We start from the raw sequence: 72,089 nt of genomic DNA, 5'->3' as shown, positions 1-72,089 counted from the left end.
GCTAGGGGTATGTGACACCAAACATCACATGATCACAACTGAGCCAATGGTTCTTGAAATTCGCTTTGATATATAAGTGCTTTGGACTACAAACATGTTTCCGGAACAAATTATGCTTGCAAACCAAGGTTTTACTGTATTTATAATAGCCAAAACACGGAAGTAACCAAGTGTCCCTAGATGGATGAATGGATAAGGAAAATGTGGTTTATATACAGATATGCATCCATCTAAGGACACTTGGTTACTTCCATGCTTTGGCTATTATAAATAATGCTACAGTGGGCATGGGGAGCAGATGTCTTTTCAAGTCAGCGATTTCATTCCTTTTGGATAAATACCTAGAAGTGGAATTTCCAGATGGTGTGGTAGAGCTTTTTTTCACTTTTTGAGGAACCGCAATTCTGTTTTCCACAGCGGGTACACCGATTTATACCCCTGACGATAGTGCACAAGGGTTTCACCGCCACTTATTATTGTTTGTCTTTCTGATAATAGCCACCCTCACAGATATGAGGTCATATCTCATTGTGGTTTTGATCTGCATTGAATTAGATTCTTATATAAGAAAAATATATCTGAGTAAGAATTTAGCTAGGCAAATATCAAAATGCTGTAAAGCCGAATAAACTTATTACGGTGCCTGGGTGGCTCAGTTGGTAGACCGTCCAACTCTTGATTTCGGCTCAGGTCATGATCTCACAGTTCATGGGGATCAAGCCCCATGTCAGGCTCTGTACCTACAGCACAGAGCCTGCTTAGGATTCTTTCTCTCCCTCTCTCTCTGCCCCTCCCCCTGCTGAAAATACATAAATTAATTTTTTATTTTTTTTTTAAATTTTTTTTTCAACGTTTATTCATTTTTGGGACAGAGAGAGACAGAGCATGAACGGGGGAGGGGCAGAGAGAGAGGGAGACACAGAATCAGAAACAGGCTCCAGGCTCTGAGCCATCAGCCCAGAGCCCGACGCGGGGCTCGAACTCCCGGACCGCGAGATCGTGACCTGGCTGAAGTCGGACGCTTAACTGACTGCGCCACCCAGGCGCCCCCATAAATTAATTTTTAAAAAGCCAAATAAACTTATAGAATAATGACTCCTGTCAAGAGATGTGAGGAGTTGGAAATATTAACAGTGTGTGAGGGCTATGGGCTCAGGTTGAGAACTTCTGAGTTCACATTGAACTGTAACTTCAAATTGCCATGACAATGCTGAGCTGAGCCAACGTTCACCAACATGGCATTTCAGAACCTGATGGGGGAAGGTACTAGAGGAATAACTGAGCACAAGGGGGAAACAAGAAGGAGCAATGTGTACATCAAGTAGCCTATGTTTCAAATACAATATGTCATTGCTTTATTATTTATAAAAGCGATTTCAATGCACAGCAGAAAAACTGGACAAGAAACACACAAGGAACAAATTCAAAATCTCCACAAGCTTATCACTCTGCAATTGTAAACTTTTCAGCTTCAGGTTTTCAGTTTCTTTTTATACTCACTGTGTTACGACTTTATTTTTTTAGTTAATAAGATATGATCATTTTACTATAAGGATAAGTAATTCTAATGTGTTGATATTTTAAACATCATTAATATACTTTCTCTCTTACCTTATCCATCTTCCTGCAGGGAGCTGAACATATGTTTCAGAAGAAATGAAAAGGGAAAGAACAAAGCAATAATCAGCTTCTGATAAGAAAACTAAGATTTTGCCACAAGAAAATTAGCGTGAGAGGCCAGCACTGTTGAGATAGGATTTCCCAACTTCCTTTATCTTCCCCATTTAAAATTGCAAAAACCATGTCTCAAGGATGCACATTTATAGAGCCCTCTCAGAGTCTGGCAGAGATGTGCCTTCTACGTATAACAATAAATTCAGTGTGCTTTCTTCTTAATGATGGGAGGATACGATATAAGGGATGATGGGAGAGGAGAAAGAGAGACAAAAGAGGGGATTGAAACAAGCAGATACAGGTGCCAGTTTTATCTCCAGTGTGGCTATGGCCTGACCCCAGAGAGGCCTGGCTTTTCCTGGGCCATCCTTAGTTTCTATGTGATACAGACTTGATCCTGAAATGATACAAATCCTGCTATGGAGCCTGTTGAAGGATGTGCCAGAAAGGGAGCAAGGAGAGGGTCTCCAGCAGTGACCATGAAGCAGCTTCTCTGAACTAAAGCAGAAACATGGCCAGACCTGGAAGAGCCTTATTCTACCAGGGAAAGACAAGGTAGGGGATGTGGGGGACAGGGAGGGGTACAGTCAGCCAGAAAGGCAACGCCAGGCCCAATATAGCTGAGGAAAATAATAATAGGAGTTAGAACAGTCAAAATGTTTTGTCCTGAAGGCCAGCAGAATCATAGAATCCAAGCGGAAGGAGACCAGTCCCAAAGACCAGCAGATCAAGCAGAAATTAAAAGTCACCATGAAGATTGGAGGACCTCCTCCTCCTCCAATGCCCTGGGTTCTCCTAAATCATCCATTCTGGTGTTCTTTCAAACATGTAACAACTGAGAGAGGGAAGCAGAAGCAGTTAGAGGGGGAGAAATTGAGAAACTGAGCATTTTTATGAGAGTGACTGAAAGTAACCCACAGTGACCATGTAAGCTACCAGCCTGGACCAGGCTGAAGACCCAACCAACCACAGGTCATTCCTGTGGGTGTGCACTTGAGAGAGGGGCTGTAGAAATTATAAATAAAAAATTAAGAAAAGTACATTTTCTGTACCCATGAGAATCACAGTTTCATTTGAGGTTTGCAATTCCATACATGATTCTTTCTAACATAATTTTAGGAGACAGAGTATATTTCACAAGGTGTTTTAGTTCCTGGTCATGGTCATAATGAATTACCACAAATTTAGCAGCTTAAACAACATCCATTGTTTATCTGTCTCACAGTGTCTGTGGGTCTTACAAGGCTGAAGTCAAGGCTGCAATTTCAGCGGGGGCTCGAGTTCCTCTTCCCATTGGTGGTTGGCTGAATTCAGTTCCTTGCCATCGTAGATTGATGCCCCTGTTTCCTTGACAAAGGGTCTCCTCTATCTTCAAGCCAAGAACAGTATATTAACAATTTCTTGTACTTCTCTGACTTCCCTTCTATCGCCAGCCACTCTCTGCCTTCCTCTTCTGCTTCCAGGGGCTCATGTGATTACACAGGGCACCCCAAATATCCAGGATACTCTTCCCTATCTTAAGATAAACTGATGAGTGACCTTTATCACATTGGCACAGTCCCTTTTGCCACGTAACATAATGACCACGGGAGCACCACCAAGGGCGCAGAGACCATGGGGACCAAATGCTCCTTATCACATATGATGTATCTAGAATACTTTGTTTTGCTGATTTCCTGCCATTATCCATTCAGGTTCTTTGTTTCTTTGCTTCTAATAAGCAAGCAATGAACATCCCTGTGTAAAGCTTGAGCACAGGGTCTTGCCCAGGAACTTTACCCATGAAGAGTTGCTGATCCTGTCCACAAGAAGCATGACATATACCAAGTATTCACAGGCATTCAGCTCCTGGGAACCATCCATGCCCTTCAAATAACCGGGAGGCTTTCAGAGATGTGTGGGGCTAGAAACAGACTAAATGAGACACTGTGCTGTCGAGCACCATGATGCACACTCGACTGATGTCTTACAAGCTCCAGTTCTCCTGGGAGAGCTCATCCTGATATGACTGCTACCTTTCTTGCCTGTGGCGTAAATCCAGAAACATCCTTTTCAGCCGTCTCTTGTGTCCGACCATACACAATTAAGTTTGAGCTTGGTCAGGATGCCATGGTTACAACACTTACATTAGAGAAAAGCAAAGCATGGTAACACAAAGCACCATGGCCCAATGGGCCCACTCACACCCTACCTTCAGGCTGTGAACATTCTGTCGTTCGGGCCCACACACATGTGTGGGGAGCAGGGAGGGTAGCCAAGTACAGGGAATTATTCAGGATCTCACAAAGTATGAAAAAGAAACCTGGGGAGATTCTTCCCAGTGCCCAATTTATTTTAACTTCAATGAAGTAGGCAAAATCCCTCATGATCCTTCTGCCAAAATCTTTAAGTTTGTTCTAAAGAAACAACCTAAGCTTGGGGAGGGGGGGCGGGCGGGGAAAGTGTATATAACCACAGATGCTAAGGAAAGAGTTACGCATTAAAAAGAACTCGGTATGCAACTCTAAGTTAATAAACTTTAAATTCTCAAGTAAGTAGATAATTATACAGAAATTTTTTAATTATAAATTTTACTCAAGATTAAGCAGAAATGCGTATTTATCAAGTTTAGTGCATGTAGAGAGCACGTCAAATCCTTGGGGAAATTATAAAATTCAATAAATGGGCTGGAATGATAATTTAATTATTTGGAGATATTTACATTCCATCTTCACCTTATGACATGTACTAATATTTAGTCTAAATAAGTTGAAAAAAAATACCATCAAATTTAAGACCATAAAGTACCAGAGGAAAACAAACACGACATTTAAACAATTTCGAGGCATATCCATCCTTTCAAGCCAAGTGAAAGGCAACAAAGTTACTTACGAGTCTCTTTCAATCTGATGGTGAAGATAAAACATTTTGTTTTCCATTTTATTGAATTTTCAAAGACAAAACAGCATTATGGTTACAATCCTGGATTTAGATCCAGTTCCGTTCCTCTGAGCCATGTGTTGACGGACAAATTCCATAATTTGTCCAAGGTGCCCTCTGTGCCCAACTTTCTTCAGTTGTAACATGGAGATGATAACAGCATATACCCTCTGAGACTGTTACCAGAATTAAACAACTAAATACATGTGGAGAACTGAGAACAGGGTCCCACGTGTGGTAACCGCCCGATAAATGCCTTTTTGTTCTCCTTCATTTCCTCTTCTCTTGTTCTGTGATTCCAGTGACAAATATGTGATGAAAATCCACGTATGCCCCTCCCTGCTATTTACAGTCTTTTCTCCCATTTATTTATCTCATTCTTTTCCGCCGAATCGGAGAGAATTTAGTTTTATCAAATTTACTTTGTCATCACATTTTGTGGTTTGCTTTTCTACAGAATCGAATCGGCCTTTCTGTGTCCCTTTTAATTAACTTTAAGTTTTTGGAAGCCATGTCTCCTACTCCTAAGGCAAACTTTCCGGGTGTCAGATTATTTCACTGTTCATTCTCTGCAATCTTTTCTTACTCTCGTTAACCCATTTGAATCAGGCTTTTTCACATTTCTTTCTTTGGCTCATGGCATCCACTTTAAATGTGTCATTCCCCTTGCTTCCTCGAATTTAGCCAACCTTTTCAAACATTGAAATGTTTTTCCTCTCTGGTCATTTTTCCCCCCTCTGTTTGCCCATCTTTACAGAGGGGAGGACGAGAAGGGTCTGCAATTATCTGAGATGATCAATACGATGATTGATCTTCCAGAGATTCAGAGATCATTTCTTGCAGAGATTGAGCCTTTCCACAACTTTCAAACTTTATGACGGAATAACAAATCACCTTGGGTTTTTACTGTTCCTCATTGGAATTCTAAGTCACTGTGTGGAACGGGGAAGAAACAGATACTCCAATCGTTTGCCAAAGCATTTTCTTTTTCTGAGCTTACTAGGAAAGCATGAAGGTGGTTGGAGCCGTGTTCCTTTCATCTCACTGGCAGCCTCTGGGTCAGGAGGCAGCTGTGGAGTCCCCCTTTCACATCATTTGACAGTCCTCAGCACTTGCCAGAAACATGAGAATGATTTCCTCCAAAGATCTGTCTCACGGCCCACCTTCCTCTCTGAGGTTGCCTCTCTCACTGACTAAGCTAATTTATCTTTCTTTCGAGCATCTATCACCATGTGACACATTATATATTTACAGGACCATTTGTTTATTGCCTGTCCCCCGGCCACCCACATAGACATCTTAGAATTTTTGACACATAGTAAGTGCTCAACAAATATTTGTTAAATGAATAAATATTTCTCAAGTGGTCTTCTTCTGCACATAAAATTAATCATAGCCCACTAGTTTTCTTTTGCAACATGTTTTCTGATATATCTGCTGGAAAGAAATTCTGTAAAATTCTTGGCACGGTGTCCAATGCTGACATTGTGTATCATTTCAATGGGAATTGATACAAGCTGGATAACGAATATAGTTCTGCAATTGTGATACTTAACCTTAAGACTTCTCTACAGTTAATTTGCTCTTCTTAAACTTCAACAGCCCAAATTTGTATTTGCTGTTAAACATGCTAAAAAGTAAATATGATAAAAGGGCTTATAGTGTAAAACATCCCAAACCTTCCTAAATCCTAATTCAAGAAGAATTACTTTTGTCATTTTGTGCTTAGTTCTTCCACTGCTTCCTTTTATGGCTCCTAATATCATATGTTCAATTCCCCAGGAAGTAGACTCGGGGTTGAAGATTTGCATGCGGGAAGTTCACTGGGGAGTGCTCTTGGGATCAACTTTTGTAAACAACTGGAGGCAGCAGGATGAGAAGTTAAAATGTGATTTGTCTGCCCCAGAGGCCTTAGCTGATCCCACAGGACGTCCTGGAGCTGGGATGGCCCTTCAGAGCTGCCTTAATCATGACAAGGAAGATCTGCCCTTTTATATTCTCACTGAACAGTCATTAGATTTGGGCTGTCCCAGAAAGAGGGTGTAACTGGGGCAACACAGTTCCCAGACCAAGAAATTACCAGAGAGCAACACGGCTGCAATCTATATGCCGTCAACACTCCAGGATGGGGGAGGGGGTGCTTCCATCCTGAAGGGGGGATTTGGGCAGCAAACCCCAAGAACAAGAAAAAGGAGGAAGAGGGGAAGGAGAACAGAACATGATGGAGAGAAGAGGAAGAAGAGGAGGAGGAGGAGGAGGGGGAGGAGGAAGAGGAAGATGAGAAATGAAAAAAAGAGAAGGAGGAAGAGGAAGAAAAGACATAACAACAACTAAACGCCTGGACATGTACCTTAATATCGGGGGAAAGTGTCAGGGTGAGGCAACTCTTCATCTTTCTTAGTAAGGAGTTAGTGGATAATATGAAGCTCTGAGGCAAAGTAAAATAGAACCATAAACATAGTTTTGGAGTGGAAAATATGACCGTCAGAAAAAACGAAAATAGAGCATTTAAACAGGCACATGGGTAAACGTGGAAAAAGTACATAAGAGCTTATAATCAATAGCAATATATTCTCAGCTCACCACACCATACACACAATCCCAGTGCCCACAGCAAACGCTCCTAACTTGTTCTTCGGGCAACACCCTCATTACACTGGGTAATATTTGGCACTTCTGTTTCTTTTTTTTTTTAATTTTTTTAAATGTTTTATTTATTTTTGAGACAGAGAGAGACAGAGCATGAATGGAGGAGGGGCAGAGAGAGAGGGAGACACAGAATCGGAAGCAGGCTCCAGGCTCTGAGCCATCAGCCCAGAGCCTGACGCGGGGCTCAGACTCACGGACCACGAGATCGTGACCTGGCTGAAGTCGGACGCTTAACCGACTGAGCCACCCAGGCGCCCCAGCACTTCTGTTTCTTGACTCGTGTGCTCCATTCAAAATGCACTGACTTGCCGTAAGAAATACGCAGACTTAGTACAGTCAGGTCGCCTTCACCTTCATCTCCTCTCTTATCTGCTCAGAACTTCAGAAGAAGGGCAATTTCAGAATCTCAAAAATAGGAGTAAAACATGCCCAAGTTAATTGAAAGTTTGTCTATAATAAAGACAACCTAGTCATAGCCCATGCCAGGAGCCAAGTAATATGGCTCCAAAAATACTGTAGAAACTGTCAGCTTCACAAGAATTCTGTTATGAATTGATGACTTGAGTACAAACACTTGCCTCTTCCTATTATAAGACCCTAATGAAGTCACAGTAAAGGAATTTGGAAGGCGGGAGCACCTGGGTGGCTCAGTAGGTTGAGCATCTGACTCGATTTTGGCTCAGGTCATGATCTCACAGCTTGTGTGATGGAGCCCTGCTGATAGTAAAGAGCCTACTTTGGATTCTCTCTTTCTCCTTCTCTCCCTGCACCTCTTCCCTGCTCACATTCTCTCTCTTTCTCTCCCTCTCTCTCTCTCTCTCTCTCTCTCTCTCAAAAGAAAGAAATAAACTTAAAACAAGAAAAAAGAATTTGAAATGGAATCAACCCATAAAGGGAAAGGACAAGAGACAGCATCATCAGTACATGAAAGTTCAGATAAATTTCTGGAACACACACACACACACACACACACACACACACACACAAAACCAGATGAAAATATATTTGTATTTGAAACCAAAAAGAGGAAGTCACAGTTCAGATACACAAACTAGAGAATGGAGGGGATAATTCAAGGTCTGCCTTTGACACTGACTTGCCAGTCCCTAAACCATGGCCACCACAAACACACAGAATGACAAGCAGTATGATACGTATGCCTCAAACGAAACAAATTAAATCAAGAGAAAAAAGAAAGCCCTTTTCTTAAGAAATGAAAATGCTCACAGAGAACTAAGCTGGCTGTTTGCAAGAATAAACGTCCTTCTTCTGGTATTTGTGGAGGCCTCCAGCTTCCGGCTCACTCCAACTAAAGCAGAACCTAACCAATGATCATCAAATAAATGAGAAAAACTGCATCAGAGAAAATAAGGAGAGAGAGAGAGAGAGAGAGAGAGAGAGAGAGAGAGAAACTAATCCAGGGAAAAAAATCAATTTTCAGTGGGAAAATAATGAGCCTAAAACCAGAAGACTTGTGTCTCCAGACACTCCAAGAAGATATAGTATCATCAAATTAAGAACAAATGCTATAAATAAAGGAGAAATTAAAGAACCAGAGTTTGGAGAAATTAATGCTTCTGAAATCTGTCTTTAAAAAAATCATTGAATCGTTGAAGGCAAAGTCGTGGAAATCTTCAGTAGTGTGAAACAAAAGGCGGACTAGAAAATACGAGGTAAAGATGAAGGAAATAAAGGAGATATCCAGGAAATGATCATAAGCTGATTGATTGGAATTCTAGAAAGTGAGGGGAAAATAAAATGGAAAGAAAGGGATATTACTAAGGGGAACATCATAGAAAGTTTCCCAACACTTCAGGAATACATGGGAGGGATGGTAAAAAACAAACAAACAACAACAACAACAACAACAACAAACAGATGTAGACACTTCAGTGTACAAGAGACAGGCCGCCAAGTGTCCAGGAGCCTATCATAGAGAGCGATATAAGATGGCAGTGCAAATTTCCATGCAATGTCCTCAGGCATTGTGCCTAGAATTCCATAGCCAAACAAAATATCAAAATATGATGATAAAAAGGAGACACTTTTAACCTCGAAAGACCAGAAAATTTATCCTGCTTACATACAGTCATGGAGTTATCTGAGAAAGTCCTAAAGACAACTAACCTGAAAAGTGACATGAAAAACATATAGAATACAAAAATTCAGGAAGGAAACAAATGCCAGTCTCAGAAGGACAGCTCTCCTGTGGACCTAGAGAAGCAGCACAGTCTGTAAGGGAACTCTGGTGACGACAGAAATCATCTGTTCAAGGAGAAAGTGGATCCTACGAAAAAGATCATCTCTTTAAGAAGCTCGTTAAATTCACGGATGTAGCCAAATGTACATTTTTTGTTGTTGTTGTTCACCATAAGAACAACAAAGGCAAATAGAAACTCCAAGGGAAAGCAGAAAACATACAGTAAAATCATAGCACGAATATGAAGGAAACCAGAACATGGTGTGATTTTTACAGACTGAAGCAATTTATAGATTTCAGTTAGAAGAAAATTCATTTGAGGGGCACCTGGGTGGCTCAGGCGGTTAAGCATCCGAATTTGGCTCAGGTCATGATCTCGCAGTTTGTGAGTTCGAGCCCCGCGTTGGGCTCTGTGCTGACAGCTTGCTCAGAGCCTGGAGCCTCCTTCAGATTCCATGTCTGCCCCTCCTATACTCATGCTCTGTCTCTCTCTGTCTCTCAATAATAAATAAACGGTAAAGGAAAAAAAAATTTTTAAGAAAATTCATTTGAACCCCACACTTAAAACAGTTTTCTTTGAGTGGGACAGAGATGTGATATAGATCTATATTTTACTCTTTCTGAATCTTTCATCCTATTTGGTTTTATAATTGCTATGGATCGAATACTTGTGCCCCAACCCCCACCACCAAATTCATACGTTAAAGCCTAATCCTCAATGTGATAGTAATTGGTGGTGGAGCCTTTGGGAGGTGATTGGGTCATGAGTGCATAGAGCCTAATGGGGTTAAGTGCCTTTGTGAAAGAGACCCAGAGGGTTCTCTTGTCCCTTCCACCAAGAGAGGACACAGTAAAGAGATGGCCATCTATGAACCAGGAGGCAGACGTAAGATCTGCTGGTGCCTTGATCTTGGACTTCCCCGCCTTCACAACTGTGAAAAGTCACCCACACTCTGTGGCATGTTGTTATAGCATTCCCAGCGGACTGTTTCTCCACTCGGTTCAGTTTTTTTGCCTCTGTCTCCCAATCTGGGAGATTTTTCAACAGTGCAACATTTTAAGTAAGCATCTAATTTTGACTTTCAGCTTGACCACTTACTAGGTGTGCGACCTTTGGTAAGTCACTCCACGAATCTTGGTCGCGGTACTGTAAGTTAGGAATGTTAACAATGACCATCTTCAACTTTGAAGGGGCATTGTGTGTACAAAATGAAATAATGTATATGGACTTGAAAATATCTTTTAAAATATAACATGATAAAAATACCAATTATATTAAAATGAAAATTTCAAAAAGCTGGTTTTTTTCACCTCCCGTTCCCTCTGCCATTCAATTCTATACAAAATCTTCCCAAGGTTTTGATCTTCATTTGATGACCTGTCTCTCAATCTTTCCAAAGACTGTAATACCCTTGCCATCTACTTATCATAAAAAGTATTTTCAACAGGAATGTATTTATGAGGAAGATAAGCCAAAGTATCTCATAAAATTGTGAAATAGAGTAAGATAGTGTATGTCAATATCACTTGAGGGGAAAATATGATTTCTCGCAATATTTGTTCCATTCAGAGACAATTTAAGTAAAGGTTTCTTCCATTTCAGAAAAACCACCATTCAGGTATTCAGGAAATTTGTTTTCCTCAGGTTCAGTTTCAAGAGATGAGGGCTCTTATTGTTAGAATCCCACATGCTAGTGACCTGTGGAGGGGTTTTCCTTTTATTTTTTTTAATACAAATTCCCTCTGAATCTAGAATGAAAATGAAAAGCCAAGTACATATATATATGTATATATATATGTACATATATATACATATACATATATTTAAACTCTATAGAAAATCATGATAAGCAGTCAGAATTGAGACCCATTGGTTTGAGTGTTTCTATATTCTTATGGAAAGAGAATTAAGGATGATGTGGATGTAACAGGACTACAGTGCATCAGTCTTGCATATGCACAGAACATCATTACATCTGTTGTTTTACTTGAATCTGATCCAAATGATGGCTGTAGATAAGTACCTTTTTTCATTTTACCATTCAACTGAGCACAGAGGCAACGAGTGATCTGCCAAAAGTCAACCGGCTAGGAGGTGAGAATCACAAGTCAGATCTTACTTTGATTTTAGGCCCAATTCTCTTTCAACAGCATCAGATATGAGCTTTCATAATTCCCTGCCAATCCAGCTTTCTTATTCTCCATTCCCAACACTCCTGCTGTCGATATTCTTTGGAAACCAATGTTTTTAAAATGATCTCTACTTGGGGTCATGATCTAGTTAAGGATTCATGTTTTTCCTGGTCCAGTGTAAACATTGCGATTCAACACACCAGACATACTCTTACCAATATCTACAATGGTTTTATCCTTTTGTTTCTCTAAGATTTTTGCCCTTAAAATCAACACAATTTTCCTGTGGATCAACACAACCTTTCCTTTCCTGGTTATCTTTCTGCGTGTCTGCAGACCAGCACAGAAATCCACACACCACGTGGATTGCTGCTTACTCTCCATCCTCATCAAGAAACTCTGTGCCACTCCACACTCTACTTCAGTGTTCATGATTTACTCATTCTCCAATGCCTAATGCTTCAAGACTCACCTCACTTTCTAATCACTTTTCAGCTTACAATCAGTAGGCTTCTGTCTCAGTGGTATCACTGAAGGTACTCCTACAATGAGCCCCTAACACCCAAATCTGGTGAACTATGTTCAGTTCTGGCCCATTTGACCTCTCTGTGGAATCAGATACTAGAACATTCCTTTCTTGAAATTGCCTCTTTCTTCTATGTGATTCTCAACTGATTGTCTTATTTATGTCTATTTTTTCAAGTTTTTTTTTTTATCTTCTTCCTGGCCAATGCATAATGATGTTTCCTGAGGAATCCCTAATGTTTTATCCTTAACCTCTGTTTCTTACTCCTTGGGAAAAATCACCCACTCCTTTGACATCCATCATCCCAACTGTGCCAATAAAGCTTGCATCGATCACTGTAACTATGGGAGGGTGAGGAGATCAGGGAGCTGATCAAGGAAAAAGATATGACCATGAGGTGGCAATAGCACTCACAAGCTTTATTCGGATGAAGTTTTGGTAGGTTTGTAGGAAGGGAAGTCTCTCAAGGTGTGAGACCACTGGGGAAGAGGGCAAAGGAACGCTTAGGGAAAAGAAGGATCAGAGGAGGGTTTACATGTCTAGATGATTTCTCCTAGCAGCACAGAAGGGAATCTCTGGGCCAGAGAGTCCAAAGAGCAGCAACGGCTTGGGGTTTTAATGGCACCAGAGGTTTTATCTATTTATAGGTAGCAGATGTTGGGTGCAGTTTCGTAAGGTCTGCAGAGAAGGCAGGCTCTAAATCGCTACGAATCTGCTTGTTTGGTTTCTGTTGAAAACAACTGGATGTGTAAAATCTTGAGCTTGGCATTGGAAGGCTTTTGTGCTAACGGGTCTCAGCCTGCTGTGAAGAAATAAACGACCTAGGGGCCAATATACAGAGACCATTGTTGGCTCATTTATGTAACAGTAACTCCTATTTCTGGATGAGCCCCCAGGAACCTCCAAATTAAACCCAATATCTCTCCACTAAATGTAGGGGTGTTTTTTTTTCCTATTCTACCTCAGTGAAAGGAATATTGATATTAAAACTAAAGCAACCCACCTTGTCTGTCACGGACTCTAATCCATGACCATTTCAATAACTTTACTCTCGTTACACTTTTTACTTCATTTTTACTTCACAGTTTCCATCACCAATGCCTCCCCAGATCATGGCTTCTCTGTATCCTGCCTAGAGTATTATCAGAGTCTCCCAACTATTCCGTAAATACAGTTTTCTTAGAACACAGCCACTCCCAACCATTTACATATTGTCAATGGCTGCTTTCATGCTCCAACAGCTGAGTTAAGTAGTTATACAGAAGATCAAATGACTCACAAAAGCAAAAATATTTCCTCTCTGGCCGTTTACAGAGAAAGTTTGTCAACTCCTAGTCTACGAGGTAAAGTTCATAAGCTTGGTGTGACAGACAAGCCTTTCATAATGGGACCACTCTACATCTTAGTTTTATCAAAACTGTATCCCCCATTACTACGCTCAATCATACCACATGAAACTCTGGATACCAGGATGCTTTATTCTTGTTACCCTTGTCCCTTCCACTCCTTCTGCCCGTTAACATTTCCTGTACTTATCCATTGGTCAGTTGTGTCCTCATTTCTAAGATTCAAGGTCTCTCCTGTCAAGCATTTCCTAAATCTCTCCCAAAGGAGCAATGTATTCTCCTTTCCATATAAATACGTTATAGACTTTGGTCATGGCCCAATTATCTTTTTTTTTTCTTTCTCATGTTTAAAAATTATTTTAGTCTACCCATAAGTAGGGGACAGTTTGGCCAGATATACATTTCTGCATTTGAAATCACATTCCCTCAATTTTGAGAGCATCATGCCATCGTTCTCAAGAAGTCTGATGCCAGTCTGATTTGTGATACTTGTCTTTTTAAAAAAATTTTTAATGTTTATTTATTTTGACAGAGAGAGAGAGAGAGAGAGAGAGAGAGAGCAGGGGAGGAGCAGAGAGAGAGGGAGACACAGCATCTGAAGCAGACTCCGGGCTCTGAGCTGTCAGCGCAGAGCCCGACATGGGGCTCAAACTCGTCAACTGCGAGATCATGACCTGAGCCAAAGTCAGATGTTCAAACGACTGAGCCACCCAGGTGCCCCTGATTTGGGATACTTTGGATACCACAGTCTTTGATATTCTGTTTCATCCCTAGTTATTTTTTTAACAATTTTATACTTTAGAACACTTTTAAATTTACAGAAAAATACACTCCCTCTCCCAAACAGTTTCTCCTGTTGTTAGTATCTTGCATTAGTGGGGTGCATTTATTAGAATTGATGAGATAGTATCTTTGCTTTATTATTACTTTTTCTTTATTTTATTATAATTTACTAAAGCCCACAGTTTACACTAGGATTCACTGTTTGTGTTGTGCCTTCTGTGGGTTTTCACAAATGTTTAATGACATTTACCCACCATTACAGTATCATATAGAATAGTTTCACTGCCCTAAAAATCTGTGCTCTACCTATTCATCTTTCCCTCCCTCCCCACAAGCCTCTGACATCCTGGTATTTTTACTCTCCTCACAGTTTAACCTTTTACAGAATGTCATATACTTGGAACTGTACAGCACGTAGACTTCACATTGCCTTCTTTCACTTAGTAATATGCATCTAAGTTTCCACCTTGTCTTTTCATGGCACGATAGCTCTTTTTTTCCTATCACTAATATTCCCTTTTATGTATGTGCCAGTCTGTTTGGTTGCTTTCAAGCTGAATAAAACCGCTCTAAACATCTAAGGGCAGGCTCTCATGTGGACATAAGCTTTCCACTACTTTGGGTAAATACCAAGGAATGTGATTGCTGGATCACTCGTAGGAGTAAGAGTATGGTCAGTTTTATAAGAAATTGCCAAACTGTCTTCCAAAGTGGTTGCACCATTTTGCATTCCTAGCAGCAAAGAATGAGAATTTCTGTTACTCCACATCCTCTCCAGCATTTGGTGTTGTCAGAGTTCCAGATTTGGGCCATTCTAATAGACGTCTAGTGGTATATCCTTGTGGTCTTAATTTTTGTTTTCCTGATGACCTTTATTTGCCATGGGTATACCTTCTTTGGTGAGGTGACTTTTCACGTCTTTTGCCCATTTTTTTAATCTGGCTTTTGAGTCCTTATTGTTGGATTTTACTACTAACCTTTTACTCGTGTTATAATTATCATCATCAAAATTACTAATAATGAGACCAAACATTTTAGAGTACTTACCAAGTACCAGATAACGTGTAACGTATTTTACAAACGTTATCGCACGTAGTCCTCGTAACAACATTATTTTATCTAGTTGCACCCAGAGATAAATGGCTTAGAGAGATTCAATGATTTATATAAGATCACATAACAAGTAAGCAATAGGTCCAGAACTGCAGCCCTGTCTTTGAATCTCCAGAACCAGAACCTTAACTATGGCATGACACTTCTTCCCTTCCTTCCACTGATGTGTGAAAGGTTCATTTCTTCTGCTTACTTGAGGAACATCAGAAGGTCAGAGAGAGTAGCATGCTGGATGGATGGATGGATGGATGCCTGAATCAATATAACAATCAATACATCTGTATCTCATCTGACTTAGAAACTTGAGACAAAAAACATATCTGCATCTAAAGAAAAACAAAAAGCCTGGGAAACCATTCTTAATTTTTCTACTTAAAGTAGACTACTTTGAATGGTTTTTTTTTTTCATTTCAGAGAAATTAAATTTGTTCCTACAGTCAAAGAGATAACAGTTTAAAGTGTAAGGTTTCTTTTCCTCTCCCAAGTCATTAATCAATTAACAATTTTTTTAAATGTTTATTTATTTTTTTACTTATTTTGAGAGAGAGAGAGAGCATGAGCAGGGGAGGGGCAGAAAGAGAGGGGGAGAGAGAATCCCAAGCAGGCTCCACACTGTCAGCCCAGAGCCCAATGTGGGGCTCGAACTCATGAACCATGAGATCATGCATGACCTGAGCCAAAATCAAGAGTTGGAGGCAACTGACTGAGCCACCCAGTGCCCCTGAATTAACAATTTTTAATCTGCTCTGCTACTCCCTTTCATTGCAATCAGTTACTAATCCAAACAAAGTGATCATCATAATCCATTTAACATACTCAGAAGTTCTCCTGGACATTAAGGCAATTAGTAGAAATTATAAATGCAATGTACACATTATGCAAAAGATGAAAATAAGGCAGTTTATTAAACTTAGAGAGTTCTTGTACTAATGTAAAGTTGAATTCTTCTCAATGGGATGAAAAATTTTAAACCTTTAGGCAGCCCATCCGGCAGCTTCAGGCTTCTTTCACTTCTATACCTTCTCCTCTGGCTGCTGTGTGTGGTTTTCCATGATTATTAAAATTCCACTTCTGGGATGGGAACAAAATTCCCTTCAGGTTCCTCAGGCCTGCAGGAGTAGGGAGGGCTCTCTAGTGGGGTGGAGCCTCTAAGGGAAATTTCCCACTTTTCCCTCTAATCCTGCCACCTCTATCCCGCCCATCTCCCCACCTTCCCCCATTCCCTGCAGTGCTTGAAAACTAGGAGCTCCCCAATCTGCTGGGGTCACACCTTGGTCTCCCTCAACTCAGTTTTTTTCCTGTGCCTCCAAATCTTCGGGCCACATTCCTCTCCTCTCCTCTCTCTCTCTCTCTCTCTCTCTCTCTGGTTACCTTTACCTTTATTCTAAGCGTTAAACTATCCCCACCTTTAGTCTTCCCTCTCCACCAACCCACCATCCTTTCTTGTCCTGAAGTATAAATGCTCAGAATTAAATTATCCAACACATTCATTGCTGGTTTCTCCAAGAAAAGGGGTAAAGAAGAATATGAAGAAAAAGTGACAAAAACCAATGCAGGGAAATGACAAAGGTTCTGGAAATCAATGCCATGCTTGAGGTTCTCATCTCTGATCTACAGTCTAACCTCATGATCTTACATACAGATAATCTGAGGGCCTTTTGTTCTCTTTCACTGAGGAACATGGCTCTCTTAAAGTCTCTTTTCCAGACATCAGGACTTCCCCAGCCTTCACGGAATTAAATAAAAGCTACTATCTTTGAACACCTACTAGGAGTAACGCACTGAGATGTCGTTCTCGTTTATTATTGCATTCAATTCTCTTCTGCATTGTCTCCACTTTACGGATGAGAAAACTGAGTTTCAGAGACATTCGTCATTTGCCCCCAAACATAAAATGCTTATACAGTGCAGAACAAAGATGTGAAGCTAGGTCTTTCTGATTCCTCAACCCTTCTCACTTTCCTACATTGTCCCTTCTTGCCAGAAATTATGTTGGAATGTCAGATAAAAATGAATGGCCATTGAGATGTCCTCTAATCCTATCTGGGTGGTTTATTCTGTGGCCGGGCTGATGACAGTCACTCCCGACCATACCCTCAGGCCCCTACTCTCAGAGGCAGACAAGAATAGAGAGCACACGCTCTTGTTCAGGTATATTTTGGGAAAGGAATCAAGTAATTTCCTCATCAATACTATGGAATAGAAAACCTCTAAAGTCTGGTCCCCTAGATCATAAGTGTCTCTGGACACTTATGTCTGACTCATCACTATATGTAGCCTGACTGACTCATCACTATATGTAGCCTGCTGACTCATCACTATATGTAGCCTGCTGTACCTAGAGCACATAAACCATGTCTGACTCATCACTATATGTAGCCTGCTGACTCATCACTATATGTAGCCTGCTGTACCTAGAGCACATAAACCATGTCTGACTCATCACTATATGTAGCCTGCTGTATCTAGAGCACATAAAGAATGCCCCATGCCTAGCACATGCTCAAGCATTTTTATTGAAAAGCTGAACTGAACCATTCATAACCAAAAGTCAAGGATGCTATGTTTCATCCTTTTCCCAGTCAGTAATAATAAAAACAATAACTGGAAAATATATTCCAAATTTAAGTGGCATCTAATTTAATGAAGACATTACACGTAAACATTCTCATCAAGTCTTCTTTCAGCCTGTCATGTAGCAAATAAGAAAATATTGAGGAAATTGAGCTCTTACTGAGCTGTCCAAAATTGTGAAGTTCTGTAATGTAGATTCAAATCCATGACCTGGTTTCTTTTCGATTTTTTTAGGTTCATAAGCAGGGCTTCATTACTCTGCCTCCGGGAGCATTGACAGAAAGGGAATAGAAGCATCAATGCAAACTGATGTGTCATGTGACCTTGAGTCCTGGTGAACTTTGACCACAGAAGTATGAACTCGTAACTTACGTAATTACACAGGTATATTCTTGTAAAAAATAGGTTCTTTCTTTGTTTTTTTAATGTTTGTTTATTTGGGGGAGAGTGCAAGCAAGGGAGGGGCAGAGAGAAAGGGAGAAAGAGGATCCCAAGTGGGGTCTGCACTGACAGCAGCAAGCCCGATGTGGGGCTTGAACTCACGAACTACCAGATCATGACCTGAATGGAAGTTGACAACTGAACTGACTGAGCCCCCCAGGTGCCCTGTAACAAATATGTTCTTAACCTGAAATGTCCCTTACACATGAAATATTGAATTGTCAAGAGCCACCAATTAAGGGACAATTAGTGATCTTCCAATTAAGCTTTTCTATTTCATTGCCCTTCTTAAAATTATACACTAATTCCTGATTTAAAACCAATCACATAGCAGTTGGACAAAAACAAAACAAAACAAAACAAAAAAAAACAAACCACCCTATTAAGCATTTTGTAACTTTTAGGATTGCTCAGTTCACAGACTTTTATGCCATGGTGTTAATAAAGTGGCAGTTACAAAAGGTAAAGATATCAACACAAGTCAGAATTTTAAAGTACCTTCCTAATAGTAAATGCCCAATAATTTCTATATTGGTATTTGAATGCAATAGCTTTATATCTTTTTTTAATTTTCTTCATTTTAAATAAAAAAAATATTGTGGTCAAGATACTGTCTTTTATTTCTCACTAAAGATCTTCAAATCCACTATAGTTTTAGCGACTGTTCATTTAATGATGCTGGCACAGTGATGCCAACATATAGACCCCTCAGGTTCAAGGAAATACTTCCCGTACCTTTGCTGGGGATAAAAGGACAACATAATTATCTGCCTCTGAACCATTTGGTTGCCCCATACAACAGCTGCTCTCTTGTCTATCAGGACTGAGGTAGACGATCCAGCTTTGACTGCAGAAGTAAATGGGCTGAGAGCGACAGCACGCTCTAGCTTATCAAGGTGGGTGCAGCCTCCCCATCATTCTCGCAGGTGTGGCGGGACCCCAGCAAAGACTTGGTGCCCGCCTCACTTATACTCTTCCTAATGGCAGAGCTGCAAGCTGGGGCCAATGGGTGGCCAGAAGTGGTGGTGCAGGGGAAATGCCAGTGAAACCAAATAAAAAAGACTGACGTGACCATGCTCACGCGTGACTTTCAGGTACTCATAGGAGTAGCCGGCCTCCCGACACAAGTCAGGAAGGGAGTTAACAAGATGCTATCTTCTCATACGGGAGATACACAACTGTGCATGCATGCGTGCACTCTCCCCTTCCATTACAAATATATCATATCTTTTTTTAAAGTTTATTTATTTATTTTGAGAGAGAGAGAAAGCGAGAGTAGGGGAACGGGGGGGGGGGGGCACGGAGAGAGAGGGAGAGAGAGAATCCCAAGCAGGCTCCACGCTGTCAGCCCAGAGCCCATCGTGGAGTTTGATCCCACCAACCTAGAGACCATGACCTGAGCCAAAATCAAGAGTTGGTCACTTAACCAACTGATCCACCAAGGTGCCCCTATCATATCTTTTTTATAGTGTATTTTCTTCACTTAATATATTGTTAACATGCTGGCATTTCTACAGCACTTTTAACGCCTACATAGTATTTATTCCATTATATGGATATATTTCTTTACTTAATCAATCTCTCTTTGATAATTTGGGTATTTCCAGTTTGGGTTTTTTGGGAATAGAATGTGTTTCTATTCTATTTGGGAATAGAAATGTGAAAATATGTTGGCACACATTTCAAATAATTCCCTTAGTTAAAATGTGTAAAAGTGGAATTATTGGTGAAAAGGTTATAAGTATGTTTCAACAACTGTTAACAGATTGCCATGATGCTGTGCAGAAGAGTTCACACTCTGCAGCAGAGAATGATAACACTGTATTAAAGAAGCTGCCTGTTTGACATATTGGAATTGAGAAATCTTGGGATGAATAGAATTTTGTTTAAATGTTAGAGTGAATAAGATTTCACAAATTATTTGTGCCTCGAATTTTGTTAATTCTCTCAATGTGACTGTTACTAATTCTCCACTTGGTTTTAGTCTTTTATTCATTAGAAAAGACTATGGAAGGGGCGCCTGGGTGGCGCAGTCGGTTAAGCGTCCGACTTCAGCCAGGTCACGATCTCGCGGTCCGTGAGTTCGAGCCCCGCGTCAGGCTCTGGGCTGATGGCTCAGAGCCTGGAGCCTGTTTCCGATTCTGTGTCTCCCTCTCTCTCTGCCCCTCCCCCGTTCATGCTCTGTCTTTCTCTGTCCCAAAAATAAATAAATGTTGAAAAAAAAAATTTTTTTTTTTAATTAAAAAAAAAAAAAGAAAAGACTATGGAAGATTTTTTTCAACAACCTTTGGTCAATAGGGAATTATTTTTTGTATGATGTGAAATATGACTCTATCTAAAAATGTCAGCATTTTCAGAATTTGGAAATATGAAATCTCTCCAGATATATTTATGAAGCAAATTAGTGTTCTGTTTTGCATCATATAGGGCCATGTCATTTCTCATGAGGTTTGTTCTTAGGAAGGAAACGAGTTGGGGTGGTGGGAATCAGGTAAATTATTTTTAAATGCTTCCTGTCCCCTTATCAATTAAAGAGTTTCTCACTCCCTGTACTCTCTATATTGAAGTCTAGATTGAGAAAGAGGGAGGAAATGACTTGGGAGGACAAAGCTAGATAAGAAGAGAAGCCAAGAGAAAAAAGAATACCACTGCTTTTGATCCCAGTTGGATTCTAAAAAAGATGAGGCAGACAGGAGAAGATTGTGAGAAGCCATCTCTCATTGCCTCTACTACCACACAAGCAAGAAAATGGTGGGGACTGGGGGGACATGGCCATTTACATGCACCCAGGTAAGTATGGGGAAGTCCAAAATGTTGGACAGCAGCAACTCAGTTTACATCGTGAGAGGACCTGGTTCTCCCAGGAAAAGACCTTTCCATAGCCAACGCAAACACAGTATAAGCCCATAGAATTGCAGGTGGCAGGACTAAAGCAGTGCTCCTGGTTTCCTACAGCCTGAAATTCACATGCAAGAGACTCAGGGGGTCCCTGAATCCATGAGGGGATATGGAGCTACTAAAGGGGTTGGATGTCCAGAAGAAACCTGGCTTCAGGCAAAGACCCCTCAAGGTAAGGGGAATTTGAAACCAGAGGCAAATGATGATGACTGTTGACTACAGTACTCCATGACATCTCAAAAAGTCAGATGGAACCAGTTACACCACCAAAGTTGCTAGGGAAGGATCAGTCTTAGTTGGTCATCCCATGACAGTCACACAATATGAGCCAAATTCCTTGTGTAGATTCAAGGAACCCACTTCTCTTGTCTACAGAAAGTCATATCATCTAAATCACTCCCACAGAATGCAAACTGGGGCAGCCACTCTAGAAAATAGTATAGAGGTTCCTCAAAAAATTAAAAATAGAATTACCCTACAACCCAGCAATTGCACTACTAGGTATTTATCCAAAGGATACAGGTGTGCAGTTTTGAAGGGGCAATGCACCCCAATGTTTACAGCAGCACTATCAACAATAGCCAAAGTATGGAAAGAACCCAAATGTCCATCAATAGATGAATGGATAAAGAAGATGGTGTGTGTGTGTGTGTGTGTGTGTGTGTGTGTGTGTATGGTATATATATATATATATATGGTATGGTGTATATATGGTATATATATATACATATATATATATATATGTATATATATATACAATGGAGCATTACTCAGCAATCAAAAAGAATGAAATCTTGCCATTTGCAACTACATGGATGGAACTAGAGGGTACTATGCTAAGCGAAATTAGTCACTCATAGAAAGACAAATATCATATGACTTCATTCATATGAGAAATTTAAGATATAAAACAGATGAACATAAGGGAAGGAAAGCAAAAATAATATAAAAACAAGGAAGGGGACAAAACTTAAGAGACTCTTAAATACAGAGAACAAACGGAAGGTTTCTGGAGGGGTTGTGGTTGGGGGGATGGGCAAAATGGCAAAGGGCATTGAGGAGGACACTTGTTGGGATTATCATTGGGTGTTATACGTAGGGGATGAATCACTGGATTCTACTCCTGAAATCATTATTGCACTATATTCTGACTAACCTGGATATAAACTATCAATCAATCAATCAATCAATCACCCCCGCAAGTACCACTAGATGTGATCTTGGAAAAGACAAGAATGAGAATAATCATTTGCCTGACTCATCCAAGCAGAGACTAGTTTTCTTTAAAAGGCAGTTAAAATTATTGGAAAGAACACAGACTATAAATTTGGACTAAATACATCCATTCCCTCCTTTTATGCCTCTCTCCCACCCAATGGAGTAGAGGATGGGAAGGAGCTCATGCAGAAAATGAGGACAGTTATAAAAGAATAAACTCTAACCTGTTTTGTCCATCCCAGTTAATATTGAATTTGTTATATTAACACACACATGTGCACAGACACATATTTTCCTCCCTTTTCATTTTTCCAGTTGTTATAATGATCACATATTATATTTTCTCAGAAGAGAAGAAACATTCATTTTTGAAATCTAAACCAGTTTTCTTGAAAATTCCCCTGCAACTATTTATCTCAATACACTTCAAAAGCAGTGGGATCATTTTACCTAAAACATTGCTCCTACATTTTTACTTCACAACCTCCTTGGCAAATCTGAGTTTAACCAACACACATATTCTTTCATCTTGGGTGGCCATTACTTATCATTAATATCTAAGAAGATCTTCCCCAAGTTTTCCATGTGAAAATAGTATTTCAAAAACAAAACAGAGAAGAAAAGTATAAACACTTTACCTTCATCTACATGTGATCTAATTCCATTTTTAAAAGAACATATAAGCAAACCCATTGCTGTTGAAAGAGACAACTAAAACTTAATAGATTATTCCAAGGGACTTAAAAATATAAGACAACTTTTTCCCAGGCCCTTTCTGAGTCATTCCTAAATAGATTTATTTCATCTTGAATTAGACTCAAGGCTGTTCACAGATATAAACAAAAATAAAAACAAGATGATACTGAGTTTGAAGAGCTCACATGTATTAAGCATTTACGGTGGGGTAGACACTTTAAAATGCCTTCTAGGACTGAAGTTTTCAACAACCCTTTGAGGAGTTTCTATACTTACTCAGACTTTATTTTTTTTTAATTTTTTATTCTTTTAAGTTTATTTTTTATTTATTTTGAGAGAGAGCGCGCATGCACGCACACGAGAAGGGTAAGCACACATAGAGAGAGAGAGAGAGAGAGAGAGAGAGAGAATCCCAAGCAGGTTCCCCACTGTCAGCACAGAGACGGACACCAGGCTCAGTCTCAGGAACCATGAGATCATGACCTGAGCCAAAATCAAGAGTTGGACACTTAACTGACTGAGCCACCAGAATCCCCTATATTTATTCATATTTTAACAATTTTAGCAAATTGGGACTCAGGGAGGTGAATTCACTTGCCCAGGTTTGGGGCTAGGGAACAGCAGATCTGACATTCAAGCCTGGGTCCTCCAAAGTCATAGCTTATACTTGCCTTTCTGTTTTTGTCCTTTGAACACGTTTGGGTTTATGTAGCAATAGAAGCAGTGTACTTAGAGACTGGAAACCTGCGTCCACACTCGACCCTTGCCAGGTCTTTGTTGCATTGTTCTAAGCAAACGATCTGTTACATGCTTTGAAAAACAAGGGCTGTCATGAGTATTAAATGGATTTCAATTTCTTCTTTGAAAAAATGAAGGTAACATATCTCACAGAGTTATTTTTGAAGGTTTCATTAATATATGGACAATACAGAGTATGGTAGTTTCCATATACAGCCAGGTCCTTATAAATTATAACAGTTATTATTCATTTTATATATTTAAAACCACTTTGGTTTTACAGTACTACATAGGTATAAGATGATGCTGGCCTTCCAGAAGTAGGGCACAGAATGTGTCTTTCCTGGAAACATTTAAGTACTCAGACAATGATAAATAAAACCACGATGCTTCCCGTGAGATGAACCTTGCTTTGTCTGTCCAAACTCATGTCACATGACTTCCCAATAGAGCCATTTCATGTATCCTTCAGAAGCATAGAGGTCATCCTGGACCACATTCCTTGCTTCCTGCTTTCATTACCCATCTGGAAAGGCTCTTCTTCTCTAAGACAAATCCTTTTCACAGCATAAGTCATAGGGCTTTGGGAATAGCAGTGGTCTGGGGTCAAGATGCCAACTGAGGACCCCTGCTCTGCCCGAACCCACCGTAGTTCAGGAGACTCAGTGCACCTCACCCAGGCTCAGTGCCTACCTGGGTGAAAGGGCTCTCCAAATCCTTTCCTGCTCTAAACATCTGCTACATAATAATTCTGCTCAGCCACTCTATTAAACTTCCTGCAATGACTCTCCTCCCACGTACAGTGCCCTTCTCCCTGTTTCTACTCTGTTTAGAATCAGAATCTAAGGTTTTATTATTTTTTTTAATATAATTTATTGTCAAGTTAGCTAACATACAATGTATGCAGTGTGCTCTTGGCTTCGGGAGTAGAGTCCCATGATTCATTGCTTACATTCAACACCCCATGCTCATCCAACAGATGCCCTTCTTAATGCTTATCACCCAATTTTCCCCTCTCCCGGGTGCCCCCACCCCATCAACCTTCAGTTTGTTCTCTGTATTTAAGAGTCTCTTATGGTTTGCCTCCCTCCCTCTCTGTAACTATGTTTTCCCCTTCCCTTCCCCCATGGTCTTCTGTTAAGTTTCTCAAATTCCACATACGAGTGAAAACATATAATATCTGTCTTTCCCTGACTGATTTATTTCACTTAGCATAATACCCTCCAGTTCCATCCACGTTGTTGCAAATGGCAAGATTTCCAAAACCTAGGGTTTTAAACAGTCCCCTCTAAATTTCCTTGCAGAGCCGGCCTAATCCACCAGCTCCTCAGGCCTTATCAGAGCAGAAAGACTTTTGCCACCCAGAGTTCCTGGAGAGAAAGTCCAAGAGTCGGGCATCACGAGAAGTGTATAGCAGAACTTCACCTTCCAACGCTGGGGATCAATTTTTCATGCCACTCATCGCCACTGGCCCCAGATGCCTGCCAATGACTGTGGGACACAACCCCGTAGCACAAATGAGTGCAGCAAGCTCTCCCCTCCTAAGGATCTCTCCATCGACACGGAAGAAAATACATAAAACAAATTCTCTTTACGCAGTTTAGAAACCAGCTATTGTGTAAAGACATTCAAAGGTTTTTCAGTGTATGAAGGGTGAGGAATCCACGTGTTGTCCCTCGTTAGCTGGGGAGACTGTCTCAAGTTACATTACTTCTGTAAGCCTTAATTCCTGATTTTAAAAAGGGGCAACAATGTCTGGTTGATGAAGCCAATGGGATGATATGGGAGATAATGCATATGAATGAACCAGCCTCTGGCTGTCCTCTAGGAATTCAATAAGAAGAGGTTACCATGAGGACAGCTGTGACAATTATCTTCTCAAAGTCACCAGTGGCTCTCAAGTCTAAGTGAAAGCAGAGAGGAAACAATCAACCCCCAAGGGGTCAGGGCTTTGTCATTCGAAGAAAAAGAGCTTCTTCTCGACATCTGGCTAGTCTAGGACACTGCCTTTGCTCCATACACCATCTCTGCCCTGAGCGTATTAGTTTGCTCTTGTCACTGTAACAAATTAACTTCACTTAGTGGTTGAAACCTGCCTAAAGTTATTCTCTCACATTTCCAGAGGTCAAAAGTCCAACATGGTCTCACGAGACCACAGCCAAGGTATCAGTCGCACTGGTTGCCTCCAGAGGCTCTAAGAAGAATGTTTTTTCTTGATTTTCTCAGCCCATAGCGATGGTCTGTATTCCTTAGCCTGTGGCCAACTCCCTCCACTTTCAAAGTTCACTGCCTTTGTCTGGGTCTCCATCGTCACACAGCCTCGTTCCTTGACTCTGGCTTCTCCTGCATCCCTCTGATAAGGACCATTATGATTGTATCTGGCCCAAGTGAAGAATCCAGGATAATCTCCACATCTCAAGGTTTAACTTTAACTTAATCACATCTGCAAATTCCCTTTTGCCATAGAACGTAGCATTCACATCTTCCAGAGATTAGGATATGGACATATTTAGGGGCTGTTTACTCAGCTTACCACCCAAATTTCCATGGTGATTGCTTACAGATTCAGTTCTGCCACTCTTTCTAATCCATAAATCTAGCCCAGAGGGCACTTGAGTTGACCAACAGAACTGTGAGTACAGATTTCTATAGAAAACACATATTACTCCATCAAAGTTACCCAAATTAAAACATGTGGCTCTGTTTACTGAATCCACACATCCATATGCTTTGGGAGAGAGACAGAAGCCAAAACTTTTTTGCAAACATTTCTAATAAAGGAAAGGAAAGCATCCAGCTGGACATGTACCAGCAGTGGAACTACTCCGGAAAGCTTTTGAAAAAGTTCAATTGCACAATCTCTAAGCACACTTTCAGCACTTTCAGGGTTGAGATACAACCCTACAAACACTCACAGTCACTCTCATCATTGGGCTTACTTCCAACAGCACATGCACATGAAATTATGCCCGAGTTTTCATCAGACACAAGACAACTGGGAAAGAAAATAATAAAATGTGTAACAAGGTCATTATGGCATTCATGTTTTTATTCCTTTTACTATTTAAACAGGAACACTTAGATAAGCACACACGTATAATGAACCAGGGTTGATAAAACATGCAACAATGTCAGACCAGATACTTTACTTTGTCTTTTACTTTTAGAGTCCATTTTTGAAAGTATTACCTCTGGTGCTCTCTCTAAAATAACAAAATAGTTTTATTGCTGAGCGCTTTCTGATTATTCAAGCTCCTTCTCTCCATATGCCTTTGCTGTGATACTAAGAGAAACACTGTTATTAAAAGATCCTCATGTTATCTGAGCTCTTAAAAAAACAAAAACAAAAGCAAAAACACTGACCATACAAAATTCCATCTAAAGTATCGTGTTTTACAAGCATTATAAACATTTATAGGCAACTTGAATTGTTATCTTATTTACTCAAATGTCCAATCTGCACACCAACATAAAATAACAATTCCACATTTCCATTTGTCAAAGCATCGGAAATTAATTAATATGGTGGTAAGATGGACATATTTCTACCAACAAGGGAGTTCCAACATCAGATACCCTCCAAGTTTACAAGACCTAATATTTCATAAAATTCAAAGTGTTCACATTTGTTGTCATCTGATTTACATAGTAATTCTTTTGCATCTCATTGTGAATAATCCATGCCCAAAATAAGTTTGTATTGTCAAGTCTCTAGAAAAGCATTGTTTATGCATTCATTTACTCGTTCCATCATTTAGCAAATATTTATCGAATGCCTACTATCTGCCAGATGAGGCACTGAGCTAGTCGCTAGAGACAAAGCAATGAACAAAATTAATAAGCTTAGTTCCCATTCTTTATAACAAGTTACATGTTGCTTACTTCTCATCTCAATGCCTCAAATCCAATCTGTAATAGCATAAATAAAAACAAAGTTTGCAACACATATAAAATTTAATCAGTGTATGTTTTCACTATTTTGAGCTTAGTGAACTCAACGTTGAATTATGTATATTAAGTCTCTAGATTACCAGTCTTTTTTTCAGTGCATTTAGGAAATTGCCTCCACCAGACATGCGGCATTGGAAAAGAAACTGGACGAAAACAGCTTAAACTCTCCCATAGAGAATAAAAAGTTACGCCCATAGGACTTCCCCTGTCCCCATAAGTATTAAAGATCATGACTCCGAGGCTAGGAAAGTAACCACCAAAAGTACCTATAGATAAACTGGCAGTGAGGAGGCTGGGGATCCTATCCTGAGAAACAGAGTGACTTGATGACTGACAAATTTCAGCACGTATGAAAGTAAATGAGGGCACTAATTCTAGGAAAACAGGCATAAACTAAGACATACAGTCACCCAGGGACAAACCACCTACCCTCTTTGGCCATTGTTTTCTCGGCCAGTTGGCAACAATGGCACATATGTTTATGAAAATATGAAATAGAATAGAAACGAAAACTCCTTGAAAAAGCACAGAGTGCTACACAAATCGTGATTTTCCTGTTAATTAAAATAATTAATTTTCAGTGTGCTCTGTGAGTTGACTCAGAGGAATTTTTTAAATATATATATTTTTTAATGTTTTTATTTATTTTTGAGAGAGAGAGAGACAGAGAGGCAGAGCTTGAGTGGGGGAGGGGCAGAGAGAGAGGGAGGCACAGAATCAGAAGCAGGCTCCAGGCCCTGAGCTGTCAGCCCAGAGCCCCACGCAGGGCTCAAACTCACAAACCTGAGCCAAATCGTGACCTGAGCCAAAGTCGGTCGCTTAACCAACTGAGCCACCCAGACACCCCAAGGGATTTTCTTAAAAAAACATAAACACTAGGGCACACGGGTGGCTCAGTCAGTTGAGCATCCGACTTCTTTTTTTTTTTTTTTTTTTCAACGTTTTTAATTTATTTTTGGGACAGAGAGAGACAGAGCATGAACGGGGGAGGGGCAGAGAGAGAGGGAGACACAGAATGGGAAACAGGCTCCAGGCTCTGAGCCATCAGCCCAGAGCCCGACGCGGGGCTCGAACTCACGGACCGCGAGATCGTGACCTGGCTGAAGTCGGACGCTTAACCGACTGCGCCACCCAGGCGCCCCTGAGCATCCGACTTCAACCTTGTGAGTTCAAGCCCCACATCGGGCTCTGCGCTGGCAGTGGGGAGCCTTCTTGGGATTCTCTCTCTCTCTCTCTCTCTCTCTCTCTCCCTCCCTCTCTCTCTCTGCCCCTCCCCCACCTGCACATGCTCTTTCTCTCTCTCTCAAAATAAATACACTTGAAAAAAAATACACACTATATCACCCAGGAGTTATAGTAAAACACCAAAAGACGCCTTTAAAAAGTTATCAGGGCCTCTAACACCTTTCCTCAGCTGGTCAATTAGTAGCACTCCTATTTTCCAACCCCAGCCGTTTATCCATGAGAACAAATGAAACAGGAAAGTAGTGCCATGGATAGTGATAGAAACCTGCATCCCAACACAGCAGAAGCTGAAACTAACAGCCGTGACAAACAGGCATACCACATCACAGCCTTAGACTGCTAAATCCTTATTAATCTTTAGGGGAATTTTTCAATCTGCAGCTGTAAGTCTGACCTAGAATGCATCTTCTCTGAAAAGAACAATACAGTAGCGATTCAGATAACATTCAATATTTTTCCTCACCATAAAGCATTCAGTCTTATCCCAGGACATGCAAAAAACCTAATGACTTAAAGCAGACATAAAACATTTACTTCTGTATTAGGAAGGGGAAAAAAAACGGGATACTGACATTAACACGATCTAAAAAAATCAGGATAAAGCATTGCCCAAATGGATTCTCTGTTACAGTGTGCTATAATAGTATTTTCCAGTGTGGGAGGGCTTTATAGCAGCAAACAGAAAAAATAAAAGAATGGATACAAGAGAGACTGGAAAGGACTCTCTAGGGAGGAAAATGAAAGAAATTAAATGAAAGAAATTAAATAAAATAAACAATGAATTAGAGGAAATGATGGAGAGGAAACTAAATCCCCTCTTACGAAATCGAAAATGTTCCTATTTGTGATCATCGGGTTTCTGACGGTCAGCAAGGCTGCAAGGTATGTGGCCTCTAGATTTGTAAAGTAGAAGGGTTTGAAAGAGATCACAATAGATGCCCCAGAAAGGCCTGCCAAGAAAATTCGGTAGTCAAATTGGGAGAACTTCCCTCCTCTTCGGTTCTTAAAACAAGAGGACTATCATCAATGCCAGAAACACAACAGCACATGGCAAGGAGTAGAAGACACTCGCCACGTCTCCATAACATTTGTAACAACAGGGGAGAAAAACTGCTAGCGTGTGCCCCAGTGCTATTTCTCATCAACTGCCTTAATAATAGAACCTGATTACTGGCTAAAGACATTTTAGCTGAGAATAAAACTACATTTGCCAGCTTTCCTCGCAAGTAAGTGTGTTGGCCATTGGGATTTAAGCAGGATGATCTCCAAGTGATCCTAAGAGGAAGACGTATCCAAATCTGCCTCTTCCTCCTTCCTGTTATCTAGGATGTTAATGTGATCTCTGAAGCCCATGCAGCAATGGTCCAATAGATGGTTTATGTTTAGATTGATGAAGCAAGGAGATAGAAATTCTAGAGAAATGGGGCACCTGGGTAGATCAGTCAGTTAAACGTCTGACTCTTGGCTTCAGCTCATGGTTCATGGGATGGAGCCCCACTTCCAGTTCTGCCTGACAGCATGGCACCTGCTTTGGATTCTCTATCTCCCTCTCTCTCTGCCCCTCCCCCTCACTCTCTCTCAATCTCTCAAAATAAACAACAACAACAACAAAAAAGAAATACTATTGAAGCAACCGGAATGGCCCTAAACTACAAACTCCTGGATGTCATTTACATGAGAGACAAATGTACCCCTATCTTATTTAAATCACTGTTATTTGGGGTTGTTGTGACCTGCTAAAAATTACCTTAAAGAATTGTTGAATTAATATTAAAAGGTTAACCTTTTATGAATGACTTGTAATATTGTACCAGTTGCATTTTCAAGATGGAGTTTATTAGTTATTTGCAAATACAGTACATACTAATTTGGATTCTTCATTGAACCTTGTAAACATTTGTCCCCTTTGCCTGTGTTCTCTTTCTCTACCTCTTCCTCTCTCCCTCCCTGCCCCAAAATTGTGATATTTCACTCCTCAGTACTTCAGCCTACATCTCTTGGACATAAAGATATTCTCCAACATAACCAGAATACTAACTTTATGGCTAAACTAATTGAGACTAATTCCGTAAATCACTTAATATGCAGTCTAAGTTAAAGTTCCCCCAATTACACCAAAAATACTCCTTGAAAATGCTAATAAAATAGGTATCTGGTGAGTCTGAGGAATAAAAAGAGAAAGTGAGAGAGAGATCTGTAAAAAATAAACTATATTGGGAATGAAAAAAGTATTTAACTAGATATGTGGTACACTTGAGACATAGAAAAAAGAATACTAAGAGCAACTCTATGATAATAAGCTTGAAAACTTAGACATAATGGAAAATTTTTATTAAAATTTTATATTTCAAGAAGAAACATAAAAACTTTATTAATCCAGCAAGTATTGAACAAATGGAATTGATAATAGAAATTTCCTCTATCCCTACAAAAGCATGGGACTCAAAAAATCTTTGCTGGCTTCAGAATCTGTTCCCCACTCTCTGTTTCTCTTCTGTTTCTGGCCTACAGAGATATTTATCAGCTTTGTTAACCATTTTTCATCTATTTTCCTAATTTAGATGTTTATACAAGAGACAGAGAGGATTATGGAAACTCACATTTTGTCATCTACTGGAAAGCCACAAAAACACACGTTTTTCAAACACATATATGCCATTGTCCATGCATTTGGCAACATGTACAAGAAATGTCAAACTCAAAGCCACTCTGGTTATTTAAGTCACTGTTCCATATTTGTACAAGTTCAGGATAAAGAGAGGGCATCCAGATGGATCCATCCAGCAGTTAAATAGCATCATCAAGGACTAAAGTGTCTTCATCTCTTCTCTCCCATGTGCAGAGTTATAGTCAGTTTGAAGCTGGTTTCACCCCAGGCCATAAGATAGATGCCAGAAGCAAATGAGGCTCTGTACTTCCTGGTTTACATCTGGCAAAAAAGAGAGATTCATTCCCACGGTTCTTCCTAGGTGTAAGGAAGCTTCTTCCCACACAAACTTCCACAAACTGTTCTCTACACCTCACTGGCCCAAGTTGTACCAATCTCTGGGAAGATAAACTTAAGATAAAAGTACAAGTTCCCTTCCATTATATGGCTGAGTAGCTTTCCTTTATATGTCACATCTTCCTTATCCATTCATTCATTGGATGGACACTTAGGTTGCTTCCGTGTCTTGATAAATAAACCTGCAATAAACCTGCAATAAACATGCAAACAGTGATTTCATTGTCTTCAGATATATAACCAGAAGTGAAATTGCTGGATCACATGGTCGTTCCATTTTTAACTTTTTGAGAAATTTCCATACTGGTTTCCGTAGAAGCCTTACCAGTTCACACAGGCACCAACGGTGCACAAGTGTTCACTTTTCTCCACATCCTCACAGGTACCTGCTATCTTTTGTCTTTTTGACTGTAGTTACTCCAACAGGTGTGAAGTGATATTTCACTGCAGTTTTGACTTGCATTTCCCTGATGCAAATATCCCTGAATATCTGCTCAGGAACTTTCTCTTCTAATGCCGCATATCCATATGGAAGTGCAAACAAAGTAAGTTATGAAAACTTAAAAGACACAGAGAAGATGGCTGAGGCTACAACTTTGGCCATGATACACACTGTTGACAAGCTGGCTGTTGCTCTAAAGACAGCAAGGACACTTTGGCAAGCTTTTCTCCAAATTTCTGTCAGCTATGGGCATAGCAGACATATAATGGCCAGCTACAAAAACCCAGGGAATCATCCTGGTGTGCTACAGAAGATGCAGGGCCACGGAGGTGAAGCAACAAAATTGCTCAAAGTTCACACAGCCTGAAGCCAGCCAGAATCTCCCACATGGTTAGGGTAATGTCTATCTGCAGCATCTCTGGGCACTCCACTAGAGCTGAGAGGTTCAACTACAGGCAGAGGTTCAAGTAACAATAGTAAAAGAATCAAGCCAAGCCGTACAAAATATTGGTACCCAAAGAGTTCCAAAAATAAATTTTTGCCCACATCCCATAGCAAGATGTAACAGCACTGAGTATCTCTGGATTTGAATGTCCCTTTTATGGGGTACAAGGTGGCAAATTCCAAAAAGAAGGAGTGAAGACTGCAGCATACGCTAATTCTCTGGTGTGCTTGGATCTGACCAGACAAAGTGTTTCTGACCTTGGCCTGATTGACATTTTGGGCCAGATAATTCTCTGTTGTGGGGCTTGCCATGTACCTTACAGGATGTTGGAAAAATCTCTGACCTTTACCTACTAGATGCCATACTCCCTCCTCCCCGGTGAGGACAACCAAAATGCCCTCAGACATTGCCAAATTTCATGCATCTGGGCCACCACATGGAGACAGCAAAATACAGCTTCCTCCGTTGCAGCTGACAGTCTCCCAGAGTTGGATCTAGAGAAACCAAGTTTGAATCACTTCAACTTCAACAGTTCTTCAGCACTTGAAGCTGGAAAGCAGAAGTTACAAGTGAAGCATTTAGGCTAGGAGCAGTCGTGTGCTAGAGTTAGCTCACGCCCGCTCCTGCACCTGCCTTCAAGAGCCAACTATGGGCACCTCTTCCCAACTCCATGTTCAGTAATGTCACATTGGTAACCTGAAACCAGTCATGGTGACAGTATCTATACCACAGAAGTTGGCAGATGCTATCAATTTGAGGTTTGGGGCTTTTTTTTGCTTTGGTTTTGTCTTTCCTCTCTTAGAACCAGTTGTTAGGCACTTACCAGCACACCGTTGGCTAGGAATGAGGTGCTACATGCCCACAGACATGATGAAAGCCATGGAGAAGAGCAACACAATCCAGTCTTGCAAGATCCTAGACCTTTCAGGATGAGCTCTTCTAGAAGAATGGCTCTGTCATAGACTAACGATTTTTGAGGTCATATTAAATAATTTTTAATCAATAGCATTATATCTGAGTCTCAGAGGCCCTATGTATCCCCTGTCATGGAGGCACATCAAATATAATGCAATATTAGAATTGGTGTAGATCATCGTAGGCAGAATAATTATACTAAGGTGGATCAATACGCTGTCTCTAGAATGTAGGCTGCTCTGGTAGTTTATGAAGGGAATCAATAGTATTCAGAATTGGATTTAAAGAGTGGATGGGTGAGGAGGATGGGGAGATACACATGATGATCAATTGAACAGGATGCCTCAAGGTATTACCCAACCCCAGTTTCCTATCCGGTAGCTAAAAATCAAAAAGAAAGCAAGAAAGAAACGTAACTTATATTTAAATTTATAATTTACAGGGGCGCCTGGGTGGTGCAGTCGGTTAAGCGTCCGACTTCAGCCAGGTCACGATCTCGCGGTCCGTGAGTTCGAGCCCCGCGTCGGGCTCTGGGCTGATGGCTCGGAGCCTGGAGCCTGTTTCCCATTCTGTGTCTCCCTCTCTCTCTGCCCCTCCCCCGTTCATGCTCTGTCTCTCTCTGTCCCAAAAATAAAATAAAAAACGTTGAAAAAAAATTTTTTTAATAAATAAATAAATAAATTTATAATTTACAAATAATTTTCCTAAAATAAAAGGAGGTTTGAATCTCATGTTTGAAAAAGCATGTGATAACTGGAAAAAGTGATCTAGGCTAGTTGAACTCTAGGACATAGCTCAGTAAAATTATTTTTAACTTTTAAAATACAGAGGATATTATAAGCATATGCCAAAGATTATCTTCCAAAATGTCAAGCTTTTCACCAACTTGATTAAAAGTTACGAGCACAGTGCTAGAACTCTTTCCCACATGGGCACAGTCCCAGCTACCTCTTGCCCAAGACATGGGTTGTATCTGTGAGCAGTCATTGAAAACACTACTAGACTAATCGGTGCCCCTTAGTTGGCTCTGTAACCCCCAAATCCTTTTGTATAACATATTCAACCAGTCCGTAGGCCTAAATGCAGCCAAAGGAGCTCTAGGAAAAAAAACCAAACAATAAAAAACATCACATTGTCTTGTGAAAGTTTATCCAGTAGCAAAACTTAGGATTCCACTGATAAACTAAATTCGGTTATCATGAACAAATTTCAAGGATATGCATATGAAGTATCATTTCAAGTGAGAACAAGCTATAACCTCTTTTATGCACTGATTAGTGAATATTAAAAAAAAAAGTGGGTACCACACAGCTTCCTTTCCTGAATGCATTAACAATAGTGTTGGAGATATTGTTTGTGAGCCCAGCCTTTATATCACCAAGATCATGCCTAGCAAGGAAGTGAGGGTGGTGTTTTTCTCTGTAATAATTCACAAGTTTGGCCTTCTTAAATATGTGACTCAAAGAAAATAAATCACTCATATGCCATTATTCAAAATCAAATGAATCTACAAAACAAGTCTTACAAAATCTCTAAAGTTGATGTTTTTAAATTTAAAATGGTCACTTTGAAATGCCTAGAGTCTGGAAATAAAGCTTCATGATTTGACACCATTTAATTATCTATTTAGATGACGAATAATCCTCTTCTCAAACATATTCACATAGCACGCAGATATAGCGCGCGCGCGTGCACACACACACACACACACACACACACTTGATCTGTTGCAATTAAAGGTCATAAATACACCAAAATGTCTTATTACTAAGACTTTACACCCACAAAGTAAAACTTTATAGGTTACTGCTTTTAAAGCATGTTAAATTCAAAGCAATTCTTATTCTCCTGCTATTTAAAAAATATCAGATCAGCTCATCCCAGATAACTGAAAATCCATTTTTCCCCAGGTATCCTACATTATGAACTAACAAGTCCTATTGTGTTTCACACTGGGGGACTCTTTGTTACACACCATTAGCTAAGTTATTTGTTCTTCTTTGAAATTTGACATAAACATTAGTATAGCTATTATTGCAACCATAAGATACATCCAAGATTTATCTGCTTTTTATTTTTCAAAGAAAAAACTTCATTCTCTTGAATACCACGATATTTGTATGTGTTTTGAATTTCAATCATACATATCTGGAGAACGGCCATATTTAAAATCTGTGATGCAGAAATTAGATCACCAGATTTGGAGTCAGAAACAAAGGCCTAACTTCCGGCAAGCAGTCTGTTTGAACAGTCCTCTGGCTGTACGAATCTGCAAAGAAGTGAAAGCACAGGGTGCATCTCCCCACCCACAGAAGACAGCTCTTCAGAGATGCACCTCCCAGCCAGCTTCCCAAGCAAACAGCACCTGAGAAGGAGCAGGCAAACCTTTGTTTCTTTCTCAGCCGCCATAAAGGTTGATTGTTATTTGTGCATTCATCCCCACCTGCAGAATTGGGGCAAGACCTGCCTATAGAGAAAGATTTCCAAGAGCAGAATAACAGAACTGGAAAACAGACGCCAGAAGGATGGAGGGTTCTGTTGGAAAATTATGCTGAATCCACCCAATTATAACCCACCCATTGGCCATTATTGACAGGTATCCATATCTAGTGGACAATGTATTTTCAGCAACACGAGGAAAGTAGGAAGTGTGAAAGCTATCAGCTTCTGGCAGAACAACACAATATTATTCAGATTGGGTGTGCAAGGCTGAAGCATGCAAAACGTGCTTGGTTTTCTACACAGCTTTGTGTTATTCCTCCCACCCTGTGGGAGCCATTTAAATTCCCCAAGCAGGCTCACCCTGCCTCAGGCCCCATACTCCTCACTTATGAAGGGCTTAACGAATGCTAGTTCAGACTGGATTTTACCTTGACCCCAGGGGTAGAAGCTGAATAGTGCTTTGTTCTTCTACTGCAATGACATAAGGCCCCTATTAGGGGCCGACATACTCCTCACTAGGGCAGCTTCCTCTATACTCTTTCTCAGCAAGAGTGGACTTCACTGCTTTATTCTTATCATGATTTCCAGACATCACTCTGATGTTTCTGAACATTCTCCCTTGTCTGGGCCCTGTGTTCTCCTACCAGACTTCTCTGTGGTTGATGGACAACCACAAAATCACTTTCTTCCTGCCACCAGGCTCTCCAGACATTCTGGCTTTCATCTTCCTCATTACATTCAGGCCTATCCCACCCGCCCCCTCTGCAAAGTACCTTTCATACCACGGCAGCCATGCCTAATCTTTGGGCCAGAACATCAACTCAGTTCTTTACTACACTACCAGATAAATACTTGCTTGACCCAAGGGCTGTGCCAAAAAGATAATCACATGGCATCTCATATAGCCTTTCCCCTAGCTCAAGAAGATGTGTATCTTACCCCAGTTTCAAATACAAGAAACTGAGGCTCACTGATGCTAAGTAACTGGTTCTAGGTATTCCTGCTAATAAACAGGGGGGCCCCAGCAGTGTAAACCCGGTCCTGTGTGGATAAGTAAGCCTAACCACTATACCACGTGGCCCATAGAAAGGATGGGTTTGGATCCTTTCCAGGCAAAATGGTTCTTCAGGGACCAAGCTTCAGCTCTGATTTCCCTCTGTCTTCTCAATCAGTGTGGTGCCTTGTGACAGGGAGCAGGTGAACTCCTGCTTCCACATTATAAATCCTGGTCAAAACATTTATAATAAAATGCAAGAAGAAAGGTGAGCCTCAAAGCTGACAGCTGGAAAGTGGCAGGAGTATATGCGTTTTTATAATGCCGTCGGGCTTTGCTTGAGGGCTGCAATTTTGAATTGGCAGCTGTTTTCATCTTAATGTGGAAATATCAACTATAAACAGGAGACCAATATCTCTCCATGTATCAGTGGTATTCTGGTATTCAGATCAGATCTGTTCCTTGAGCAGATATAGACTTACTCTTTTCTGCAAGTAGTCATTGACCCAGGGAAACATAAGTTGCTAACCTAAAAAATTGAGCAGTCTCATAGTTTAGTCAAAGACAACAAATTAAGGGATTTTCCCCCTCTGTCTCTCTTCAACATAAAATATTTACAACCTCTTTCTACTTTAGTTTCATGACTCAGAGTAGGAGTGATTTCTTGTTTCCTGCCAAGTATTTAGGGGAAACAAAGGCAAACATGGTTATAGATTCTAGAACAAATGATTTAATAAAGGAAACTGGCTATATAGAAGAGTGTATGCATATTCTCTGCGTCGGGTAGATTTATTGGAACGATAAAATTCCAAAGGAAATGATATAAATAGAGTCACAACTGGTGAGAAACCATTGTTTCCTTGCTGTGGAGCCCAGTCACAGCAGAGACTAGAGGTAAAAGTTACCAAACTTTTTTGTTCAATTCATTATGTTGGGTTCTGTCTTGCATTTAAGGAACTTCTAATGTCTTCGTCATAGTGGGAATTTGCAATTCCCCCCATTGTGTGTTAGGAACTCATCCACTAGACATCCATCTGATGCCATCATTAATGTGAAGATAGCTCCAAAAAAAAAAAAATCAGGGAATAATGCCAAGGTAGAATTATTTATCAAGCATATGATTTAATAAAATCGTCTTAAATTCTTAGATCCCAAGCCAACATTCAGGGAGAGCCCTTGTTCTTTTTTCTTTACTCTTGTTTCTCGTTGAGTTTCAGTTTGGATGATTTCTATCAGCCTATCTGCAAAGTTCCTTGGTTCTTTCCAGTCTGCGGGGGTAGGGATTGAGTCAGTCTGGTGAGAAGTTGAGCAGAGCTTAGGTTTTTTGACGCTAGGTTATCTTCTGCGATCCATACATTCGAATTCCTCTGGCTGCTACCTGGCACTTGGTGCAGCTCTCAGGGTGCTCCAGGCTCCTGCTGCCTCTTCAGGGATCCCTGCCTACCTGCCTACCAGGGTGGCTCTCTCTTGTCTCTGCTGCTGCCTGGCAGGAGCTTATTAGTGCTGGTGACACGAGATGCTGGGTTCCTGGTGGGGGCTGGGGATCCCTGTAGTCCAAGGGCACCAGGGCCTTGTGGGTAGAGCTTTCTCAGTGTTCCTGCCCCTCCCTCACTTCCCCATGGCAGGAGAGCTTCTTGTCCATCCCCCAAGTAGCCAACTTTGGCTTCCCTTGCTCCCACAGAAGCAATGCCTGTGTCCTGGGAGCAGGAAGGTTTTGAAGACTTCCACCCCTCTGCAAACTTCTTCAGGTTTCTGCTTCTCAGGAGAGCAGTGTCTGAGAGTTCTCAGGGTTCCATGCCCCTGCACCTCCATCTTTTGGGGAGCCAGTGGAAAAGAGCCGGTGAGTGACAAACTTTGCAGAACCTTACATGTTCTGTGTCCAATTCTTTAGGAGCACAAAAAAAAAAATGCTGCAGCGGGCCTACCCATAAATCTTTCTGCCTGTGCACAAGCATATCAGTAGAGGAGTAGCATCTAAAGAGAGAAATTCCTGGTTCGAATGGCACACTCACTTTTTAAGCTTTAATTCAAATTCAAATTTTGCACTCCAACAAAAATTATCTTGCATCCCCAAAAAGTGCATTAATATTCCCATTTTCTTAATATTCCCACCCTGTGTATTAAGAGCCTCATAATATTTGCAAATTTTATGGGAAAGGGACAGTCTCACGGTTCTCATTTGCAAATGAGCAGTGGGTGTGTGTTTATTGCAGAAGTACTTAGTCTTTGTCATTTTCCTATTGGGTCAATGTCCTATATATTTGGAAAAGTTCTTTATATTTTAAAGAAGTTAGGTTTTTTCCTATGAATTCTAGTTTTCTTCCTATTTTGCCATTTGTCTTCTAACATTGACCACGAGGTTTGTTCCTGTTCATAAATGTTCATTTGTATGCAGTTAAATCATTTCTTTTCTGCTGAGTTTCATGCCATGCTTTGGAAAAAAACGATTCTACTCTAAATTATATTTTAAAAATTCACTAGTTAAACTTTATATGTCATAAAATTAAATTCTACACAACTGTCAAAAACAATAAGACACATCTACACATAGTGCCGTAGAAATAGATCCATTAAGTGTTAAGGTTTCGGAGAAAATTTTACCTGTATTATTTCATTTAAGCCTTTAATACTCCATAAAGTCGGTATTGTTATTTTCCCAATTTCACTATTCAGGAACTGAGTTACAGAGATGTTAAGTACCTTCCAACTTACCGAAAGTCTCATCGTTCATTAGTGGAGGGGCCAGAATTTGCTACAGGTTGACTGACTCCTGAGCCAAACTATCTGGGTCTATATGTGGAATATGAAGAAACGATGTGGCTCTTTCCAGCTATATTCTATTCTTGAGTAGAATTTGGCAACTGGGAAGAAATCCTTTCTGAGTGTGTTTGTCCTAGAATGAGCCTGTTTTGCTTTTATAATGATTATGTTTTTAAAAATCCATCTGACAGTAAAGAAAGATCCATTGGGTCTCTCTAAAAGGATAGTTTTAGTGCTAAATATTCTCCAAACTTCTTTGAGCCTGGAAAATAGTTTGGGAGAGCATTTCGAAGAACTAGAGTTTATTTTAAAATAAAACCTTTGGGAGAAGGAACTCAAAGAGTAGATTTCCCCCCCCCCAGGTCCCTTCACTTTGCTGACAGCTGGGTTCCCAGGATCACTTCCTCAGTAAATAATGCTGAAAGCAATGCCACTTTACTATTTATTGAAGATACAATGTATGTTTTCATTAATATTTTAACCTTGGCCCTTTTCAGTTACTTCTGCAAGGGAAAAAGTTTTGTCATTGACGCACTTTACTTTTTTTAATGAATGAAATGATTCTCTGGCATCTTGCAACATCCTATTGAAGCAGTTAAGATAGTCCACATTTCATTACCAAGTTATGTGGGTTGCAGATGCACCTGTTTCCCCATCTGACTCTCCATGTCTGTCATTGATCACATCACTGCAAGCCGGTGCCTTCTCTTCTGATCTCGTATCACCCCCCTCCCCCAGCCTAAAAAATTTCATATACATTAACCGCTGCAAAGTGTTTATGCCAACAAAATCCGGAGCATAGGTTAATTATTGGGGGAAGTCCCTTTCCTTGGGCAATCTGCACACTTATTTAAAAAATCCTTATGACAGTTCATGCAAGCACAAGGCTTTGAGGGTTTTATCTAAGGGCTTATTCATCTGCATTGATTAAATCCCACATAATTAGACTCAGTTCAGGGTCACTAAGAACAGTGATATGTTTCTACAGAAACCGTCACATTCTTTTCACCTACCACCTGTCTCCTTTCCTTCTTTCTTTTTTAAATTAACAACTGGTGCATGCCCTCTGGACTGGAGAAACTTCATAGTAGTGTCCATGGTTCCAAGAATAAGAGTTTGGTTTAAAAATCTATGACATTAACTTCCTCATCAAATAATTATGAAGACCCTATTATGTCCCAAGTCTTGAGAAATTTTTAAAAATAATAATAAATAAATAAGATGTAGTCTCTTTCCCCAAAAGAACTTCATAACCTAGCAGATGCCAGAGGCCGGTAAAGATATTATTGCAAAATGCAGGACAACTGGTACTTCTAAGTGGAGATAAAACCAAACTCAATACAGACACAAGGAAACCTGGCAAAGTTTCTTCATGTTCCCTGGTAAGAAACTCACAAAAAATCTTTCACTCAAAAGACAAGTGTGTGCACAAGCTCATTCCCTTGGCAAGTTCACTTCTCTCTTTATTTGCCTTCAGATTCAGTTTTTACCATGTTTCCATGCCAGGTCATGCACTGAATATACACAATCACATATACCCCATTATTTAAACCTAAGGATTTGTGACGTAATCAGTACTCCATTTTCATACAAGAAAGCTCATACAGAGGTTAGTTTCCTCAAAACCACATAGTTGGGGAAAAGCTGAATTAGAGTATGAACCTAGTTTTCCTGCCTCAATGACTATCCCACCATGATTGTGTATTCTACCACGACTGCAGCTTTTGTATGAATCTTTTGTATGAATGTCCCCACTGGTTAGGCTGGAGGAACATAAAGTTATAGCTAGAAGACACTCCAAGGGCTAGTTTCCTCTATAGTCCAGTCTCCCAAGGTAGGCAATATTTCCTTTCATTTATTTGTGGGTGATGTTTTTTTTGCCTTTTCACTCAATATTGCAAACCTAGGGGTGCCTGGGTGGCTCGGTTGGTTAAGCATCTCACTCTTGATTTGGACTCAGGTCATGATCTCACGGTTCATGAGATAGAGCCCTGCATTGGGCTGCATTCTGGGCATGGAGGCTGCTTAAGATTCTGTCTCTCCCTCTCCCTCTAACCCTTCCCTCTTCCTGCACAAGCACTCTCTCTCTCAAAAAAAAAGTTACACTTCAGAGATAAAACAATTTCCCAAATGACCATAAAAGTTTAACTATCAATTGAAATATAAATCAATAAGGTTCTCCTTTATCTTCATTTATTTCAGTTTCTTATATCCTAGTCTCAGAATCATGACCCATTTTGAGAACCTAACCTTAGAATGTTCGATGAGAAACAGAGGGCTTTGCACTGAATGTTCTATTTCTGGTGTCTTTTGTATTCATCCTAAAACATTTCTTATCCTGAAGCTGTTGGCCAATCTGATTTGTCTAGTATAATTAAAAGGTGTATCCAGTATTCAAATAACTATTTTAAGGTACCACAAGATAAGTGAAGCTAATGAAAATCACTATTGCATCCTGAAAGACAAACTAGCCCCGTAGAGAAATGGCCCACACTAAAATGGCTTAACAGGTGTCTCTGATCATTTTGGCATTTCTCCCACATTAAAACAAGACCAGAAACTATAATCTAATTGACTAGACTGTAATAATAATTTCTATGATTTATTGAGTACCTTTATACTGTATTGGTTATCCTTTGTTACATAACAAATTACCCCAAATCTCTGCCACTTAAAGCAACAAACTGTTATTATTGCATAGTTTCTGTGGATCACAAATTCAGGAAGGACTTATTTAGGTGATTCTGCTCAGGGTTTCTCATGACGTTGCAGGCATCCATTTCCAAAATGGCTCCCTGGCATAGCTATCAGCAGGCACTACTGGTTCCCATACTTGGACCTCTCCACAAGGGTTACTCGAGTGTCCTCTGACTTCCTCCTGAGCAAGTGACCCAAGAAGGCAAGATGGAAAACGCAATGTTTTTTATGATCTAGCCTCAGGAATCATATTCCACCGTGTCCACAATATCCTAGAGTTTGCATCTATCGGCCCTACTGACTATCAAAGGGGCTACATAAAAAGATAAATAATTGGGGCCACCATGAAGTCTGCATACCACACATCATTAGCACTTCACAAGAACTACTTTTGACTCCAGTACAGCCCCATGAGATAAGATAGTTACTCATGTGATATCCATTTATAGATATGGAAACTACAATTCAGAAAGGTATGAACCCAAAGCCTCTAGGTAGCATGTGTTAGAATTAGGCCAACTAGATTTCCTTATGTGAGCACTTAACTATGGACTTTCTACCTCTAAGGATAAAAACCTAGAAGGACATGAGTGTGGTGTTGCTGACGAAAAGCTGAAAAACATTCTCTGGAGTTGCAAAATACCTGTGGCATCTATGTGGAAGTCAAGGTTAGATGAAGGAAAGCCAGAATGTAAGCACAGGTGAGTGCTGCTTCCACGGTGCCATAAAGAGGGACAAAGACTCCCTCACTGTGAAAGAGAACTCTTCTGTTCCTTGCCCATATCCTGCACGAGTGGCCCAATCCTTACACTTGGAATCCAGTTCATCTAGATAGCATTGTAGAAAACAGTGCTCAGGATAATGGACTTAAGTCTTCAAGAATCCGTAAAAGAGAATCTCCCGCTGTAAATTAACACATCAAGATCTGATATTTGCAAATCTATCTCTCAGTTTGGGCAATGCTGGGTGGCACGAATCTAAAGACGAGATCTCACTGGTTGACTTGGCCAAAATCCTTCTCCTCTGAAGCTGCCAACTAGCCAGATTTCAAAACTTCCTCTTCTACTTTAATAAAAACAGAGAGCTCTTGAAATACTTGCTCACTTACAATCATTTTGTAATCATACCTCCAAAATGATGTTTCGAGCTTCATGGAGTACCAGTACCCAAGGACTGGAGAGTACTGACCACAGTCAGAATTGTGCAGGAAGAACATTCCATCCTAAAACCAAGTCAGCATCTTTCTAGGAATAATCCCTCTTTTGGGGGTGGGGAGGGGGGCTTAAGAAATTTCATTTTTGAAAAGCAGTTATGTACTTCATCACCAAATCCAACTTTACCCAGAAACCTAATCTCTGCCACTTTATAAATAACAACCAAATGAGTAATACAAATGCAAATTAAACTGCAGGGGAGGACCGGTGGCTGGAGGGGAAGAAACCCTTAGAGGATCAGTTTATCTCCTAGGTAATGAAGATGACAGCCTGGTGCCCAGATTAGTTTGTTCCCTCCTAAGCCACGGGGAAAGAGATGATGAGAATTGAGGGCACAGCTGTGGAATGCATCCTGAAGCCCATACGCTTGGGTTCCCAAGGCTGTTCCCAAGCTTTCGCACAATAATGTTTGATTACTACAGTAACTGATGACTGTTTTTATTTGCGTTCCCCACAGTGCTGCTACCGGATGCATCCTCAGCTTGGGACTGCTGAAAATCTTTAATGTGTAACTGCTAGTTTCCATAAGAATGAAGCTAACCTCGCAGGGATCAGGTCCAGGAGAAGTAGGTTTTCAGAAGCAATCTAATATTTTCACAGCAGTGGTCTCTCTGTATGGTTCTTTTTAAAGTTTAGGGAGGTGGCTCCGGAGTTAAGAGTGTGGAATTACAGTATGAGCTGCACTGTGTTCACTAGGACAGACACAAAAGCAGTCAAGGTCTCTACTTGTTCCCGTATGATTACCCTCATGGTGTTAAGAGTAGAGAAGACTGGTCTTCAGGACAAGTGTGAGGCCAGTACTGGCCAAACTGAGTTTCCTCAGATATCCAAAAGGTTAAATATGTCATTTTTAAAAATAAAATCCTGTACTTAATACTCCTCCCTTGCCAAAAAAAAAAAAAAAAAAAAAAAGAAAGAAAAAGAAAATCTGCTTAAGTAGAGAGAAGGTAATAGATCGTTGATAGGACATCACAGAAAGAAAAAATAAATGCGAGTGTGGATCAACAGCATGATGTAACTACCAAAATCCGTGCCAAAAACACTTAGCATAGCCTACTGCCCATGAAGAGGGAGGTGTTCATGCCCCAGACCACCTCCCCTCACCTGTGCCCTATGCACTGTTCTGCCCACTTTAATTTAGCAAGGGCATTGATATCATAGCTCTCTCCACCACGCCCATCCAAATGGCTTTTAGAAAGACCTTTTCATGCCAGACTTCCTGAGGTCTTCAGGATCTGAAGATTTTTTTCACACACTGTGATCCTTTAATATGATGTACAGCACTAATTCAAAATTCTTTTCCTCAGGAGTTAAAAATATTTCTTAGTTATCTTTTTGTATCCAGTGTTACTGGCAAAAAGTCTGATGTCCTATAAAATTCAAAAAAAGATTGATAATCTTGATTACACAAAAATTGAAACAGAAAAAACGTGCAGGAAGATTGCCATTGCCTCACATTTCTGCAATTTTTAAAAATGCCTAGCTTGGGGTGCCTGGGTGGCTCAGTCGGTTAAGCAGCCGACTTCGGCTCAGGTCACGATCTCGCAGTCAGTGAGTTCAAGCCCCGCGTCGGGCTCTGTGCTGACAGCTCAGAGCCTGGAGCCTGTTTCAGATTCTGTGTCTCCCTCTCTCTGCCCCTCCCCCGTTCATGCTCTGTCTCTCTCTGTCCCAAAAATAAATAAACATTGAAAAAAAAATTAAAAAAAATAAATAAATAAACGTTAAAAAAAAATTATAAAATTAAAAAAAAAATGCCTAGCTTAATAGATGGTTGTTTCTGCATTCTTCCTATTGCAATTTCACATGTCATGTGGCCTGTAGAAAATTCCACTGTATACTTGTAAGATAATGACAGTGAAAAAGCAAATAATATCTTGGTATTCTGAAAATTCTTTTTACTTCATACACTGCCTGACGTAGTCTTGGGGAACCCCCAGGCTCCCTAGGTTATACTTTGAGAACTGCTAGTATGAAACACTTTTACACCAGAGAAGAAAAAGTCCAAAAATATTATTTTTAAATGGGCTACTGAAATGAACAGACTATTCAAGGAAAAAGGAAATGTCTTTGGACATAAGAAATGTTCAAGCTTATTCATATTAAAAGAAACATAAACTAAAATTAGCCCAAGACACCATTTATCAAAAGAAAGAAATGTTTTCTCAGAAGTCTGGCGACATATTTTGTTGGCAAGTCCGTGGAGAAACCCAGTAGCAATAAAAAACCTTAGCACTCAGATTATGAGTTCTAAACACCATTTCTCTGTAATAGAAATTAGATATCCTCAAGAAATAGCTAATTTCCAGTCTGGAGCAGAAATATACAAGATAAGCATAGAACATTTTGTTGTACCTAATCAAAAGGGAACCGTCAAAGAATTTTAGAATCACATCTAAAGGATTCAAAAGCCAAATTGATGAGTTATACCAAATATGGTATAACTTCATTATCAATAAGGATAATACCCACAATTGATCAAAATATATTTAAATCCATGACTTCATAATAATACTGCAAAATAATAATAATAAGTGAAATTTAAAGGATGATAGCAAACCAAGTCATTTTATTTTTTTAAGTTTATTTATTTTGAGAGAGACAGAGAGAGAGAGAAAGAGGGAGGGAGAGAATCCCAAGTAGGCTTTGCACTATCAGTGCAGAGACCAACACCGAGTTCAGTCTCATGAACCGTGAGATCATGATCTGAGCAGAAGTCAAGAATCAGATGCTTAACCGACTGAGCCATCCTGGTTCCCCAAACCAAGTCATTCTGAAAACTAATTAATAAAGGGAAAGGCTAATGTATTTATCGTGCCTTTCATATAAGAACTATACCAATGGATTACTGAATAGTAAAGGAAGGGAATTTTTTTTAAAGTTTTTTTAATGTTTATTCATTTTTGAGAGACAGAGAGAGAGCGTGAATGGGGGAGGGGCAGAGAGAGAGGGAGACACTGAATCCAAAGCAGGCTCCAGGCTCCGAGTTGTCATCACAGAGCCCAACACAGGGCCTGAACCCACAAACCGGGAGATCATGACCTGAACCAAAGTAGGATGCTTAACCAACTGAGCCACCCGGGCGCCCCGGGAATTTTATTTTTATAGAAGCATTTTCAGCTAAAAAATGAAGAAGGAGTGATAGAATTAGAATTCTACCATTTTGCAACCCCTAAGAAATTGATTGACCTAAGCATTGATTCACTGATTACCAAAGACTTCAACATGACCAAAAACAAACAGATACTATGTGTCTCCAGTGGACAACACCACCAATAAAGTATTCTTGGTATAAAAAACAACTAAACGGAATAAAAAGAAGCCTCAAAATTTGATTACCTACTTGCCAAGTTGGTAGGAAATATCTGCTCATCTGGTAGTCGGAGACTTACACAATTTATGTGACATTTTCCAGGAAGGTGTGTCCCATGGATCCATAGATCTCAGGTCTACTTACGTTGCTTGAATAATCCTAGAAAACAGGATGTACTGCTAAACTCTCCCATTAGCAAAAAACATTAGTTGTTTATCACATATGTCATTAGCATATTTACAAGAAGATTCTACTCAGTCTAGGCCTTCTTTCTTTCCCAGGGGAATCCCCATGGGCGAGAATAGACTTTAGACCTACTTCTTAACCATTTCCTTCCTTCATGCCCTTCCATGTGATAAGACAAATTATTGAAAGGTCACAAATTATAGCACACTGAGAGATCACAAGTAATAAAAAGAGACAAATGGAATAAAATTAAAATGCCAGAAATTAACCCATTTCTAATTATGAATGTAACATATGCTGGGGATAATAACTAAAAATCAATGGGGGAAACATGAATTGTTTAACAATAGTGTTGAGAAAATGAAGTCATTTCGGCAGTCATACTCCAGGATGGCTCCCAATGATACATGCCTCCTGGTGTTCACATTCTTGCGTCGTCCTCTCCCACACTGGCTCAGACCCGGTCTGTGTAACCAATTGCATATGGCATCGAAAACAAAATATTTCCAAGGTTAGGTCGTTAATGACGATGACTTTCATCTTGAGTTGCCTCCCTCTTTTTTTCCCTTTCTCCTTCATGTCTTGCTCTGGGGAAAGCAGGCGGCCACGTTGTAAACAGTCCTCCAGAGAGATTTGCAAGACAAGGTCTCCATAAACCTGCAGCCACTAGCCAGTGAGGAACTGAGGCTTACCAACAATGATGTGAATGCGCCTATCATCAAGTTTTCCAAGCTGTGAAATTACTGCAACCCTGGCCAGCAGGTTACCTGCAACCTTGTGAGACACCCCAGTAAACATCTTGCTAAAGCTGCTGCAAGATTCCCAGGTGTGAGAATGTGCAATAATGTTTGTTGTTTCCGCTACTAAGTTTTAGGGTGATTTGTAACGTAGTGAGAGATAACTAACACAGATCTTGGCACCAAAAGGAAGATGCGCCATAACAAAAGCCTATATACGGCCCAGGCAGTGGGCAGCAACCAGACAAGTTTAACTTGTCTAACTGGACCATTAGTAAAATTTTGGACTTTAGGGAGGTTGCCGGTGAGGGCTTAAAAGAAAATGAGGAAATTCTTACTGGAAACTGGAGGAAAGGAGACCCTCATTATGTCCTGACAGAAAGTTTAGCAACAGTAACCAGAAGTAATGTGGAAGTTAAAAATATACTTCGTGGATTGGATGATGATCTAGGTAAGGAGATTTCCAGCCAGAGTCATGAAAATGCCACAGAAATGCTACTTTGAGTAAAATCTGAGAGGACAGTGATAAGTTGAAGAAAGGACCATTACACACAGAAAGAACCAGAACTTGCTAGTTTCAAAGGTTCCCAGCCCCACCGGATGGCCAGCAATCCTAAATTTAGGAAATAGCTCTGAGCAAAGATCAAACCAAGGACACTCTCAAGAAAATAGGGTTTAAATATGAAGCTGAGGGAGTGAGAAGTATCAAAGAAATATCAATAAAAATATCAAAGGTGGTGCCTCAGAGTGTCATTCAGTAGGACAAAAAAGCTCTTTAAGGTTTTAAGAGTGTGACTCACAGGTCCTTTAAATCAAACAACAGAGCTTCTAAGAAGCTTAAGAGCGTTGCTCCTCAATAGAAGCCCGAAGTAATAAAGGGCTTATCTTGAAAAGATTTGTTAGTATGCTTTTGTCTAATGGCCTGAACTCCAAAAATATGCACAGGAGACCCACGAGGTTTTTAAGAGAATGCCATATTCAGAAACATCTACAACTTGGACTGAAAGGGACAGAAACAGCACAAAATGAAAAGACGTCTCTGGGTCCCCAAAATCTACAACCAGGAAGCATTCGGAGAAGACTACTCAGCTACAAACACAAGGTACCTTTATAAAAATGAACGCATGACTCAGAGAGTGAAACCCAGAACCCAGAGAGTGTAGCCAAAACCATGAAGAATAATAATGAATAACTCCTTTGCAGAAGTATAACTAAGTTCTAAAAAAGGGAACCTCCTGCATATATTCCACAATTACTATGATCTGGTAACAATTAGTGTCTCCTATTTTCCTGCTTTCTAAATAGTCATGTCTACAGACGTCATCCTATGCCTGTTCCATCCTGAATGTTGGGTATGTGGGGGACAAATAACTTGTTTCTTTAATTTTGCAGATCAAGAGAAATTTTATTCAAAGAATCATACTTAAAGGACTCATCCAAGGAATCTCATACTCACTTGGTCCTGACTTAGACAGTAAGATTCTGAACTTTGACTCAATGCTCCAATAATACCAAGCAATAGCAAAAATGTAGATAAGTAAGAACCACTATGCATTGCTAGTGGAAAAGACATTTTTTGAGGGGAAGATTAAAGATATTTTGGCAAAATTAAAGATATTCATATCTACAACCTTAGTCATCTTACTCCATAATAGGAAAACTCTCACCTGGGAATGTAAGGAGGCATGTATAAGGATGTTCACTAAATATTGCTGGGGGCTCCTGGGTGGCTCTGTCAGTTAAGCATCCAACTCTTAATTTCATTTCAGGTCACAATCTCAAGGTTTGTGAGTTCTGTCTTCACATTGGGCTATGGGCTGGCAGCGCAGAGCCTGCTTGGGATTCTCTCTCTTACTCTCTCTGCCACTCCCTTGCTCACACACTCTCTCTCTCTCTCTCTCCCAAAATAAATAAATAAAACATTAAAAAAATATTGCTTATGGGGGCGCCTGGGTGGCACAGTCGGTTGAGCGTCCGACTTCAGCCAGGTCACGATCTCGCGGTCCGTGAGTTCGATCCCCGCGTCGGGCTCTGGGCTGATGGCTCGGAGCCTGGAGCCTGTTTCCGATTCCGTGTCTCCCTCTCTCTCTGCCCCTCCCCCGTTCATGCTCTGTCTCTCTCTGTCCCAAAAATAAATAAATGTTGAAAAAAAATTAAAAAAAAAATATTGCTTATGGTAACCAAGTCTGAAGCCATCAATAGAAGAATGAATAAGTAAAATGTAAGACAGGTATTTGATAGATGATGTATAGAATAAGCTAGAGATTTACAAACACCAACAATATTGAAACTTTTTAACAATAGAATTGATTAAATAAATGAAGCAAAATGAGTTCTGTCACACAACGCCACTTATATAAGTTAAAAAGACACACTTGCCAAACTAAATTTTATGATTTTCACTGATGACCTATCTAAGTAGAGACATTAAATGCCCTTGAGTGTCCATCTATGGGAGATATAGACATGAACTTGAAGAGGGGCACTGAAGGAGAAAACAACCAAACAAAGAAAAGAAGTTGTGTGCTAATGAGTCGTGAACTGAAAAATATGCCTCACTCAATTATCAATGTCTGAGATTCATACACACACAGAAAGAGGTATGGAGGAAAGAAGAAGCAAACTAACCAAGAGACAAAAGGAGGGCAGAGAGCAGAAAGAGGAAGAAGGAAAAGGGAAGAAAAGCAAATTGGCTAAAAGGTGTGTTGGACTTTTAATAAAGAGCCTGTAGGTCACTGAGAGGCATTAGCAACTCTAGGCTCTGGTTAGAGTTGCAAGCCTCTTCCATGTTTGGCATTATATGCTCATTCTTTTCAGATTTTGTGATCTGCCATACCATGAGAAAGTGTCAGGAATGATGAGTACCTCAAGCTGAAGAAAAGGTCTAACTTGGTTTTGTTTGTTGTTTTTCTGGCTCATCAGTTGAAAGAAGTAGTAAGGAGTCCAAGGTATTGTGCTACTGAAGGAAAAATATCGGAGAACTTTTATGCTCAATCAAGTTTCCTGGAACAGGGCTGTCTTGAGCCGCCTAGGAAATTGACCTCACACTGTCTGCAGAGTATTGAGCCATTTAGGGTCTCTGGCTCCTGAATCCCTTTTCAGTGCATCCAATTCCCTTTGGAAACATGTCTGAAGGCTTTTTAAAAGCTACTAATTAGATAAAATTCGTATCACACTCAGAAATTGTGTTTCATTAACACACTCTGCAAACGCTACTATTAGCCATAGTTATGTCATATTAGCAGTAAAAAAGCATTGAGTGGCTTGCCCGGGCAGCCAGTGGTACTGCTGGCCTGTCCATTGCCCATATTAATTATGAAGCCATCTTTCAAAGGGCAGCATGACAAGCTGGCTGGAGATGAATAGAAATCTGTGACTATTTTTCTATTCCTCTCAGTCCCTTTCCCACTGAAACCTTGATGGTACTTGGATAAATGATATTTGAGAGCCCCCATTTCTAAGACCCTTAATGAGACCATTAAAGCCAAGGAGGGGGAAAAAGTGTCGTGTGTTACGAAAAGCAGGCCAAGAGACATGGTTCGTGCTTGCTGAAAAAGCAAAACCTCATTGCTTGCTCAGGAAGCCAGGTGTGAGAAAAGAATTTAGTATCCATCTGGACACTTAAATCTTAAAATACTATGGAGGAGGAAATTCAAAGAATCGAAAATGAAGAGAGCAACAGACGCCAGACTGGCTAAAAGTCAACCATCGTAAAAAGCCAACCCCTTGGCTCAAGATGCAATTACATCTTTCTAATTGGTCCAGCTCAAAATGCTGAGCTTCCAGGAAGGTGGAGGAGGTGACCACAGGGAGATTTCTTACCTACACTTTTGTAGACTACAATTCAGATGGTCGTGTCCTATTATGATAAGTAAACCCAAAGAAACTTGATACTACAGTAAGTGCTAGTAATAAAACTGTCCTTTAGAAAACCATAGTCCTATTACAGTGGGATATATTCTTTGTCTTGCTAGAAAGCACAGCCTTAGTCCCTCCTGGAGGAATTATAATTTCTTAACCGCCTATGTAAGGAGAGGCCAAAAATCACCATAGTAAATACAGTGGGTAAGGGTGAGCCCTCAGTCCAGGAAATTAAATGCAAGAGGTCAGTGAAGGAGATTCCATGACCAATGCCAGATGGCCAACTTTCCACATGCCCAGAAAAGGTAGACGTTGCTAAAAGCCCTCCAGTGAATCCTCTGCCTCAGAGTTTGCCAGGAGGAAGGGGGTGAACAGATGTTGTAACAATGAAGATTCCCCATCGTGGCCAGGACAAAATACTTCAGGAGTCAGAATCACATCACCAGAGGTGATTAAAAAATTCATTGTGAGCAGATGGATGTAACAGCTACTGTAAAGGGCAAAGAAGCAGATTTTTACAGATATTAGGGAAAAGACTCTATAGTGTTCTGGTGTCCTGATTCCATCAAGGTTCAAAAACCAGTTCTGCTCAGTCCGTAACAGCCCATATCATCCCTAGAATGTGGTTGTGCACATCCTTAATACACAGGATAAAGCACTGGTTGTTGGGTCCCTAGACCTACGTAGCTTGAATTGTCTTTCTGCAATTTAATTTATGAAAACTTCAACTTTCGCCTCTGCAGAATAACAACAGTCATGCCCACTGGGCAGGATTCTTTGGAGGATGCCTATGATAAATGTAAAAAAAGAGCCCAGTGCCTGGCACATGAGACGACCTGAGCTGAATTGGCACTGATTTTTGTTATTATTATTATTATTACCATCAGTTGTTAGTACTCATGTGTTGACATCTCTGTAACATGCTTGAGATCAATGATCATATTACTTAAACTTGTGATTTGAATAAGGAACACTTTCTTAAGGGCAAACATCACAGTATTTTGAGAGGACTGCCCATGTTTTGGAATAATGGCATTAGTACTTGAGATGATCTTAACAACAAAAAAAAAAAATTGCCAAAGTCAAGTTAAAGGAAAAGGAAAGTCCAACAGTACATCTAGAGAAGAAAAAATTAGCTGTGCAAATTACTGTCATGTCCAAAACTACCAAAATTGGTCTATGGATCTAGTGAACCACTTAGAATAAAAAGCACATAAAGTTTCTGTAAACAGCATTTCTTTCAGTGTATACATGTATGACTTACCCGGTGTGTGCACCAGAATATGGACCCTCTGTGCAATTTGAACCTCTGCCTGGCACACAGCAAGTGAAAAACTGAAAAAGATTCAAGAGACTATAGAAATGATTGGTGTAGAAGAAGAAGAAGAGGAAGGAGAAAAGAAAAGAAAAGAAAGGAAAAGAAAAGAAAAGAAAAGAAAAGAAAAGAAAAGAAAAGAAAAGAAAAAGAAAGGAAGGAAGGAAGGAAGGAAGGAAGGAAGGAAGGAAGGAAGGAAGGAAGGAAAAAGAAGAAACAGAAAAATCTGTACAAGCAAAAGGAAAGATCCCTGGGACACAACAATAAAAATGTTCATCTACCTAAAAGGAAAGAAATGATGCTCCTTCCCAATAGAACTTTTTCAGTGGAATTTTCCTGAATGAAGAAACACCATCATCTCCATGTTCTCCTTTTCATCTCTCAAAAAACTATGTGGCAGGTAAGCCAGTGTTACCTCCATTTCACAGACGAGGACAGGGAGACTCAGTAAGCCGGGGGATAAAGTGGAAGGGCACAGTATGAAGCCCAGACTTTCTGACTACCTGCCCTGGTTCCACCATCTCACGCGCTACACTCGGAGACACAGTGGATTCTCTTTCTCGTGGGAATTTCAAGAATAGATTTCATCTCTGAGAGATGAAGTTCTCTCTAGAGGGAGAACTGATCTCTTTCTCCATCAGGATTCCTTCCAGCATTTGATTCCTCTGCATATTCTCCTTGTCTGAGCCTGGGTTATTGGTTGACCTACTTTGGAAGCAGAAGGAGCACCTGTAAGAGAGGGAAGAGTCGGCACCAGAATTTCCTAAGTACTTCTGGGTTTTAATGAGGTGGATATAAAACCAAGATTGTGAATATGATGACAATATCACACCACATTGCCACAGGGGTTATGAAACATGTAGACTGATTGACACTATTGTCAAAACAAGCTTAAAAATAGAAAGCATATACCTGTATGTCAATAACACCTCTGAAATCAGCTTAATCTCAGTGCACGGCAGCAGGCTGTGAAACAGTTTGACCCATATGGATCCTTAATAAATATTCTGAGGAACTAAATAGCTCTAGGTCAAGTGGTGTTTTTTGTGATGTCTTTCACTGCTGTCTGTCTTCATATTTGCCTGGGTTCAAATCAAGGCCCTACCAAATCTCAACCTTACTATTCCCCATTCTCTGTATCCACAAATAAAGATAATAGGCTCTGTCTCATAATTTATTTACAGGAATAAATAAAATCATGTTTGTATAGACCTTCGATGATGTTGGTAGATATAATTACTCACTAAATGTTAACCTTAACTATTAGCTGTTCTCATGGATGCCAAGCCCCTGAAACTCTTCTCTCTCTCTTCAGCTTTGCCTATTTCATGCCTCACCTGCCAGGTCAATCTAATCCTAAATTCTAAAAGCAAACTTGGTCTTGAGTACCACTGCCCATCATCACAGAAGTCAGGGCCACTTGCTGCTAGTTCAGTTGTACCTTTGTACGAGTTCCAAATGCTGGAAGTGTTAGTTTCCTAATACCTGCCATGCAAGTACCACAATTGGGGCGGGGGGCGGGGGGGCACTTAAAGTAACAGTAATTTACTCTTTCACAGTTCAATAGGCTGTAAGTCTGAAATCAAGGTGTCTGCAGAACACACTCCTCTTAAACCCTGGGTCGAAGCCTTCCTTGTGTTCTCCCTGCTTCTGGTGGTGGCCATTGATTTCTTGTGTTCACTCATAGACGCATTACTCCAATCTCTGTCTCCGTGGTCACATGGACCCCTCCTTCTGTGTCTTTGACTTCACATGGTGTTTTCCTCTTCTTATAAGAATTTCCATTATATTCAATTAGGACCCACCCTACTGACTTTATTTTAATTGATTAAATATGCAAAGAACCTACTTCCAAGTAAGGTCACATTCACAAATACTGGGGGGTTAGGATGTTAACATATCTCTTGAGGAGGCCACAATCCAACCCATAGCACCAGGCCTTTTCCTTGTTCAGCACTCATGTAGGTGGCATTTTTTTTTCTTATCACCTTACATGCAACATGCATGTAAACAAGACATAATGGTCCCTACTCTCACGGACATACCAGCCTCTGGAGGGAAACAGACATTAAAGAAACAACTCAATAAGTTAGCAACTAACTACAATTGTAGTGAGTGTTGATAGGTGTTATGAGAACAAGTAACAAGGGTCCCTAACCCAGTCCTTGAGGAGGGGAAGGCTTCCCAGAAAAAGGGAACTGGAAAATGAGCCAGAGCAAGTAAGGCAAATGTTGCTGAGTGGGATAGGCAGCAATTTAGGCACAGGAAGCAAGATATGCAGACTTCCTGAAAGCATGAAGGGGATGGATACTTGAGAAGAATTTTAAAAGTTCACTGTGCCTGAAATAGAGAGACAAAGCCAGGGTGCAGAAAGTAGCCAACCTTCCAAGACTACACAATGTCTATAAAGAACTTGGCCCCAGGACCCATGGCATCCGTGCAAGAATTTTAGGTAAAGTATTGTTACCACGTTTCTGCCAAACCAAACCACTAACAAATTTTCATAGCCTCCTGACCCCCATGTATAAGCAGAAAACACAAGGGTGTCTGACAAGCTCTTCCAGATTCCGACCTGATGTTCTTTCCTATTTCATTGTTACCATCACTATCATTGGTGTTAGCTCATTCTGTCTGCCTTGCCTTCATTTCTTCTTTCTGGTCATTTCATTCGTATCAGCCAGATTAGAGTCACCAAGACACTATCTGGACCTCAGGTAAGAGAAAGCATGGAATATTTGACTCAAAGGCCTTCACCTTTCCATGGGACTCACTTCACTGAAGACAACTCAAATGACAAACCAAGCTAACTAGACCTGGGGATAAGTTTACACACACACACACACGCACGCACACATGCACGCACACACACTAACTTGGAGTTAGCCCTTCCTTTGACAGATTGTGAATGCAAAATACGAAAAGCTAGAGAAATTATGTTAAACCTTGTGGTTGAACAAGATAGGTTCTCTTCACCTGGTTGGAAATATCATGGAATCTTCCCTATGAATTCCACAAAACTGATTTTTGTTAAGCTTTTATAATTTGGTGACACTGAGTATACACATTTGTGCCTGGATGTTCATTTTCTTTAAATGTTTATTTTTATTAGCTTAGAAAGCTAACAAAGTAAAAATCTACTTCATTGGCAACTGTCAAGCTAATGAAAGAGAAATTGCAGTGATTTATCCAAACATTTGATTCATTATGAGATCTATTAAATCTTTCAAAGGTAATGGAATCGCATTAAATTCCAGATTCTAAAAAACAACATAAGAGTTCATTCCACTCTCCAGTCTAATGCACAGTACTTCTTGTTTAACCAGAAATCATAAATACCAGGGATTTCATTTGAACTTGAGACCACCCAGTACCTCCTGGATTAATGCCTCCTAGCATTAAGCAGGAATATTAAATTAAGGAAAATGCCAGTCTCGTAGCTTTACTAAATGTAATTTATAGTTTAACCATCGTATTAAATCCTTTAATTGAAATTTGTAAAACAAATGGTAGTATTAGTAATTCCTTTATCAGCTTCTAATTCTCTGCCTACTTAACACCAGTCTCCAACCCAGGGGAAATATAGTTCCCAAATGCAATCCTTGAACTTGGGAAAACGCCATTGAATCTTCACATTGCATAACCTTAATGTTTCACTATTTCTGCAAGATAACACATTTTCATTTATCACACAAATGAGCTCATTTCCTTTTTGTGGTGCAAATGCATATTAACAGGGCCTTTCTAGCTTAATATTATCTGGACTTCTGGCTTACACTGTAATTATCCATAAAAAAGAACAATAGTTCAAATGGAGCAAGGAACAGGAAACCAGAACCAAAATGGCAACTAACGCGGTGGAAAGTCAAAAGCAAATGAGAAATTATAGCAAAACCATGGAATAAGAAGTACAGAGTGACAAAGACAACAAGGGAAGCTGGAATTAGCTGAGTGTCATTCTCATCTTTCTCAATACATCCTTCTAGGTAAAGGCAGTTGTTTGTTCTTTATAACTGGAGCTTTCCAAACATAAGTATATGCTGGGCTTTCTCTGCTAACATGTGCCTACATGTTGGACAGTTTCTCCCTATCTGGAACGGCAAAACTTGTCTCGATGTTTAAAGGTAAACACATCCTCCCACATCCTTAAACCTTGAGCCAGAAATGTCAATTAATTCTGCAAGACAGAGAGCAGGCAGGATCAGGTCGAGGGAAGGGTCTTCCAGCCCACAGTGCGAGAAGAAAAAGCCTGGCTGGGAAATAATGGAAAAGGCTCAAGAAGAATCCACGTGGGTCCACTAGCTTGAAGAAGCGAGGGCCAAAAAGAAGACTGCAGGAGTGGGGGAGGGGAGTCAGGAGGTGAGAAGGCACATGTTTGACCTTACCGCCTAGCCAGTCATCAGGACTTGGACCAGGAGCCAGCACCCATCCACAGGAAGGAGGTGAGTGGCACTCATTCCGGTTCACTTTCAGTGAGGGCAGGGATTGGAAGTTCAAGAGCTGGCTGTACCCACCGGCTGTCAACCAGGGAAAGGCAATGAGAGGCAATGCTGTCCCAGGCACGGGGCATTCAGGCTTTTGGCAGAAGGTGCCCGGCACTTTCCACCTGCCCCACCTGGCCCATGAGTGTCCACGTGAAACAACTTTCCCTCTGACTGAGAGCAGGGGCTGTACAAACAGAGCTTTTCTGCCCCACAGTAGCATCCAGACTCTCTAGGAGTATTGTTATCAGTTTGTTACCAGTTACTATTTCTGCTGAATCAGACCACTAACAAATTTGCAAAGCTTCTTAAGCACCGTGTGATAAGCAGATTCTGGGTCTCTTTGCTACAGCTCTCCCAGATTTTGACCTGGTTTTCTTTTTTAGTTCATCTCCTTCCATATCACTGACAGTGTGGGTGGCTCATTCTCCACTCCACTTTCATTTCCTCCCTCTAGGGATTCTCATCCCTGTCAGCCAGATTCGAATCACCACGACATTACCTAGACCTCAAGTGAGGGAAGGTGTGGAACCCTTGAACGCAAGTGTACGAGGAAGCAATTCAAACCCCACAGTCACTGCTAGAAACCTAGAAAATGTGTTGGGAAATGTGCTTGAGCAGGATGCTAACAGGGGGGTCAATTGCACACACAGGGCAGGGATGGCAGGGAAAGACTAAGGGAACTGGGATGTCCGGGGGTGGGAAGTGGTCATGGGCACCCCTACTGGTTGTCACTCTGACCCCAGCAACTTTGTGCCTTTTCCGAGCCTGCAGTGGTGCTTATGAGAAGGTGCTAGAGCCACTAGGGCAGGACCCTCCCCACTGCAGCTCCCCTACATATGGCCCCTTTCCACCCCACGCTGGGGGTAGACCTCCCTGGACAGCATCCCAATGCTACCTACCCTCATTCCTGAAACTTCTGTAAACCCCGTCCATGATTGTGTCTCTGTTTAATGATGAGAAAAAGACCCAGAATCTGCAACATCTCTTCAGTACCAAGGGAGAGCCCTTGTCATTGCTGCTGCCACCTGCTGTTCATCCACTAGGGGATCAGGACAAGGAACTCCTCCCTCCTCAGCCTCCTAATCCAGCCCTTGACTTTCTCAAGCTTCCTTCCAGGTCCTGCCATACTTACTCAGTGGGAAGACCTTTAAATCTGTAAAAAGACATCTACTGCCACTACCTTTACCTGACACGTTGCTTCCAGCCTCCATTCTGAGCAACACTTTCTCCCATATCTTATGGCCTGACTTTATCTCCTCTCTCCTTTTTTTTTTTTTTGTTGTTCCTAGAATGTCTCAGTTTCCCCTCTACTGAATTCCCTTGAGATCATACCCCTTTCTTCAAGACAGAGTTCAAAGTAAGTGTTCTGGGTCCTTTGTATCACCTGGTTCCACCTGTAGTGCTGCTCATTTTGGTGCCGCTGGCACCCTTCTCTGACTTAAAACATTTACATTTCCTTGGTCACTATAGTCAGGGTCACTGGAGTAGGGATGGAGGTCTTTGTTTCATATTGATTTTCCACATTAGTTTCTTACAGCCTGTCTTTCAAGGATTTGGGACCATTCTCCCCAGAAGTGAGATATCATGGTTTCTTTATCCTTGAAGCCCCAACATGGAGTCAGGGTAGCCTTTAAAAATGCTCATCAAACCTGTATGAGCTGGTATTCATCCGGGGGGCGTTCTGATGATCCCACCAAGTTTCCAAACCAGAAACCATTGTTCCCTGCCCTCAGCCAACAATTACCCTCAGGCAAAACACAGGAATGTTCTGCATTCTCAAAAGAGTTGCCTGTGCCCTGAGAGGAGTTCTGAAAAATCAGGAGCCACCTTTGCCTTCTTTCCTGTTGAGTGCTTGAATCCAAGTGACCTGGGGCCCAACCACAAGTTCTCAGTTCTCTTCACCATCTCTTGGGTCATTATGTAAAATTAGACACGTAGCAGCTTTTCCTAGTAAGCCAACGTTCCCAAGATCACTTTGCAGATGAGGCAAAACCAAGAGCTATGATTGCTTACCTAATTTAGTAGATTAGGGAAGGAAGGAAAAAGGAGAAAAATTTAGAAAACCTAAGATAAGAGTTATTTCCAGTAAGAGTTATTTGTGGGGTTTTGTTTGGTTTTATTCTGATTTATTTTCTCCTTTTTGACATCTTGTTTAACAGAGAAGAAGGAAACAATCACTTCACAAGAGCTTACAGTGCGTTGGACCTTGCATTGGCGCTTTCCTGAAACTATTTCATTCAGCTTCCCCCCCAAAATGTCTTTTCCTTGTAAGATAGGAAAGCTGGTTAAACTAAGGTGAGGCCAGTAAAGGGATTTGCCTAAAATCACAGAAGTGGCAGATTCAGAATTCAAATCCGGGTGTCTAACCCCATAACTAATGTCCCTTCCTCCACCCCACGCCATCTCACAAACTTCACTCTCTTGTAATGCTTCAGTCAATACACGGTCATTGATTGACCAAATTAAGAAGGGCAGCCTCCTGCAGAGAAAGCCCATAGTACCCATCCCAATCCAGGAAGCCTGGCTTTTTCTTGCTCTGTCCACTGGGTGACCTTGAACCGTCCGTGTGGTTTGTCTACCTCTCTCATTACATCTAAAAAATTTATTTCAATAACTGGATTGTCTCTAATGTCTTTTTGACTCTAACGTCCCATGATTCCTTTATACAAGTAGATGATGCTATTTGAATAAATTAATATATTGGAAATCAAGACACAATTCTTTCTCACTCTTCCCATAATGTCCCTCCCTTGGAGAACTCAATTTCCAGGCACCAGTGTTCTCATCACCATAGACATTACTGCTTTGACAATGCCATTTCATTCACCTTTAGAATTTAAAAACCATCCACCATGAGTGCATTTCAAAAATCACTCACAGGCAAAGGTTAAAAAGTGGCTGCTGCATATAATGAATTTCTGAAAAGTATTCAGTCCCTGATCCTTCTAATACAGGCACGGCTTCTCAACAATAAAGGGACAAGAATAATTGGAAGCAGTGCCCTTAAAACACACACCACACATTCATCCTTCATTTTTGCAGCGGTCCTCCCGCAATTGAACAAGCGCTTCTCAAGCTGAAAGGAAACTCATTTAGCCTCTTCATTCAGACTTGATCTTAAGGAGCAGAGACAATTAATAGCTATTTCGGTGCCATCCGGAGCCCTCACTTGAGTTCCTCATCACTAAGGTGTGCGGGTGCCCTGTGGGCCGTTCACAGGGAGGGAGGAAATTTGGAGCAGCTGTTTTGTTTTATCTGCCATACAGTTCCCACCGTAAATTAAGCCATTTTCAATTTGATTAGTCCTGAGTTTCTATGGCATTAGCATCTTCTATCTTTATGTTCATTATCATCTCTGACAAAGTCTCCAGAGAAGATTATTTCATGGCAGTTCTTATACCGTTTTTGAAGAGATACTTTTGAAGAAACTGCTGTTCCAAAAGGAGGAAAGGGAAAATATAACTTGAATGTGATCCAATTTGCATTAAACACACACACGCACCAGCAGCAACAATACTATATATATTTTATAGCCATATTGATGAACACAAATTCACTGAAACCTATCTGGAAGGAGATACAACAAACTGATCATTGTAGTTCCCTCTAAGGAGTAAAGTAGCAGGGACATGGGTACAGAGGACAAGAAACAACAAGATATTAGCATGGTCCCAAATGTCCTCACATTTTGCCAAAAATGAAAAAAAAAATTTAACCCTAAAATAAAATAATTAGGTTTAATGAAAACAACATGCACGTACCAGTCTCCTTTCCTCACAGTAGTTAGGATAGTTCTCTGATTTCCGCAGCCCTGGTGCCTGTGGGGAAGTTTGCTCAGCTGTCTGCCATTTGGGGGCATGGGCTCAACTTCCTCCCACCCCCTGCCAGGAAAGTCAGACAGGCAACTTTAAAGAAAGGCCAATGACCATTTTACTTCACATCTAGTATAATAAAACATAAACAGGACAGAATCAGAATTGACTTGGACAGAAGTCATGAATGCCACCCTTGTTCTCACCACCCTGTCCTTGGTCCTGAGCCCGGGTAGAGGACCTCTTGCCTATGCATCTGGGTTTCCTGCCAACTCCTGGGACTGGAGAGAGTACCCACCATCCCTGCCTTTGACTCTCACTGCCTGCTTTCTTTTCTACCATGTTTAACACTCTCTCTGACCCTCATACTCCAATGCTAGCCTTTTTAATCCTTCCTGACCCCGTGAAATCCCCATCATCACTCAATATGGGGTAGTGGCCATTCTCTCAGCCATGTCTTCCAGTCTTGTGACTCTGTAGACCCTTTCAACTTAGAGTGCCAGCATGGTAAACAAGTATATCATAACAATTCTGCTCATCCCAGCTAATGAAGATATTGAACATACTCCTCCTGAGGTTAGAAAGAAGACTAAATTGTCCATTTGTCCATTATCACCAATTCTATTCAAAATCACGCTAAGGTCACAGCCAGAGAAGTAAGGCAAGAATAAAAATTAAAACACACACACACACATGAAAAACAAACAAACAAATAATCCAATTTAAAAATGGGCAGAGGACCTGAATAGACATTTTCCCAAAGACATACAAATGACCACAGACCTATGAAAAGGCGCTCAACATCACTCATCATCAGAGAAATGCAAATCAAAACCACAGTGAAATATCACCGCACACCTGTCAGAATGGCTAAGATCAAAACACAAGAAACAATAAGTGTTGGTGAGGATGTGGAGAAAAAGGCACCCTCATGCACTGTTGGTGGGAATGCAAACTGGTGCAGCCGCTGTGGAAGACAGTATGAAGGGTCCTCAAAAAATTAAAAATAGAATTATCATATAATCCAGTAATTCCACTACTGAGGATTTACCCAAATAAAACAAAAAACACTAATTCAAAAAGATATAGGCACGCCTATGTTTATTGCAGCATTATTTACAACAGCCAAGATATGGAAGCAACCCACATGTCCATCCATAGATGGATAGATGAAGAAGACAAACAGAAAAAAAGTCTCTTAAATACAGAAAACAAACTGGTGGTCACCAGAGGGGAGGTGGGTGGGGGGACGAATGGAATAAAGGAAATCGAAAAGGACACATCGTAAAGAGCACTTCGTAACATACAGAGTTGTTGAATCACTACATTGTACACCTGAAACTAATAAAACACCATGTGTTAATTCTATTTCAGTTAAAAAAGGGATAAAAATTAAACCATATTTTCCAGAAATAACCAAATTTGTAATTATCCTTGATGATATGATATTATATGTGCACTAATCTAGAAACTAGTCTAATCTACAGATGAACTATTGATATTAGATGTTAGCAATACTTCCAGATATGACATAAGCAGACAGAAATAGATCCATTTCTACATAGCAATGAAAATTATATTATATTTTTAAAGATACCACTTACATTAGAATCAAAACTATAAAGCACCTGGTGAAAAAATTTACCATGATTTTATAAGCCTACTACAAAGAGGAAATAAAGAACATTTATTTAAATGATCTGTAGGGTAGTTGTGAGTATGTAATGTTTAAGAGAAAGAGGTTTCAGTGGTGAGAATGAAAATAGTATTATTCAAATAATAGAAATGTCACAGGAATCATCTACTTACTACATTTGATACATTTTTTGCATACACAACACTAAAATTTCAAATGAAACACACACACACACACACACACACACACAACCTGTTTACCTAAAACAGTTTATGAATAATTAGTAAAAATAAAGGAAAATCTGTATAAAATAAAGTGATGAATCAAACCAGACAGCAAAGACATCTACATTACTGTAGACTTGTCACCATATCGGACAAACATTAATTAATTGCAAATTGTTTAAATTATTTAAGTTTAAATGGCATAGCAACAAACAAACAAACAAACAAACTCTGAGCATAGCTCCTACCTTTTCCATTAATTGAAAAGCTTCTATCTGCTTATTTGACAACTCGAAAGAAGTTCTATACAAGTATAACCTGCCTTGGACTAATAATCACAGGCACATACACCATAACACAGGGCACAGGGCTGAAACCCCTTCATATGTCCATGGGCAACTCATTCCTTTAGTCTTGTCCAATGAAGCTGCCTCCACAGTCACTGATATGGTTGACCACTTCTGTCTTTTACAACAGTCACACTCTTTTCTTTTCAGACTGTCTCTTATGTGGAATATTTTATTTATTTTTTTAGCATTTATTTATTTATTGAGAGGCAAAGAGAGACAGTATGAGCAGAGAAAGGACAGAGAGAGAGGGAGACACAGAATCCGAAGCAGGCTCCAGGCTCTGAGCTGTCAGCATAGAGCTTGATGCGGGGCTCAAACTCAGGAACAGTGAGATCATGACCTGAGCTGAAGTCGGACACTTACCTGATTGAGCCACCCAGGTGCCCCTATATGGAATATTTTAAATATGCGTGTCAAGGTGGTGCTTCCTTCAAATAATCGAAAAAAATGTAGTTAGATGCCTTGCCCATGATAAAATTGTTCCATCTTGCAATAGGAGAAGAGTGCCATTTTAAGGACCTGAACATATATATTTCAACGATTCAGCAGAGAAACCCCAATGCAAGTGAGATGCCAAAGAGTTTGTCAAAATGTTGATAAAGTCCAAATGTGCCATTTTAACCACAATATGAGAAAACATTTTGGAATGTTCCAATAAAACAAGTGATAAAGAACCCCGCGTTAGAGCCCAATAATGGGTACTTCACGCCATCTTTAGTTATTTAAAAGGAATTGAAAGGAAATTGTGATAAAATATTAATGAAATATACAACAAAGGTGATCAAGATGAATAAAGGAATCAATCAGAATGATTCTTAAATTATACATTGAGAAGAAAGGACTAGCAAGAAATGTTTTATATTATACCAAGAGCACTAAATGATTAAAAGAAAGACATAAATTTAAGATAAAAGTGAGGAATGGATTCTTGGATAGCTTAAAAATGAGACTGAAAAATAAGTGAAATATTTGAACCCACATTAAAAGATTTAAATTTCTTTCTAATTTGATGCAAACTACTGACGTCAACTAAGATCACATAAATCTAATACAGTCTAAGATCACATAAATCTAATAACATCAACAATAACTGGTTAATGGGCCATTAGTTCAAAGAGTATGGAAGATTAGTCACTGCCAAGGAAAATTTAAAATCCTCTGAGATTTTACAGCTTATGTATTAAAAAACCAACAAACAACTTGGGAGATGTCCCCAAATGCCTGAAATTTGATAACAATTCTTAAAAGGTACATGATGTGACCAGTAATGAGGTAGGAAGAGCTAAAGAAGTTTTTCCAAGCGATCAATAGTAAAATAAATTTCTATCACCAGTGCTAGAGTCCAGGCTAAATCATATTTACGTTCTCTCTATAAAATCATTGTCATAAAAAGAGGCTATCAAAGCAGCCAAAAAAACGTAGGGGGAAAAAACGGTTCTATTGAGGTCAGGTCTTGAATGAATGAATGAATGAATGAATGAATAAATAAATAAATAAATAAATCTTATTTTTCTAAAATGTTATGATGTGTGTGATACGTGTCAGCTTTTTAAATTTGGAATTTGTCGCAACTCGTTCTCTCTTCCAAATGAATACTCAGTGTTTGTACCTAATTATGCATTTTAATTGTGGGGTTTTTTTTCTCTTAGTGAAAGACCTTCCCCAAAATTATAAAAGCGTAGTCCCCACAAAACCTGGACCCACCCCGCACCCAGGTGAAGTAAAAAGTTAGAACTGAGAAGCCCAGCAGAAGCAGGCGTGTGGTGACAATTCATTGGGGTTTTTTGTTGTTTTTGTTTGTTTGGTTTGATTCTTTTTTTTTTTTTTTTTTTTTGCTTTCTAAGGAAACCAACACACGGGTCCTATAGTCCCCTGGGGGCAGGGGTGATTTACTTCTGGTTCATTCATCCTGAAGCTGTGGCATTCTGGAGCCCTAGCTTCCCGGGGGATGGTCTCCTCTTAGACTCTCCAACATAGGTGGCCACTGGGCTTCTCTCTCTCCCACTCAGCAAGTTCCAAAAACCACCGGTTTGCCAAATTCAGCAAAAGCCACAGACGGACAGCCAGGAACTTTGGTGCTTTGCTGACCCCTCAGCATCGCTGCCATCAACGAGATTTGGACTTGGCAATCCCTTACAATCTTGTCTCTTTTAGATGCTTTTACGATGTTTTTTAATATTTTTTTATCCTAGATTTCTAAATGTTTTCAGTGGATGGTCAGTCTGAACTAGGAGCAAGCCATAGCCCTGAACACAGAACCTTAGGTATCCACTTTTTTGCCCGATTTAGAAAAGTCTTATATTCTGTCGGACGTACCTTGTTTTTTTAAACAATAAGTTTATTTAGGTTACACATAATTTCTTAATACAAAAATACCCACAGGGGCGCCTGGGTGGCTCAGTTAGTTGAACGTCTGACTTTGATTGAGGTCGTGATCTCAAGGTTTGTGAGTTTGAGCCCCACATCAGGCTCTGTGCTGACGGCTCGGAGCCTGGAGCCTGCTTCCGATTCTGTGTCTCCCTCTCTCTCTGCCCCTGCCCCGCTCATGCTCTGTCTCTCTCTCTCTCTGTTAAAAATAAATAAACATTTAAAAAAAATTTTATAAAAAATAAAAATAAAAATACACACAATTATTTTAAGCAAATAAAATTCGTGTCCTCACACATGCTCCTATGTCTTGTTCACAGTTTTGAAGTCCTAGGCTAGCTAATGTTTTGAATTATGCTTTCTTTTTCACGTTTGCTCTTAACATTTTATCAGAAGCATTTTCTCACATCATCAAAAATGCTTGATGAACATTTTAGTTGGTTGGGCAATAAAAGTATATGTGCTCCTCTAAATTATACAGTACTAATGTGTGCAATTCAGTTAAAGAATAGGATCTGAGGATAAATAAAACGTACATATGCTTCACCTAGACTTTCATGCCATGAAGTTCAGTTCTATGGGGCAGGTTCACTGCCCAGACTGAAAGGAAGGCTTCTCAGGGAACTTGGGTTGGGGACAGCGCCCTCCCTGCCCCCTGTCTGAGACCAGGCAGCTTTGAACTGAGCTGGTCCGAGGGAGCAGTGAAAATGAGTTTGCATTTCCTGACTAGCTGGACCCAGCCAGCTCCGAGGGCACATCTGAACAAGTGGCAAATGAGGTGACATTTGAACAGCCAGAACTCAGTGTTTCCTCAAACACACACACTTTCGTTAAAGATCCTTTCCTTTGAAGAAGTCCTGCCGTGTATGTTCTCATATAGAAATATAGGTTTGGGTTTCAGAGAGAAAACAAAGCACAAATGTTTCCTTCCCACCACTCCCAAATCCCACTGAAATGAGCAAAGTTGTACAGAAAGGAATAAACCTGTTCCTGCTCTGATTTAAAAAGAAGGAAGGAAGGAAGGAAGGAAGGAAGGAAGGAAGGAAGAAAGAGAAAGAAAGAAAGAAAGAAAGAAAGAAAGAAAGAAAGAAAGAAAGAAAAATTGGAACCTATGAATTGACTCTGACATTTTGATGAATTTCTACAGGCCAGAAAGGGGACAGGAGCATATCAACAGACTGTAGGAAGCTGCCATCTTGGACACAAAGAAAAGGCCATAGGAACTCGGGGGCTGTTCCACTGGCAACACCTCAAAGTCTCCAATCAGCGATTGACATAAATAGAAGAGTGTGTATGGGACACCTGGGACAGATGTCCTGCACCCCCTGCCCATAGAGAGACTGGCAAGAGCTAATATCTGCCCCCACATTGAAGTCTATAATCTCTTCTCTAATGAAATTACATGATCTGCCTAGAGAGAGCCCATGTTGTGGATGTGGGTGCTGGCGCCACAGGATGAAGCCCTGTTGATTTTGTCACTGAGGAGAGAAGGAAGCCTGCCTATGTGCTCCCTGTACATACACCCTGAAAGAAAACCTGCTGGTAGGTACCCCCCAACACACATACAGAGGACTTCTGATTAGCTATTGCTGCTTAACAATCTATCCCAAAATGTTGAGACTGAATGTTTCAACCATTTTATCTCATGATAACTGGCTCCCTCATTTGAACAGGACGCAGCTGGACAGTTCTTCTGATGTGACAGACATTGTGAGATAGGCTGAGGTCACTTGGTGGTATCCAGATGGAAGATGGCTGGTCTAGAGGGTTCAAGATGGCCTCACTCATTTCTGGCATAGCTAAAAGGCTAGGCTCCACTGGGAGTGCCAGCACATAACCCTTCCAACATGGAGGTCTCAAAGTAGTTGGACTTCTTATATAGTTACTCACAGATCCCAGAGAGCATGTTCCAAAAGACAGAAAGAGAAAGCCTCCAGTCTCTCAAGGCCTGGGCCAGAAACTGGCCACTACCATCACAACCACCATATTCTATCGGGCAAGCAGTCAGAAAGCCCCTCCAGATTCAAGGGGAGGGACCATATACCTCACATCACAGTCCAGTGGGAAAGAGAGAGAGAAAAATAAATAAAATAAACTTCTAAATAGATACTCTATACGAAGGTGATTTGAGTTAGAAAGTAAAAACAGTTAAAGGGTTGGAGAGTGTCAGGAAGGTGACAGAATACTATTTATATAGGAGGTCAAGAAAGTCTCCACTGTTTAGATGACTTTTGAAGGAGAGCATTAAGGAAGAGAGGGTACAGCCACATGGATTTTGGCTTTTACTCTGAGTACAACAGGAAATCTTTAGAGGGTGTTCAGCAGTGAACTAATATGATCTGACTTGGATTTCAAAGAGATAATCTTAGTGCTGTATGAGTAACCAAAGGGGAGATGAAGGGGAAAGCAGGAATATTAAAAGGCTATTCTGGTAATCTAGTCAAGACATTGTGGTGGCTTGGACCAGGATGATACAGCAGTGAATGTATTAAGTGACCAATTCTGTAAAGATACTCTATGGATATAGACATATCTACAAATATCTTTTTGGGTTCCTGGACCCAACTGCAGTGTGTGTGTGCATGTGTGTGTATGTGTTTAGAGGCTTCTACATGCCAACAAGCAATTCAGACACCAGCTGGGTGTCTGAGAATTCCACACAATTCTGACACTGTCTACCCAGAGATAACATCAGATTCCACAAGCAAATGGCTCAGTCCTACAAGACTACCTTCCACTTCAGATGCCAATCACAATCCATGCTTCCGACTGACTGGTTGTAAATCGGAGGTTCCCATGACCCATTCCTTTGGTTTGATTAATTTACTAGGACAGCTCACAGGAGTCTGGAAAACCATTTATTTACTGTATTACCTATTCATTACATAGGATATTAAAGGATATGAATCAACAGCCAGATGAAAAGATACATAGGGTAAGGTCCTAAACAAAGGAGCTTCTTTCTCCATGGAGCTTGGGGTCCCACATGGTGGCACATAGAAGTGTTCTAGTTCACTAATCTGGAAGCTCTCCAAACCCCATCTTTTTGGGCTTTTATGGAGGCATGGGTTTTACATAGGCATGGCTGATTAAATCATTGGCCATTAGTGATGGAACAAATCTCCATGCTGGCTCCCCTCCTGGAGGTCAGGGTGTGAGAGTGAAAGTTCTAACCCTCTAATTACAAGGTTGATTCTCTGGGAAACCAGCCCCCATTCTCAGGTGCATTCCAAAAGTCACCTCATTAACATAAACAGAGCAAACAACACCCTTATTGCTCTAATCACTTTAAAAAATCTGAGGGTTTTACCTCTGTGCCCAAAGCAGGGATAAAGAACAAATACATATTTCTTACCATAAACACAAATGACAAAATATATTCCCAATGAATTTTTTTCATCGTATACATCATAACAAATCCACAGTTTGTGAATTACTGGTACTAATAACCAATGTGAGTTATTGGTACTAATAACCAATAATAATACTTCTTTTTTGTTGATGTATAATTTACATACATTAGAGTGTGCAAGTCCTAACTGAATCACCTGATTAACTTTCACATTTGTGTATACTGATGTAACCACCCAGAATCCCTGCTCTCCCTTCCCTTTCAATATTTTCCCCAGAGATAACTACTATTCCAGCCTCTCTCACTCTAGATTTGTCTATTTATGCACTAAATACAAATGGAATAATATGAAATATATCCTTTTATGCCTGGCATATTTCACTTAATATTATATCTGTAAGATTGTTCCGTGTTGTTCTCATACACAGTGAGTTCATTCCTTTTCACTGAATATAGCATGATTTATTTATAAAGATCGCTGGTAGTTATTTGCTGATGGTTTGGAAATGGGGTCTGAAAGAAAGATAGGAATCATTTTTCAGCCTGAGCTTCTAGAAGCCTTGGAATTACCATGGGGAAGCTGTAAAAGGAGCAATTCTAGGTCACTGGGGATGGGAAATAGTGTTGTTTGGGTCATATGGGACACACCTGTTAGACATCTGGTGGCAAGACTAAGGACACCATTGGATATGAAAATCTGAGGCTTTGTTTGAGAGAAATCTGAACTGAAGAAATGACTTAGGGAACCATCAGTATATATAGATCTTATTTAATACCTTGGGACTGGATAATATTGAAGAGAGAACAAAAATGGCTATCCAATAAAGTAAGCTGAGGGCTAAGCTCCAAGCAATGTTGAGAGCTCAGGAAAAAGGACAATCATGTAAAGGAAACAGAAAAGCTATGGCCAATGAGGGAGGAACAGACCAAGAGCTATCCTAGAAATAAAGTAGGAAAGCATTCCAAGGAGTGAACTGTGACAAAGCCTGCTGAGGGGCCAGTAATGACTGGGGCTGACTTGTGAAGAGCTGCTTCTTTGGAGGGCTAGAGAAAAAGCCTGATTGGATTCTTGTGGAAGCAACTCCTGGTTTCCACCCAAAAGCCATGCACCGTTCTTTTTTCAGGAACAAGAACTCTGGTTTTATTTGGGGTAAAATGCAGCCAGCTGTATTTTCTAATCTCCCTTTGATCCAGGTGTGACCATGGATGACAGGTAAGTTGAAGTGTGTGTGTGGGATTTCTGGGAGGCCAGCTGTAAAAGGAGTTGATGGAGCCAGGAGGCACCCTTGGCCCTTTAGCACTAGTCGAAATTTTCACTGTGATATTTTTTATGAAACAAACCCCAAAATATGTCAACGACCTACAACATACATTCGATTTCATGCTTCTGGATCAGTAGTGTGGCTGCTCTGAGCTGAGCTCACTGGACTTGGCTAAGTGAGGCTGCTCTCCAGACTTTGGATCAGGTTCAGAACAGCTTTCACTCCAGGCCGACAGAGAAATATGCTGTTCCCCTGGCAGGGGTGGGAGCTCTAAGAAGGCTTGTGGAAATTTGCCATACCACCTAATGCTTCCTAATGCTCAGAACCCACAAGGTCACTTCTACCCATTGGCCAAAAAATTTACATGATTGGGCCCAAAGTCAACGAAGAAGGTTATTATTCTCCACCAACTTTTTAAACCACGGCAGGGAAGAGGAGATAAGAAAAACTGTGTACAAACAGTAACATCTGCCACACCTTCCTTTGTGCATAACTTCTAAGTACTAAAACCCAAAGTGATGGCTAGAGCAGCAGCAGCCTTTGTGGGTCATGTGGCCTTGGAAGCACCAAGCATAGGTAGGTGGTAGAGTAGAAGATGTGTCACATCTGTCCAAGGAGTCACCATATCAACCATGACCAGACTAAATTGTTGCAGCAAATGCTTGGTGCCCAGGAAGAGAAAAGCCACATGCACTCAGGGAATCAGAAAAAACTGTTTATGGCGCACCCTCGCCAACCCAGTAAAGTAACCTCCAAAGGCTGAGCATCTGGCTGGTTCTACTGGTCTTTTTATACATATGTGCTTCCGGATGGGCGGGGTTAGTACAGTCAAGCTTCTGATTCAGGGCTACAGGTTGATACAAGGCAAGCAAGATTTGAAGAAGCCAAAAGTATGCAAGGGGATCTGGCCTCGGACATCTGGCTGCCCCTTTTTAATCTGTTTTACCAGCTTTCTTTCTCAAAATCTGACCTTTTTGTGGAAAAAAATAACCGCCATCTTTTAAATTTTCTTTTACATTATGTTTTCTGCTACATACACCCAAACCTAATACTAACCTAACACTAGTGGGTGTAAGTAAGAATAGCAGGTATATGGACAATACCTTCGAAGAAGTTTTCTGTACAGAACAGAGAGATGGAATAGTAACAGAACAGGCAAAAGAGTAAAGGGAGTTTTGT

The 72,089-nt window shown here is 40.5% G+C and overlaps 1 long non-coding RNA gene across 1 annotated transcript; it reads right to left on the bottom strand.

The window, feature by feature from the left end:
- Positions 1–32,269: 32,269 nt before the first annotated feature.
- On the bottom strand, positions 32,270–61,740 carry LOC125148313 (uncharacterized). Its single transcript, XR_007145490.1, has 3 exons — positions 61,669–61,740; positions 47,354–47,486; positions 32,270–32,301 (listed from the first exon to the last, which is right to left on the bottom strand). It is a non-coding gene; the product is annotated as an uncharacterized LOC125148313 (long non-coding RNA).
- Between the last annotated feature and the right edge of the window lie 10,349 nt (positions 61,741–72,089).

The sequence above is a fragment of the Prionailurus viverrinus genome, chromosome D2 (assembly GCF_022837055.1).
Source record: "Prionailurus viverrinus isolate Anna chromosome D2, UM_Priviv_1.0, whole genome shotgun sequence".
NCBI classification, from domain to species: Eukaryota; Metazoa; Chordata; class Mammalia; order Carnivora; family Felidae; genus Prionailurus; species Prionailurus viverrinus.
This window is presented reverse-complemented; position numbering and strand designations above follow the sequence as displayed.